Below are 72,089 nucleotides of genomic sequence, written 5' to 3' on the forward strand. Positions count from 1 at the left end.
GCCCCATTCCATTTTTATGTGGGCTAACTGGGGATGGGGCAAAAATGGGCAACACTATGTCGTGCCCATGTAGTTTCAGTATCATGGGCCCAACATGGGAAGCCCATGTGGGCTGACCACATTGAACCCACATGAGATAAGTATGGGCTGACCGTACATGGGTTGGACCTGGGCATGTGTATGTAGGCCCCATTCCTTTTTATGTGGGCTAACTGGGGATGGGGCAAATATGGGCAACACTATGTCGTGCCCATGTAGTTTCAGTATCATGGGCCCAACATGGGAAGCCCATGTGGGCTGACCACATTGAACCCACATGACATAAGCATGGGCTGACCATACTTGGGTTAGACCTGGGTAGGAAAATGTAGACCTTAATCCTTTTTCATGTGGGGTAATGGGAAAATTTAAAAAAAAATCTGATTAGACAATGTGGTTACCCTGTCACTTTTAAAATTTTCACTATATGTCAAAAGCAAAAGCTGCAAGAGCAAGATTATAAAAACTTTGAAAAAAATTATGAGATGTCAGATTGATGGCCTTTAGCTAAGGAAATTGTTACTCAGTTGGCCTGTATTGGAGCTGATAAAAGGTAAATTGTTGAAGCAATTGTATAAGCTTTCTACAAAATGAAAAGCTCTCCTTGGATGGTTACCTCATCTTGGAGGTCATAAAGAGGTATTGTATTTGAACCATGCTCACTACATGATTTCTTTGTCTGGCTCATTTACTAACACCGACATTACACTAGGCTTCCAGAAGACCAAAATATGCTTCAATGCTTTATTTTTTAAACCAGTTCAGTATTGTTCAAGCTACACTTTGAAGTCCTAGCATTTTTTCTTTTTATTATTTTACACTAGAACAGTCCAGATGTCCTAACATTTTTGTGACATTATCTGTTTTAAATATGCATAATCTTCTGCTGCTCACTCAAAATAGGTAGTAGTGGACTTTTGTCCTTGCTTCTTTTTTTAAATGTAATTTAATTTTATTTTATTATCAATAGGATGTTCAGACATCCAAAGTGTTCATTGCAGCTTTTTCACAGAAGGACTTAATTCTTATTTGGAGAAATAGTTCAGATCAGATCATCGTGAAAAATATTACAAAATGTTTAGAAAATGAATTCAAACAAAACTCAAGTGAGAAAGACAAGAGTAAAATTTTTAGCATCTGTTTTTTCATCTGTAAACATTTTCCAAGTTGTCAGCATAAATAAAATAAAAAAACTAAATATTTCTATTAATTATTATTTTTATATCTTTTAATCTTTTTTCAATAATCTTTTTAACCTTTTTGTTCATTTTTTCTCTGGCACCGTTGCCAATAAAGGTTGGTGAATTGAAGTAGACACTTTACACATCCACTAAAGAAAGTAGTTCCAAAACACATTTGAATAAGGACGACTATATTTATTTATTTTTATTGAGAAAATTTGCGAGTGCTACATCGGTTTTACATTTGTTAAACCGATGTATTACTCTCAAAATTAATCTCGTGTTTCTTGGAGAACGTACAATTGTTAACGGCGGATGGATATGCGGTTTCAAAATCAAACGTAGTCCCATCAGTCCGTTGGCGTGGAGTCTGCAGGTTCCCTGAAGAATCTGTAAGTACACTTCTGTCTGTTTTGTCTGTATTGTGTCAAATTTTAGGGAGAGATTTTAAATCGTTAGTTAAAACATTTGTTGCTCGTAATGGTTCGGATGACCGGAGTACCCCGAAAGACCTAATTAGTTGTTTCTTCTTTTTTTTGTTTGTTTTTCTTTTAGGTGATTTTTTTAATATTGTAAAACACACACAATAAGTCATCTGCCATTATTGAGGTAAGAATATTTGGATGCAGAGCGATTTCAAACTGTTCTGGCCCAGATCATTTTCAAATACGCTGCGGCGCCATTCACCGGTAAATTTGAGCGCCAACGCGGCAGAATAAATCGGTTCACTAATGAATCTACGTTGCTAGCGGAGGTTGCTTTTAAAGTACCTTGACACGATAAAACCACTTACATTATTTATAAAGAGTAACTACTTCGCTTTCATTCTGTGTACATGGGTTTTTAACAATCTTTCTCGCAGCCAATTAAGCCAGCATGCATAGCTGGGATCCATTAATTGTGCATTTTTAATTTTTTTTTTCTTTCATGAAACTGCATTGAATCGTGTCGTTGTGGGCTAGATAGGTAATGATGGATGGGCATGGGTTTTGTCTGGGCTAACTACACGAGGCCCATATGTTTAACCTAAAATGGGACCCATATTGTCAGCCCATTTGGGCTAAATGTAGACTGTATTCAGCATTATTGTGGGCTAACTGAGAATGGGACAGAAATGGGCAACACGAAATGGGGCCCATGTGGTTTCAGTATATTTGGCATAAAAGCTTTTTTCTAAATAGAATGAAGGCATAGTAGTAAATATTTTAAAATCATGTTTGTTTTATTGTGTAAGTGACATTTTAAAGCGTGTTATTCTGTCATCGTTTGACTGCAAAAAAACATGACAAGTGGGTGTTTAGGTCTCAACTAGCCATTTGTTTGGTCAATGCAAATGGGAGCTTTAGATTTACCAATGTTTTAATACTTTTTAAAAAATTTATTTTCTACAGACTACTATGGAGAAGCGTGAAGAAGGCTTGCAAGGGCAGAAGTGACATCAGATCTTCAAACAGATAATGATATTCCAGAAAAGCGACGTAGAAGGTAACGTGGAACAGGGACTTCTGTAACACACAACTCTAGATCAGTGGTTCTTAACCTGGGTTCGATCGAACCCTAGGGGTTCGGCGGAGCCTCTGCCGCGGAGGGAAAAAAACTTGTGTAAAGTCGTGATGCGCCGCTTTGCCATCATTTGCTGCAGAGGATCACGTTACATTGCTTAGCCAATCAGTGCTGCGGAGGAGCACAGGGATGGGGCAAGGAGGGGGGAAGCGGGGTTCGGTGAATGCGCATATGAAACTGGGGGGTTCGGTACCTCAAAAAAGGCTAAGAACCACTGCTCTAGATCTTCTTTCTCCCTGGTTGTCATTTGAGCTGCTCTCAGTTCTTTTACCCATTTGGTTCTCCTTGCTTTACTTTTTCCTTCTAATCCTTCAAAATTTATTGACTTAAATTGATACAGACATTAACAATTGGCATTTTGTCCATGTATAAAAGTAAGCTTATAAGCTATATATGTGTGAAACAATAACAAATCAATTAATAAAAACTAAATGTATCATGCGTCCTGATTTTAAAATGTTGTCTTGTAATTGTCATTATACTTAAGGTTGTCATGGTTGCAGAAATAGGAGGAGGGTCCTTAGATGATGCAGTACAACAAGCTGTGTGATTCCTCATGTCCCCTGAATTGGCCCTCCAGTTCAACCTGTTTGGCCGACATAGGAAACAAGTTCCGGGACCTGCGTCTCTGATGTTTTGTATGGTAAAGATCAGTTTTTATATTCACTTTTTTTCTTGAACATTTGTTAATTTTGGTTGTCTTATGCCTTTTGTTCATTTTTAGTAATCTTTTTTTTTTTTTTTTTTAGATTAAAAACTGAGACTTCAATTTTTGGTTTAATTCACATAGTATTCTTTCACTGTGCTCTCAAGAACTTAAAGATTTGATTGCTGACAAAATTTGAAGGTAATATTGTTTGCATTTCAAACAGTATTAACAAAATATACAAGACCATGATAGAACCTTTATGTCAGTAGTTGATTTATATACATTAATATATTTTAAATTTACAATAAGAATATAGTGTGTGTACTAGGGATGCTCCGATCAGGTTTTTTGCTTCCAATTCTGATACCGATCACCCATGGGGCCCATCGCTGCCGATCATCTGGATTGGCTGTTATTTTTTCACTTTAGGCATAAATGATAACATGTTATCTGGCAAAATTAAAAAGTGCGCAGTGTGACGGAAAGAGTAGATCAGCTGCACATGCAGGCTGCAAATGAGATACAGGTGATCTGCAACAAGAGGCCGTGATCAGCGATCACCAATCAAACACATTTTCACGGAAATTAACCGCTTATGATTGCTGATCGATCTGCACACCTCTATCTACATAATAATAATGACTCGAGAGTGCTTTGATTTTGGCAGATCCCTGCAAGCATTTCTGCCCCTTGAAGGGGAAGAGATGCACATTTCATTAATGTTACATTGTACTAAAAGTAAAACACTAATGCAATTTCTACCTTTGCTTGTTTTTTAGGGGCACTTAAAAGAAATGGATCCATCCACGGAATCACACAAAGATACGGAAAAGGCACTCGAAGTGGGTTACTGGAGCCCCGGACAGAGGTGGAAATAGAAAAGTTAGAGCGACTAGGGAGGCAGCCAGCTCAGACTCAGGTGGGCAGGTTCCAAGATGGACAGTTACAATGATGTATGAGAGCTTTCAAGTGTGGCATATAGGTTATTAAAAATATTTGACAAAAATGTAGTGTGAAAGAGCTATGTAGGTGTGTGTGTGTGTTGATATATATTTATATGTATTTATATATAGATGTACAGATCTATCTATATAGTTGCATATCTAGATATAGATCTATATACATGTATGTATCTATACATATTTACATAACTAGATGCATAGTTATCTAGATAACGAGATGTAGAAATATAACTATCTAGATATATAGATCTATATATATAGAGATAAATATATATTTACATAGCTAGAAATCTAGTTACATAGATAATTATATATCTACATATAGATCTATTTTTATACATTTGTTATATTAAACTAGTTTGTTATTTTCAAATCTGCAATATGAATAATTTTGTAGATTTCTTTTACCAGTGCATTTCTTGTGGCATCATTTGCTCTGTGTTAATAAAGTTCTTATAATTGACGAGTTAAAAAAAACTGACAATATTTTAAATTACCAAATAAAAACCTTGACCAAAAGACATTTTTCATCTCTTTTTTTTTTAATGCAGGTTTTGTGCTAAAGCATTTTAATACTTTGGTTTGTTGATTAAGATTGTATATCTATTAATGTAATTCACTTTCAGGTTAGGTGAGAAAGACCCCATTGTTCCTACAGGAATGAGGCATCTGGGCCCCACTGAAAACCCAGTCAGCAGCCATTTAAATCTACCTGGGCAAACCCATATGGGGCCACCATGGAACCCGTGGACAAACCCACTTGGTACCCATATTCTAGCCCAGTTTAGCCCCAGTTGGGGCCCAGGTAAAAATGAAAGCTCCCAAGTGGGGCCAAAATGGGCCTCATGTAAGTTACCCATGTGGGCCCCACTGAAAACCCAGTCAGCAGCCATTTAAATCTACCTGGGCAAACCCATATGGGGCCACCATGGAACCCGTGGACAAACCCACTTGGTGCCCATATTCTAGCCCAGTTTAGACCCAGTTGGGGCCCAGGTAAAAATTCATGAAAGCTCCCAAGTGGGGCCCAGATGGGCCTCATGTAAGTTACCCATCTGGGCCCCACTCAAAACCCAGTCAGCACCCAATTAAATTACCTGGGCAAACCCATGTGGGGCCACCATGGAACCCGTGGACAAACCCACTTGGTACCCATATTCTAGCCCAGTTTAGCCCCAGTTGGGGCCCAGGTAAAAATTCATGAAAGCTCCCAAGTGGGGCCAAAATGGGCCTCATGTAAGTTACCCATGTGGGCCCCACTGAAAACCCAGTCAGCAGCCATTTAAATCTACCTGGGCAAACCCATATGGGGCCACCATGGAACCCGTGGACAAACCCACTTGGTGCCCATATTCTAGCCCAGTTTAGACCCAGTTGGGGCCCAGGTAAAAATTAATCAAAGCTCCCAAGTGGGGCCCAGATGGGCCTCATGTAAGTTACCCATCTGGGCCCCACTCAAAACCCAGTCAGCACCCAATTAAATTACCTGGGCAAACCCATGTGGGGCCACCATGGAACCCGCGGACAAACCCACTTGGTGCCCATATTTTAGCCCAGTTTAGACCCAGTTGGGGCCCAGGTAAAAATTCATGAAAGCTCCCAAGTGGGGCCCAGATGGGCCTCATGTAAGTTACCCATCTGGGCCCCACTCAAAACCCAGTCAGCACCCAATTAAATTACCTGGGCAAACCCATATGGGGCCACCATGGAACCCGTGGACAAACCCACTTGGTACCCATATTCTAGCCCAGTTTAGACCCAGTTGGGGCCCAGGTAAAAATTCATGAAAGCTCCCAAGTGGGGCCCAGATGGGCCTCATGTAAGTTACCCATCTGGGCCCCACTCAAAACCCAGTCAGCACCCAATTAAATTACCTGGGCAAACCCATGTGGGGCCACCATGGAACCCGTGGACAAACCCACTTGGTACCCATATTCTAGCCCAGTTTAGCCCCAGTTGGGGCCCAGGTAAAAATGAAAGCTCCCAAGTGGGGCCAAAATGGGCCTCATGTAAGTTACCCATGTGGGCCCCACTGAAAACCCAGTCAGCAGCCATTTAAATCTACCTGGGCAAACCCATATGGGGCCACCATGGAACCCGTGGACAAACCCACTTGGTGCCCATATTCTAGCCCAGTTTAGACCCAGTTGGGGCCCAGGTAAAAATTAATCAAAGCTCCCAAGTGGGGCCCAGATGGGCCTCATGTAAGTTACCCATCTGGGCCCCACTCAAAACCCAGTCAGCACCCAATTAAATTACCTGGGCAAACCCATGTGGGGCCACCATGGAACCCGCGGACAAACCCACTTGGTGCCCATATTTTAGCCCAGTTTAGACCCAGTTGGGGCCCAGGTAAAAATTCATGAAAGCTCCCAAGTGGGGCCCAGATGGGCCTCATGTAAGTTACCCATCTGGGCCCCACTCAAAACCCAGTCAGCACCCAATTAAATTACCTGGGCAAACCCATATGGGGCCACCATGGAACCCGTGGACAAACCCACTTGGTACCCATATTCTAGCCCAGTTTAGACCCAGTTGGGGCCCAGGTAAAAATTCATGAAAGCTCCCAAGTGGGGCCCAGATGGGCCTCATGTAAGTTACCCATCTGGGCCCCACTCAAAACCCAGTCAGCACCCAATTAAATTACCTGGGCAAACCCATGTGGGGCCACCATGGAACCCGTGGACAAACCCACTTGGTACCCATATTCTAGCCCAGTTTAGACCCAGTTGGGGCCCAGGTAAAAATTCATGAAAGCTCCCAAGTGGGGCCCAGATGGGCCTCATGTAAGTTACCCATCTGGGTCCCACTGAAAACCCAGTCAGCACCCATTTAAATCTACCTGGGCAAACCCATGTGGGGCCACCATGGAACCCGTGGACAAACCCATTTGGGGCCCATATTGGCAGCCCTCTTTTTTCCCATATGGGGCCCACATGGGTATGCTGGCTGGGATGTTCAGTGAAAGAGTAGATGTGCAGCTGCAGTGCTCCCTCCCACCTTCCACCGGATTACCCCAACAGATTTCTTGACTTTTGTTGCCAGTGTCTGCAGCTAAGAAGATGATTCTGCTTGTGTTGGGTGCTTGTCCACATCCCCAGATGGTCATCTAGCACGTGGCCGGAGGTGGGCTGCGAAATGACCCCCCCAGCTGGACACTGTGGCCAGGTCACTGATCTCTGAGCACCCTCCACCCCCATCTCCTCCTTTTTTTTAGGCCCAGCTGCCGACTCCAAAGTCCCATCTTAATGGTGTTGGATTGCCTACTTCTAAAGCCCCCACATCAGTAAGTACAGCCAGGCCACAGGGAGTGTCCAGCTGCCCTCTTCTCCTCCCCTTCCGTGAATCCACTGGCCTTTCACTGGACACAGGAGACCCCTGAGGGGCGTGAAAGGATGGGCTGTTCTGAACACCCCCTCCCACCTATATGAGGAAGAAGAGGAAGAGAATTAAATGAGAGTAATAGCCACAAGGATGAGCCATGGCCACATAGGCATGACATTGACATGGTTGAAAGAAAAGAACCTTTTAACCATAAAAGTGGAATAGTAGCCTCTGGAAATCGGAGGCGACAGTAAATGCATTTGTGAGAGACGGGGTGTCTCCCTCATTGTCCCCATTACCCGACTCATGGTGGTTAGGACGGAGCATTTGGGGAACGGGGTGAAGCTCAATAAGCAGAGGGAGGGGGGCAAAGCTTAAAAGCATTCTCGGTGACATACATGCATCCATATTAAAATCCTGTTTGGCTGTGTGCAGCTAATGCTTCTAGAGAGTGGTACAGTTGGATGACTTGGCATGGGCCCACCCAGCACAGGGAGGGAGGCATGGTTCTGCCGGGCTGGAGCCGGGCTGCCTACTGAGAGAGGGGGCTTCTGGGTTCGCTTGCCTGGAGTAATGTCGATAAATCAATAGGACACACGTCACTGCAGGCCCAGAGAAGCCACATGAAACTGTCATTGATCGGCATAAGGTGGAGTGTGTGTGGGGTAGGAGGAGTAAGGGAAGGGGGCAGGGATGGATGGTGTTAAGAAGGGAGGGGTGAGGTTGTGGGGGGAGGGAGACTCCAAACGCATGGAGCCAGAGGGTCATCTATCCTCTTCCTTCTGCTCTTGTGTCTTCCTCCTTCCCCGCTAACAATGAGGGCTGCTGCATGTATGAGGTGTCAAAGGTCAGAGCGGTGGCCAGCAGACCCCTGAGCAACATTGTAGAGCCACGTGCCCATCAATAGCTCTCTGTCACAGCTCACAAAGCACAGAGGGCCTCAAAAGGCAACCGCTGAGTCGTCCGCAGTAGTGCAGGGCACCGCAAGCTGACGTGCTGTGCTCAGGCTAAAGTGTCCCTCTGCTGCCATTCAAGAAAATCAGTTGAAAACACCATAGAGTGCTGGCTTACCAAATTTGTGTATGTTGAATTTGTCACTCTTGTGATGTACAATAATCACGGAAACCCCCATTTCCTTTCCCGAGGAAACGCAGCTACCCACAGCCGCTTGATACAGCATTACTGACTACATCTGACAGCATTTTCCTCCAATTCCTTTTCTGGCTCACCCTTTCCCAATCCTGCTCCTTCAGCAGCAGCTCCAAATGGCAATCAATAACGCACATGATCAACACAAGTCCCGAATCACGATATCTATCCCCTTCATTCAGGGGGTTGCCCATCTCTGCAACTTGGCTCCGGAGTCTACAAGGCTCCAGTTCAAAGTGGGCTGGAAGTTCAATGCTCACCACAGACAGACAGACGGACGAGGACTCAGAGAGGGCCAGGGTGTCAAGTTCCCCTGACAACCTGTCTGGCTCCTCTGCAGAAAGCTCCAGCTAACCTCAAATGCAGGAGTATCCCTGCCCTTCTGTTGGTCTCAAAGTATAGACTTTAAAATACTTTTTTTTACTTTATAAATCACTGAATGGCATAGCACCAGAAGATATTAACGACCTGTTGTTGTTACATCAACCTTCCAGACCACTCAGGTCTTCTATGTCTGATCTGCTCTGCGCCAGGCCATTTTGAATAATGCTATATTGTATTTATTGTTGCGATGATGTAAAGATTCCTGTAAGGCTAAAAAGCTGACTCACCTTACTGTAACCAAATCTACCTCATGGTATAAATGAAGTTGACTTATTGATTGATTAATCCCCAGAACCAGAACCAAACACGGAGAAGCAGCATTCAGCTTCTATACACCACAAATCTGGAACAAACTTCCAGAAAACTGCAGCTAAAAAACTAAGTTCCTTAAAAACAAGGCCAGGTCGCTCTTGAAAAACAGATCATAGATCTCAACAAGGTTCTCATCTGGTTAAATAAAGGTTATTATAAAAACCCACCTGTTTAGAGTTGTCATGACATTGGCCAACATATTTGATGTGTATTTTCTTGATGTTTTTTGATAATGGCATTTGACAAAATGTAAAGTTTATTGCTTGTTTCATAACTGTATTATGTTTTTTTATGATGTAAACACCTTGAAGTGCTTTATTGCTGAAATATCCTACACAAATAAACTTGACTTGACTCTTTACTGACTGTCTCTCCAGTACAGGAGTCTTTCTCTGCTCTTATAGTATAGTGAGATAATGGCCAGCATTTACCAGACAAGCTTAACCTTTAAATTGGGGTCAACCAGAGAGGTCTCTGTCTCTGAGGTCAGGAAAACCACTGTAGCTGTCATCTGTATGTTTCACAGGAATAATAATGCAGAAACTGTAGGATGCAGATTTATACTCAGTTTGATGAAACCTTATTTTTTTTGCATTGTCCTTCAACCCACATTGGCAATATGAGGAGGTCACCAAAACCCCTCTGGCACCCCAAACACCCTCCACCTTTCCCCCACATTTGTCCCCATTTTTCCACCACTGATTTCCAGCAAGCCATTAACCTTTATGTAATTCCAGAAATTGTTAAAGTTGACGGCAGGCTGGAGCCCCCTCTCACCCCCCAGCGTCACCTTTGCATTTGTTTCCCCGACACTTTCATTATCACGATAGGTGTATGAAATAGACAGGTGCAAAATGCATGGCAGCCCTCTGTCCTTGCTCGAGCGGTTGCCATGGAAACGGCTGATAGAGTAGGTTATCGATCGTCGTGTCCAGTCCCCCTCTATTCCCCCTCCCCAGCAGCCCCCCAGTGCACCGACTTTTTTTCTGCGGTGATGGGCGTGGATCAATAGTCTGTATATTGTATGCTATTCTCGCCACTCGTCCTCCATTATGGCAGAATTGTAAAAATGTAAGTGATACTATTTAAGTGGAGACAAGGCGATCTGATGACTAACAACTGAAAGGGGGGAAAAAAATGCAGAATCTGGTTACATGCTAATGCAGGTGATGTGTTTTGTGATTTACATTTTTCAAGAAAGAAAGAAAAAGAGAGAGAAAGAGAGTGAGAGAAAGAGGCTCTGGGGCCCTGGACATTTGTTCTGCTCTCCTGTCACAGCCACTGCTTTTCTCCTCCCTGTCACTCTGCTTACACACACATGTCATGGCACATTTACCCACATATGTAAGGTTTTATTTCAATTTATCCAAATCTTCTCCCTTTTATTGAAATTGAACCATCAGCGAGAACCAATTCACGCCTTCCAAAAATGTGACGATGAATAGAGGGGCCGACACGGACCTGGGGGAGCTCGTTTAAATCTCGCCTCGGGGATCCCTCGAGCGAGGGGTCATGGTTGAAGTCATGGAGCAGCGGATTTAAAGGTGGGCGCTCCTCAAGGTGTCTCTGTCGCCCCGAGGCACGGTCATCACAATTCCAAGAGAGGTGGAAATAAAAGTGAACTCAGAACACAAAGGCTTTTGGACACTTCTGGAGAAATTAGATGGCCAGCTCACTGATGGTCAACAACTTCAGCTCGGCTACAAACAACCTGCACGCCCCCCTTGTCTGCCCCTCTAAACGACTTGATCCCATACATCACAATTCATCCCCACAATTCTCTGACTCTGTCGATATTACTCGGACAAATGAAGCTGTAATGATTTCAGAAAAGCAATCTCAAAAGCAGGAGTGCAAAAAACCTGACAAGTTCTTTATGTACATTTCATCTCAGCTATCAAAGTTCAAGACTGTATTACCAAATTTACAAAAAAAAAAAATTAAAGAGTAGACATAAGTGGACTGATGCAGAGTCTATAGCTGTGTGTCATATTGTCGAATTTTCGCCTCTTGACACCCAACTGATATTATATACAGTCTCCCCCTACACACATATGTCAATATGTTTGGTCTTCACTGAGAGGAATGTGCCCTCAGGCTCCCATATAAAATTAGTGGACCATTCCCATGTTGGCTCCCTTTCATGCCCCCACTTGCAAAGCGGCCAACGCCACTGTATCAATAATTCAGCCACAATTTAGTTGTAGTTGGGCCACATGTTTCGGGTCGGTGGTAACAAGAGCTGTTCCCGCTGGACACCCGATCCGTCTGATGGGTTTGTTTCAGCTTTTTGTCCAAAATGGCTTCATGTGACCAGTCAGGATGGCTTGACTCATGTGGATCCAGATGTGAGCCTGTTGATGTCATCAGAAGGTGGCACGTCACACCTTCAACTAATCTTTTAACACAATTTAAGCAGGTTTTCTCAGAACATCTAAAACAACTGTCAGTAAAATGGAATCATAATGAAACTTTACTTAATAACCTTTTTTAAAAAATAGGTTCAAACCGGCAGCAGAAAAAATACGTTCTACACAGCATAGACAATCCCTTTACTCTCCTACCTTTGATCGCCACAAATCAGCTGTTTATCTGCATATATGCAGAAAGCCTTGCAAAAGTATTCATACCCCTAATTAGTCACAATGCAACCCCAAACTTCAATGCATGTTATAGTTAATATATCATCACGAGTTAGGACATAATTCTGAAATGAAAAGAGAATGGTATGCACAAATGAAAAAATCTGAAATGTGACGTGTGCCTTGTATCCAACCACTTTATTCTGATTATTCTAAATAAAAAGTGGAACCCACTTCCTAAGCGTTACCTGTTAACTAAATGAAATGAAATGCATTTCAGTATAAATACAGCTGTGTTATGTTAAGGTCTCACATATTTTTGTTTGTTTGAATACGCCAGACTGCAATCATTACTTTGAAATATTGTGGTGGCAACATCATACTAAGGGGATTATTTTAATTAATGTATTCATTTATTTACTTCCTGCCAGAGGCAGGGAAACTGTTGTGAAGTTGGAAGGAGCACAATGCAGGGCAATCCTCAAAGAAAACCTGTTAGTCTACAAAAGGCATGATACATGTTTAGGTTGAAGCTGTGACTTCAACCCTAAACATGAAGCTATGCTACAATAAAATGGTTTACATAAAATATTATTCATGTATTGGAATATTCCTGTGAAATTTCAATGTTAAATATAACAGAGAAGCTAAAGCGTCCCTTAAAAGTTACTGTTCACAGATTCTTTCCATCCAGTCTGAATGAGCTTTAGTTATTCTGCAATTAAAAGTTGGCTGATATTTTAGTTAATCAATAATCCAATAATTGAATTAATAAAGGAATCAATCAGACTTTATTTTGGAGAAATTTTCATACTGTCAGCTGTAACAGAAAGTCCCTTATAGATACCAAAAACAGAAGGACAGACAGTGAACCATTAGAAGCACACGCATCAAAATGATCAAATAATTACTGTGAAATATTTATTATGATAAAACAATGAAGAAACAAAAACTGAGAAAAATCAGTTGATTATGGAGGATAAGGAACAGTACAATTGTGTAGATTAGTGATGTGCAACAAATGTGCAAAGCTGGCAGAAACTTAAACAAAAGACTTGCAGCTGTTATTAAGTCATAATGAAATTACAGAATGCAAATGTATGCAACATTTTTCTGATTTTTATTTGGAAAAAGCTGAAAGCCTTTTATTATGGTTTTTTTTTTCCACTTCACATCTATGCAGCAATCTGTGTTCATCTATCAGATAAAAGTAAAACACAATGTTGTGGTTGTAATGTAACAAAATGTGAAGGTGCATTATTGCTTTTGCTAGGCATTGTATTTTTAGGTCAAGATATTTAAAAATGGGATAATGAAACAAAAAACAAATGAAGTTTTTCTTTGTTTATAGATGCTAATCAAAGGACAATGTATGCAAACTCAAAGAAAGGAAAAAAAAAAAAAAGCTATTATGATTACCTCGAAGGGAAATTTACTTTGATGTAATCAATAGCAATAACAATATGCCATAGTTGTAAAAATCATAAGAAATGTCTTCTAGCATTTTAATGTTGTCAAGAATAAGAACAATAATGTGATTTTTGAGATGCTGCTTGCGCTTTTGTAAACTTTGCCACGTTTTGAGTGCAGCTGCAGAGCCAGCGATATGTGAGGCCTGCAAGTTGACGATAAATTGACACCTCACAACGCGGCTCATCCTAAACAACCACATGTGTATTTTGAGGATTCATCCATAAAATCCACGGCGGCCCCAGACAAGTCTTAGGGGATCTTCTCCCCCGCATGCATCCCACCAACACTGCTGGTTGTCTGCCCTCCTGTCTTAAGCCAGCCTTGGGGTGGTGGAGCTGCTAATCTCGCTCTATCGCTGAAATGGAAATCCGCATGTGTATGAGCACACTGGATGGGAAGAAGGGGCTGGGAGAGGATAGAAGTGGCTGCCCTTGCACCTTGGCTAGATGAAAAACCCTCAGCCTGGAGAAGGAGGGCAGAAGTCAAACTCCCAAGGCCGTAAGAGAAAGACAGGGAGGGAGGAAAAAAGAAAAAAACTACAAAACTTTTCATTTCTGCCTGAGGCAAATTACAGTGAAACCGTGGACCTGATGTGGAAACTCAAAGTTATTGTATATGAAACATAGATTCAGTCTAGAAGAAAACTTGTGAGAGGCTGGAAGGTTTCAGTGACCTACTTTTACTAACTTTTATTTCCCTGAATACTAAGACTAACAAATCCGCTCAAATAATAATTATAAAATAATTATAAAATGTATTTGGTTACACAAAGAGTGAAATCATTTAGTGAACTTTAAAGTTTTGTCAAATAATTAACCACATTATTTTCTACCTTTTATGGTTGATTTTTTTTTCTTTTTTGATGAACTGGAACAAGAACGAAGTGATCACTACACTTGGAAATGTGATTAGTGACATGCAGACAGCAGCTTCTGTGATTTTGGCTCGGACATTTTACAGTGACCATGTTTTTTTTTGTTTGTTTGTTTTTTCTTCTGTATTTGTTTGTAAAATAACATTTCTGCTTTTGTCATGCATGTTCAAACATAACTATACCAGAATTTTTCACTTCATTATATCTTCAACAATCTAAGCAGTGCTGGTGGAAGCATATTTTCTTCTTGCAGTTCTTGAAAGCCTTCACATTTGCTCAGTTGCTTTAAGATTTAACATGCTAGCTATTGCTAGAGGAGACTTTGAGAGCACAAGCGAAGGAAACAATAAGCTGTAAGGCAGTGGAAATGAAGCAGGGAACTTAAACAGGCTTGGAGAATGTTGTTGGGAGAAAGGTAACCTGTGCAGACCTTTGGAGGTTTTACTTTCCTCATTCAGGCAGTGAATATTTTGTTTGTAAGTCCATCAACTCTGCATACTTGCAGAGCAGAGTCACCGACCTTTCCCTTGTGTTCCAAATGAGGAGCACTGAATCACTTCCTCAAGAGCAGTGCAAAAACACTGCCAAAGAGAGGAGTGGAACAGACCAAGCTCTGAATCTTTTAGCACAAGAACAATGCAGACAAAATGCATTGTTCTTAGTAAGGTATCGCCACCAACTGAAACTCTGCGGCTAGATTATATTGACTACTTTGAACATTGAAATGTGTCAAAGTACACTAAACAAGTTGTGCTTCTGGAGTGAACGGCAATGTGTGATGATTGTGTGGAGGGAACTTTGTGAATGGAAGCTCAAGACTGTCAACAAGAAGTTTGGAAGATAAAGTTGGAAAGCTTGTTCTCTGGTAAGAGCAATCCTCTGATTGGACTGACAGAGTTAGAGGTACAGTTGTCAGATTTCTGCTATTTCTCAAAGCATTGGAAAGGTCAAACTCAGCATAATCTGATTGTTACATCCATAAGACTTGTTAACTTTTTATGTTTCTAGCTGCACAATGATGGAGTACAGATAGATAGTTTGGAAATGAAAGTGAATAGGCAATAATGTCAAAAAGAACTTCATGGCAGCATGCCTTATATTGAGATCAAACTGTATGGAAATAAATAGAAAAGTGATGCAGTAGGATTATTTTCCTATGTCTTCTTACAATACTAAAAGGAAAAACAGATATGCAATAGTGTATCAGAGTATGAAATTATTTTCCCTTTGAAATTCCATTAAACATCTTTAAACTGCCAAAACATTTGCATTTTCAAATGTGCTTAACCCTGCTGATGTTTAACTGATCAGGTTCATGCAATATTAAGTCAAGCATTTAGGGTCTAAATATCGAGGGAAAATAATTCTGGAAAAAAGCAGGTAGTTTCCAGCCTCATAAAAACACAAGTAATTCTAAGTAAATTGGGATCAGATTAGGCTGTTTAGCTACCTTTTGAAAATAATAACCTTTATGCTGGTATTAAACTATTTTTTTATAAAGTCTGCATTTCTTCATCACAATGTTTTTTTTATTGGCAGAGGAGCTGGATGTTTTTTTTTCATGGATTATGTCTTATAGAAATTTAGAAGGTTTAACAAATATGTAAAAAAAAAAACTTTTTTGTAAAGGTTACATGCTGCAGCTTTAAACAGAGCGAGAGAATGAATTGCACAGGATAGGCGCAGCAATTTAGAAACCAGGACTTGTTGTGTGGGAAGAGTGGAATATGATCACAGATCCTTAATACCACATATGTCAGAGTCAAGGCCCGCGGGCCACATCCGGCCCGCGAGAAGTTTTTTTGCGGCCCCTGGGATGATCTTGATTTATTATTAGAACCGGCCCGCAGACCGCAGCAAGCCGGCACAACGTCTGAAAAAAAATATCTTCCTTATTTGAACTGTAAGTAGTTCTTTAAATGTTCTGTGAGATGATGTACTTACCCATGTATCCATAACAACCGGAACTTTCAATATCCACCAAGTTATTGCCGAAATATACCGTCTATTAAACGAGTGCCCCCCGGATTAATTACATTCTCTGCAGCTGCAGCTGCGAAGTTACCGTATTAACCCGATACTTGCTGGAAAGTGCAACGTCTCCCCTTTCAGAAACCGTTGGAATTTTTCCACTTAGCGCTACGTGTGGCGGAATTACGGTACTGCAAATTTAGATGTGTCGCCAGCGACACATCTAAATTTGCAGTACCGTAATTCGCCGGCGACACATCTAAATGCCTTGACTCTGACATATGTGGATTAATAGATTTTTGCACTTTATTTTATTGTATTTCAATCCAATTATATTTTAAAAATATTTCAGTTGTGTCTGTTGAAAATTAAAGATTACTGACAGAGCCATAAGAAAATATTGCTTTATTTATCTGATCATATTGGAATATATTTGTTAGGTTTTCAGTAGGTTCAATTAGGTTCACTAGACTATATGCGTCATTTAAAAAAATTTCAATGAACATTCGATCAGTCCGGCCCTCGGCTTGTAGCTAAATTTTTTATTTGGCCCTCCGTCCATTTGACTTTGACACCCCTGCTTAATACCTTAATGTTCCACAGCAAAACGAAGCTTGATAAGAGCACACAGAAGAATCCCCCTGCTGTGTAAGTCTTTATTATGAGCCCATCATACAAATTGCTTCATTATTATTTCACTCCCCATCGTGCTAAAAACCCCATCATCCAGCTTTGGTTATGTAAGCTGCAGTATTTTGCGTTGTCCCCTTTCTATGTTTTTCAGAAGCTACTGTAAAATTCCCCTATTAGAAATGATCAATACTGAGAGAGAGAGAGAAAAATCCACTGTAAATGCCTGAACAGCTGATGTTGGAGGTTAAGTGTTCCCAAGTATAAATTGAGGAATTCGTGTTGGAAAAATGTGCAAAGCAGAGAAGAGATCTATGTCTTTAAGCACCTTCATGTGCTCTGGCTGGCAAACTTGATGAGCTGTCGCCTGACTGCTTGGAAAAACAAGTCTAAGTGATGTGGCCCTCCAGTCACCTGACTTACCACTAATGCCACTGTGGGCGCGTGTGGCTGGCTCCGGCCTGCGTGGCGCGCTGACGTATGGCCCAGGTATGAGGCAGTCAGTAGTTATTCATCATCCATAATGTTAACGATTACAGCATGTCGATAACAAACCCAGGAGTTAAATGAGTTTGTGCATTCAGCTACGCCTGCGCAGCGCCGGTTCAAGGTCAATCCCTCCCGTCCCTGACAGGAGGGATGATTCCCGGGCCGAACACCGAGCACACACATCTTCCCTCAAGGTCAAGTGTGCCACTATTTAGAACAAATAGATACATAAAACACTCAGTCTTGTGAACACTTAAAGTATGAAGAGAGACCTTGGACTGGGATAAAGTTGGCCAGCAGCTTGTATATTTTGTGCTGTACTTGTATTTCAGCGTGACACTTTGTCAACCCACACCTCATCCACCTCTGTCCACTCCCTCCAGTCACTTCAGCGTTTGAGTCCCTTTTTATGTGACTGAACGCAAAAAGTTAGCATTGATTTTTGTCATGTAAGAGTCCACCGGAGAGAAATGTGGTAGGATCCTCAGCAGTCCGAGGACGGCAAACTGTATTTATCATTCAGCCATGGTGGCCAGCTGAATTCAGACTCGGCAGCCTTCCTTTAAGCTGATGTGTCAAACGTACCATGCCTAAAGCTGCTTGGAAGTCTAAAAACACAGAGGGCCCTTTGTGTTTGAGCAGGAGCAGGACAAGGACAGGGCGCGTGGTGAGAGGATACACTTGATTTGGAGTCAGTTAGCAGCACATGCCTATCGTTATGGACAATGGGGCCAGGGCAAGTGTCTCCCTCCCCTTAGCTTTCTGCTCTCCATCGTCCTGTCTCTTGGCGTGCTTCCCCCATGAGACACGAGCCGGGGGCTGGGCGCTCTGATGGCCAAGCGTGACATTTAAACCCCTGCCCTGCGGTAGTTTTATGTGGGCTTTGTAGAGAAGATGGGGGTGCACACAGGTCCATCTGAGCAAGGGAAAAAAAAGAAGGGGGTACGGACGGAGGCTCACCCGACAAACTCTCTGTTACTTTATGTACACGTTCCACTCCCCCCCACCCGAAGCCCTCCTTTGCAGAAATCTTCAGTGTGGCAGGGGCCCCATTGTGTGCAGGTCTGCTGCTGAAGAAAAGGGCCCTTTGGTGGTAAACAATTCAGCTGTCCGCTCTGATCACAATGGGGGTACATCCCATTGCTTTGAGCATCTGCTTCAGGAAGGTGTTGGTCCCCTCGACGCTCAGCAGCGCTGTCCAAACGTGCGTGGTGTGCGACTAAATCCCTGAATCCGCTGGCCCACTACCACCTGCTCTCTCTGCCCCCCCTCCTTTTATCATTCTGTATGCTGATCAATATTGTTGACTCCACTGCAGTACGTCTTAAAAGGCCAGCTGAATAGCCTTGTGCTGCCTGTTTACTTCCAATGTATGCTTTTTTTAAAACTGCACAGTGTGAAGGCCAACTGTATGAGCTGATTGAGGCATGCATGAGAAAGAAGATGCTTCATGGAGGAGGGAACATGATGTTATCTATGGAGTCCATCAGGCTGATGTATGGCTGCCTGTCGCCCCCTTGTGGTTACTTAAAGTATTTGACTTCCTCCGTTATAGGATGATAGATTTTAATGTTCTTATCCTTCTGTTTACAGGCAGCTTAATGACCTGCTTACAGTCAGGTTGTATTTTGTATGAATTACAACATTCTAACACAATAAAGCTTCTTTTATTGTTTTTTCATATTAAAGACTATGAACAAAACACCACTTTGTTTTATTATATCACATTTCTATTGCCTCTGGTGACATCCTATTCTTTTCTCTTTTTTTGCTGTAATATTAGTTATGTGGTAAAAGATGTTGTCTTTTTGATCAAACAAAACAAAAAGAGTAGAAAATATATGTGTATGTAGAAAATTACCTGTTTTCAAGATTTAAATGTCCTGATATGTAAATAGTTATGTCCTGGAAAAAGACACTGCTGCAATTACTATGCAATTGCTTAGAGCTGCTTTGGTACCATAATAAATGAAACACTAACCAGCATCTTGATGTGTAATAATGACACTTGGAAAAATGTAATGTTTTAATGTTTGTGTTTTTATGATGTAAAGAACTTTGAACTGCCTTGTTGATGAAATGTGCAGTACAGATAAAATATGACTGATTGATATGTTAACCTTCTTGTTTTCTTCCCATAGAGTTTAGTGCCTCAATGCTTCCCTGATTGTCTCCTAGATGGACCTCCTAACAGAGCTGCAGTCCTTTCATCTGGTCACTCCTTTTTCTTTAACATAGAAAGTACTCTTGGATCAGTGTGTCTGTGTTTGCTCCTCTGTCTCTTTTCTGTCTTCTCAACCCCCAGTCAGTTGTGGCAGATGGTGGGTCGAACTCAGCCTGGTCCTGTTGAAGGCTTCTTCCTCTTGAAAGGCGGTGGTTCCCTTTCAGTGCCTCCACATGCTTGCTAATGATGGATGATTGCCACAAAGTTTACATCTTAATGCAGTCAGTCGTTCACTGTTGACATATGCTTGCTCAAGAGGAGAGATAACAAAAAGTCAACAACTTGAAGCAATCGACTGGGCATTATATGATCAAGTGAATTTGATTATACTGTATTAATATTACAGTCAAATTTCAGGGCATGTAACTGAATGTTAATGTGATATTATGACTTTAATGGAGTGAAAATAAATTTGCTCTGAATCTGGACTGATGTGAGATTCAAACTTGAGATTACAGATTAAATCTGTTGGAATTTGGTGCTATATGATGCTATATAAATTAAGTGAAATTAATACATTTATATTTATTGAAATTGTTCATTTTCTAGAAAGAACAATAGCATCGGGACACATTATTCTAAAAATCTGCACAATCTTGAATAAAGTTGTGTTCTATTGCTGACTAAAATCCACTAAAGAAGAAAATGTAGTCCAACACGAAAAGAAGATTCTCTTAGTAAATGTTTGTTTTTGTTTCCGTTAACTATTTAGCAAAGACCTGTGTAAAGTTTAATAAAAGACACAAAAAGTTCATTTTAAGCTTAGTCTTCTTAGTTGCTCTAACTGCACAAAAACTAGATAAAATCAGAATTTCTCTTCTGCATTTTCTGCCCGCTATCTAATTCCAAAGGGTTAACAGCAAGCGGGATGCTCTGCTGGGGAAGTACTAATCAGCTCGGAAACATTTGCCAGCCTTCTGGCAAGGTCACGGGGTCACCGTCTTTGGGCTGGATGTCCACTCGGCTCCTCGTTCCTTCCCCCTCTCGCTGTACAGTCAAGCCTCCCCTTGGGCCCTATAGGCCCTGCAGGCACAATCATCTCATCGCCGCTATAGGCTCACAGAAGCAGGCTTTAATCTATACAGAGCCTTGGGATGGATTGCGGCTGTCTGTCTATCAGCCTGTCAGTGCGTCTTGCCTTAAAACGTACAGAGGTGGCCCCCAGACCAACGCAATCGACTCAGACGGGCCGGGACTCGGCTTGCTGATTGGTCTGCAGAGGTGTCCGGCAGGAGTCCCTCCTGATGTTTGACCAGCTGATTGATCTGTCAACAGCAGCCGCCCGATGTGTGTCCCTGAATTTAATTTTGGAATTCATTTCTGGGAGGCGTGTGTGAACAAAAATGATGGACAGTCCCAGGATCCGAGACGAGGATTGAGGGTAGAGGGGAGGCAAAATTGATATTTAGATTTCTTTCTACAGTTGCTATGGTGTTCTTGTTTTTCTTCTTACTTTAATTCAAAATTTAAAACTGTTAATGTTTGGTTTTAACTTTATTGCAGCCTCCGGTGCTGAACTGTTTTTCAGTATTTCTCATTCTTCTAAGCTGATGTGTGCATTGTGCTATTTCACAACTTGTATTATTCAGTCTGGTACAAACACAGTTTTGACAAAAGAAAAAGAAAAATCATGACTAGACTTGCAAAGGGAACTTTTAATTTCCGCATTTATCAATACCCTGAGAACCCTCTGCTGTTAAATTAATAGAACGTGTTAAAACTGCCACTGGAGTCAGGCTGTGAGGTTGGGAAACCCTGATTCATTTCACAGCTCATAAAGAGCGTCAATGCTCCGCTGAGTGGGGATTGTCCACTACAGATTTCCCCCACCGCTCTGCTTTATGCCCTTCTGTTATCCGAAATGCCCATAAAAACACAGACTATGAAACAAATGTGAACACAACCGCTGCCAGGAATTGAGGACTGATTTGATGGGAGTCTCTCTTTTTTTTTTTTTTTTTTTTGGCCCCTCTGGCCTTCCGCTGCAGACATGTGGAAAGGAGGGGCTGCTTGGATATGCATCACAAAGGCTTCCTGTGGTATTGATCTGCAGTGGGTTAAGGCAGTCTATCAGCAAATGTCCCCCTCTCTGGGAAAAAACAATAGGAGATTAAAAACACACAGCTTGCCGGGCGGGAGGCTGCTGATGGGCCTTTATCTGGGCCCAAAGGTCACTGTGTACAGATTTAATCCACTTTCACTTAACAGCTTCATTTAAGGCACCTTTCATGCCATTTGAGTAAAATTACTTTTTTTGGTTAAAACAGGAAGTTGAAACTAGCATCTACATTTAGTTTTTCTAAATAAATAACTAATTAAAGGCATAATGTTAGGCTCAACATCTAGACTAAATGAAAGTTTATCAGCTCGCTTTATTACAACACCAGGGTTGTAAAGTCAGTTAAGATTGTGTTTAGATGTAGAAATAAAATTATGAAGTAAAAGGAAAAGGTTAAACCAATACTTTGCTGAACCACTTTTCACTTTCCACATCTGCAGACTGAATTTTCTGTCCACTCCTTTTGCAGAATGGTTCAAGTTCATTAATTTATTTGAAGAGCTTCAGTGAACTGCAATTTTCAACTCTTTCCACAGAACCTCACCTACATTTAGTGCTGGACTTTGGCTGGGATGTTTTAACAAAGAAAAAATGTAAACCATGATGTTATAACTTTGGCTGTGTGTTTATTGTTGCAGTTTTGCTAAAAAGTTAAGCTCCGCCCCAGTCTGAAGTCTCTTGCACTATCCAGTTCTATCCTGCCATTGATTCTGACCAGCTTCATTGTCCCAGTTGAAGGAGAGTGGCCCAGTGAAATGTCTGGTGGATTCCTCCATCCAACTGTTCACTAATCTTCTCTGCAAAGGACTGTAACGCAAATTGTTCCTAACATGAACATTACAGGCAACACTGTGCATCATCGTCATCAAACTGTGACACAAAAACAGTGTCTTCAGTCAGAGTCTTCTTCAGATTCGCAGTAATACAAACTGCTACAGGAGTTCCTTCCTGCGCCCTTGTAAAAATGCATGGAACAATTTCCAGACTTATTTGTAAAATAAAACTACAAACAAAGTAAAGCGTCTTTATATAACACTTTTATATTTTATTGAAATTTGCAGCTCAATTCTACACATATTTATTTGTTGCTTTAATAATTAAGCATGCAGTTCTTATAAAGTGGCTGCTGCACAGCTTTGTTGTTAAATAATCATGGATGCAACACATATGACAGTCAAAACAAATACTTTAACTGCTGTAGTCTTAACTTCAAAATGCTTCTAAAACATGTTCCTAAACAGATCAGTGTTTTTTCTTTAAAAAAAAAAACTAACTGCACAACTCATCACAGAAATGAAAAACATGACTTTAAATCAACAAAGTGCTTCAGTTGCACTGAGGTCAGTACTCAATAGTGATGTTTAGGCTCGCTGAACTTGCGCTTCTTTACGGCTGTGGAGGCAGATGATGATTCCTGGCTGCTGAGAATGTCATACTGAGAAACCTGAAATCAGCAGAAATTACTTTTTAAATGCCACATTCAAAGTTAATAGATCGTATTTTAATAAAATGAATGATAGGGTTTCTCACTGTCTTTTCTTTTGCTGCTGTTGGCTGCGTGTTCTTCACAGTCACATTTGTCTCCTGCCAACAGACACACACACACACACGTATTTAGAAAAAACAGGTAAACGTGTAAAAAAAAAAATCCTGAAGCTTAATCTTACACAGAAAAATTCAACCTTTAATTTAAGAACTCAGATTCTTTGGAGGGGGGGAGAAATCCCACATATAAAAGAATAATTGTTCTTAAAATCCTTTGTGCCACCCTCAACAATTTTAATAAAATAAAGATGTTTATAATTTGATCAGAGGAAAATTTAATGGGTAATTTACCACTTCCTGTTTCCCTGGGGTACCATTATAAGTTGACACAGCGGCCCTTTTCTTTATGGCCAGTCAGGAGGAGAATAATGAACCATTAGATCCTACATTTAAGCCGTCGTTCAGGAGAAGTGCCAAGAATCCCTGCACTCATATTCACTTTATATATAGGATGTAGCTTTTCTACAACAAACACTTCAGATTGATCTAACATGAAACAAAAGATGAATATATGGAAAAGCAACTCTGTTAAGTACAATGGATGATCTGTGATGAAGTGGGACAGTTTGTCTTCTAAAGGCCTGGTAAACTATGGCTAAGTACTAATACTGGTTATGTTGCATCTAAATGTTCTATTATAGACAGGCAGTGCTACAAATTAATTCACTTTAATAAAACCACATCTTCAAACTTAATCAAGTTTTAATTATTCACTTTTGAGGCATACCTCTACACATCCAGTGGTGCACTTGGGATGTTAATGTAAAATAAGACAATAGCTGAGTTCAGAATATTTTACAAGTGAATTGGAGAAGAAGAAAAACAATATCACATTTGATGTAGCTAGTTAAGATCATCTTTGAAATGTTCAATGAAACAGAGCTCCAAAATCTAAATCATGAGCTGCCTGTCCTCTATAAAAAATATTTATATTGTATTTGCAAAGTTACATATTAATACCATACATCAACTATATTTACTTACCAAATATACAATCCACACTAATGAGGAATGAAATTTACCATCTGCATGGTCTGATGAGCTAATCTAATGATGAGGTTTTTTTTCCTGGTAATTCCTATAAATTCATCTGGGAGGTTTCTAACCCTCAGCATTTTTTGAATTTTCCATCTTTATCACTAGCTGGTAGAGAGCAAAATGAAATCTGTTGGTTGATTAGTTTTAACTGGATGACCTACCGTAATGGACTTGATTATCCGTCCACTCCTGGTTCTCTTCACACCCAACTCCATGTCTGAGGCTTCCATTATCATAATCTGACACAGGGAAACAATATTAACAAATGTTTAATGGCCTCAAACAAAGATTTTTAAAACTATCCCCTAACAGGCTAACATCACTATGATTTCAGTGATGTTTTTCTATATCAGGATCTTGTTTAAAAGATTTGTTTTTTCTGAGTTTCCACTTGGCAATAATGAAAGTGCATCAAATGGCACTATTGTGTTACACAATTAGTGCTCTTTACATGTGCAATTCTGACTGAAAGCAGCTCTGCATAATTAAACATGCATCATACATGATGTGTGGATTAAGTCTCAGGGAAAACAAACATACCTCTGGGACTTCTGCACTTCTCTCATTCTTCTCATGGATGTTCATCTGGATCTCTGGAGGTAAAAAAGATGAAGTTATTTTAACTCTACTTACAAATCAAACTATGTTTAACTTCAAAGTAAAATAAGCATTTCAAGTAAAAGTTAAAGGGTCTCACAAAAAAAAAACAAAAAAAAAAAAACAAAACATGCTTATATAAATATAACTGAAAGCATTTTATCCATCAAGGTGGGAGATAAACTTTATGGAATCAACCGTTCAGAAAAAGAAATGTATTTGTTCTCTTATCTAGGTGCCTGCCCATTTTCATTTCAGTACTGTTGTAGTTCAAAGCTATTTTACTGTCAAAGCACAGACAGGTTTTTATTTTCAGCATAATACAGACCAAGTTTGATTCTGTAGATGTAACTGAATTATTACCGGTGTTATCGACATCTGTAGCGCAGTTCTCCGCCTCCTCCACTTGTTCCAACTCAGGACTCTAAAGGTTAAAACAAATTTTCAGAACACCAAGTTTAGAACTAATATTGCTAAAGCAATGGCAGCAAGCCTCTATGTCTCAATTTTTTTAAGACATGGATGTGCTCAGACCAGTGGTTCGTCTACTTGTTCTTCTATCTTCACAATCCATTTCTCCTTCACAGAAGCACTCTCTTCCACCTGCAAACATGAAAAAATAAATAACACAACAGTCCACTGGAGGAAACCTTGATCATAAAACCACAATCTAAAAGCAATGTTGCAAACATTAGCCTTTTCAGAAAACTATTGAGAAAACTAATTTTCCATCTATCTATCAGTGCACCTGCTCCAGTCTGCGTCTCTCTGTGGCCATGTCGAACTTCACACAATGGTAGGGTGTGGCAACTTTGCCCATTGTCAGTTTGACTGGTTCCTGCACAAACTCTATTGTGTTTCCTACAGCCTCTCTGAAGCCTGGAGGCTGGTAGTCCTGAGGAGTGACTTCAAGAAAAAGGAATAAAACACATGAAAGTCAAACCTTTAAACCATAATCAAAGGAGAATGAAAAAGAAAAGAAGACGGTTTTGGACATTTTTTTCACCAAATGCTGTCGGATTAAAGGATCTGGTAACATCTAGTAGGGCATTTGTATGTTGCAACCAAATAATTACTCCTGTCCCTTGATTAAAAGCTGAAATGGTCATTAAAGGCCTGGTTAATAAAAATAAAAAAAAACTGAGTGTAAAAATGACATATTTACATCTATTTGCACAGCACATTAATTTTGAAAACTGCTTTTAGCATATAGTGTGGGACATGGGAACCTAAATTCAGTGGTGGCACTTAGCAGGTTCAGTCATTGTCAGTGACTTTGTCTTCTTCATTTCAGAGATCAGAAAGCAAACCTGACAGTCAAAATCAAAAACTCATTATGCTCAAGAAGAAGAAATGCTGATGCTGTATCTAGGATTGAAAATCCAGGGTGGTGGCACTCTGCTGCCTACAGTAAGACACCACTGAGATTAGATGTGTCTAAATTCATCAGATCAGTTCAAAGTGCAGCAGCTTCCAGTTTTCAAACCCACATAAAGCAGAACAGTGTATTTCTGATCATGGAAAGAATTCTACTCAACTGGATTACTATATTTTAATTACATATAAAAAGTTGCTGCTTAAGAGCCTAAATGCTTCAAGATCTGCAAAAATAATTGATGAAAATCACATTCAAAAATAGAATATACATTTGGATACTACTAATGTAGGAACGCTGACATCAACAAATAAAAACGTCAAGATGCAGGCTACACAAAACAAAGCATAAACCCTAAAACTTCATAAGATAAAACTTAAGAAAACAATGCTTAAACCTGATGTGGTTTGCTATTTCCATGCTGAGCTGGAAGAATTTTTCCTTTCTTCAGCTTGTCTTACCTTCATCATAGTAAGCCAGCTTCATGTTGAGGCAGACATTGTCTGGCAGAGGACCCAGACTCTGCATCAGGGTGTACAGCTTCCTCACCAGCAAGATGCTTGCTTTCCTCGTGTTTCCGAAAGACGTCGTTGACAACTTCTGGTTGTTGTTTGTGCTAAAGAAAAAAGAGGAAAACACTAACAGAATTACCTAAATGTGCATGGCCTCTGAAATTTATAAGTGGGATGTTTGAACTAAATGCACAAACCTTCATGCCAAGGTCACAGTGACCAGTCACTGCGCATGTTGGGAAACAATTTTCTAGTGCAATTGTATTGATATTTATGTACTAAAAGAAAACACACTTATTATTCAATTTACTAACTTCAAATACATTGCAATGCACTAAATACAGGAGTTCAAATTTTATTCCAACCAAAGATAAGAAGAGTTAGCAAAAAACTGACTTGAACATAAACTTTCAGAAATTTTGTGGACCCAGTTACTATAGTTTACCTTTCGAAATCCACTTGTGTTCCTTCTGTAGTGTACTGGATCTTAAACTGGTAATATTCAGTCACTTTCTAAAAGAGAAGAAAATATGAGTCCCAAAAAGTACAAAATATTGGTGATCAATGGCAGGAAAACCTTTTGAGCAGTACCTGAGGGTTGCTTGGGTCAGTATAGATCTAGAAAAAGCCAAAACAATAGAACATTTTAAAAATATAGACTTATTAAACTTTATTTGCAGAGAAAAAAGAACAAAATGAAACTTCATACAGTGGTGCAGTCGCATAATTTGATGTTCAAGTTCTCTAATGTGGAGGTTAAAATTTTCATTATACTTACAGACATTATGGCCGCTCGCAGCTAGTTGAAAACATAAATAGGAAAGTATTTTGTCCACAGTGCTTTAGATATGAAAACAAACTATGTTGGTAAAAATGAATTTATGTTTATGATCCAAAGCGACTAAACCAGATGAGCATTTCATTCAAACAATCTCTCTCTGGGTAAAAGAATAAACTCGACTCACATATTTCTTCTGGATGGCATCAAAGCAACCCTGCATCCTGGAAGAATTGACAATCAATCTGTTATTCTCACTGTAAACATAAAAATTATGTAACTTAAAGTCACAAGTTCTGTTTAGAAGCAAATCAGGAAGTATATTAAACAAAAACTTGGAAATTATTTCTGCACTCATCTGCAAAATGTAAGCATTCTTAACTGTGCAGCATCAATGAGTTTTTATGACCCCGAGAGATTCAAAAATAAAATCTAAATTATTTAAATATGCTGCTCATCCTGCAGTGTTAATTTTTGCTTTGTGTATATTTTACCACTGATGTATCTGAGAAGTTCCAGGACAGTCAAGGTCCCCTTTCAGGATCATCACTTTCTGATCTGCAAAAACAGAAGTGAGAACCTGTAAACATGTCCATATAATAAACTGAAATGATTGATGCTGTGAATGGCAGAAACGTTTTCAATGTGGTCTAACCTTCAACATATTTGCTTCCATAGGCTCTCCCTGGGAATATGCCCCTGAGGTATGTGATGCCAGACACAGCGATGGCCAGAAGTCTCTTTACAACAATAAGCGACTGTTCCTCAGAGGCAACCTCATCAGGGAGTGCCTGAGCAGCCTGCAGGAGCAAGACAAACAAGTTTGGCTTATTTAACAGAGGCAGTGATGCATTTGACATAATTGTATCAAGAACAAGTCAAAATGTTAAATAATTTTAATTTGCTATTGCAGATTTAACACTTAAATATTTCAGGTGAAAATGTAAATGAAAGATACCAAGAACATAGTTTGTTGTCTATTTTGTAAAAGTGAAACTTCATAAATATATACTTCAAACAGTGTCTATTTTAACGAAAAATACCTATACCTATAATGATAAATTGTGCTACACATTTGTCCTATTCATTGCAGTTTACTAGCTAACTGTATTTGTAAAGGCCAACTGCACCCTTTCTATTGTGGTCAAGACACAATAAAAGACTGGTATTGCCCTTTATTAAACTTTCACAAAGTAAATAACAACTTGCTTTCGACTATTCTGATGTTAGTTTTGAATTATCTACTCCAGATTTGAAGAGTCTAGTAGTTTCTGAATTGGATCTGTTTTAATGTGGTCCAGTTGCAAACAAACCTCCACTAAAACAGCGCTTGAATTTTTACAAATAAAATAAATGTTTCACAAACAATGAAATGAAATATCTTGCTAGCAATGTTGAATAATCTTGTCCAGGTTTGAAGAGTCTAAAATTGTTCCTGAGAGTTCTAAAGTGGTTTAGGTGCAAAACCGTGCTAAATCGAACTTTATTGAACTTTCGCGAATCAAATAAAGATTTCATAAATCACAAACTGAGCTTGAATTATTCTGCTAATAGTGTAGAATGATCCAATCCAAGTTAGAAGAGTCTTTAGTATTGTGGTTTTAAAATAAAAGCACATTTAAGATTATCAGTATGTAAAAAAAAAAAAGTCGTTTCCGACTCAGAAGCTACAATGGGAAACACTAACATATTTATTAATTATAGTTAAAAGTAAAATTACCTGTGAAGGCCTCACTTGTTGAGCATATGCCATTTGTTAGAAATTATAAAACACAAAAAATCTGCAAAGATAAAATAAATAATAAATACATTAGGGAAATATGAAACGAAATCTATTAACCTGTCATTGCTAAAGGATAATTTAGCTAGCAGACATGTTAGCTAGCTAGTTATCCAGAAACACAAAAACTTAAATTATTTCAATATAGGTTGATGTGAATTTCTTACAAAATGATAACACTGAAACTATATTAAAACAAAAGTAGAGCTATTTCTTTTAAGATAAAATGAGTAACAACTAACTTTTAAGTATTAGCTTCAGGGGTCATCAACGTTAAGAATACTCTCCAACGCTTTTCTTTTTTTCTTTAATTAAAACTCAGCCAATCACAGAGCAGGAGGCAATGACTAAAAATTATAGCACAGACGGCTTTCTAACCAACGCTAATTTAATAAACAACAGATGTTGTGAAACTATTCAACAATTATTAGTCATATGTTGAAATTATTTTATAAAATTATTTTTAAAAACACTACACTTTTGTGTTTCTTATCCATATTTTGCGCTGATGCAGTGTAGCGCGCTCCCCCGCATTGCCCCTGGGCCAAATTGAAAACCCATTGGAGCGTTGGCTGTCAATCACAGCGCGTGAAGAAAATAGGGATAGTTCATTGGCTAAGAACAAAGCACTGTTAGCACCCTATTGGCTAAAGTGCGTGTCAACTTATAAACGGGACTTGCCTCAAGTAATGACGTCACATCTCGTTACGCCATCTTTGTTGGGGAGCTGTCGTGTTTAGAAAATCAGGATTAGGTTCAGTGCAGGTTTATCTAACGCTGCCTGGTTTATTCAACCCCTTTGTGTTGTGTGGCAAACGGACTAACAGCTGGTCCACCGCACTCAGACAATGTCTTCGGAAAATCTCGACTCGGACACCCAAGTGGAGTACGAGGACGAAAAACAGGTGGGTTTTCACTGTTAACCGCGGAGGGTGCTAGCGAGACATGGCTAAGATAAAATAGCTCAAGTGAAGTGTTCAAAATGCTTAGTGCTGGATACGAATTAATAATACTACCAGAGGACACGTACAGCTGTTTATAAGCGGTTTGCTGTGTAATAAGACAGTTATGTACATCAGCTGTCAAATGATTCGGTGCATCCAGCCTGTGTGTCACTTTGTTTTGTCCCGTTCTTGTGTTATTGGTTGAAGACTCCACAGTAGCTCAGGCCTCTTTGGTTTGTGCTGCCAGTTATTCACGAAAAACCACAAAACTTGACATTCTGCTGTCTATAGATATACATATAAACAATCAAATGACTGCAGTTTAAAGTAAATATCTTAAATGTGTCCAATGGACGGACCACTGGTCCTCCTTAAAAATGCTGTGGTTTCTGGATTACGAATTTATTCCTTTACTTAACTTGGCATCCAGTTATTGTTTTTTTTATGTGTGTGCTATCCCACAACAAATTTGTCCACCCATGGGTATGTAAGCAAAAATTTAAATTTAGAAATGTATGTGTCAAAGCAAATGACATCAGTATTTTGTATTCAAGTTATAAATTAACACACTTGCACAATTGTAATAGTTGAGAAAGTCTTGGAGTATTTATCTCCCTCGATTTACATTGAAACCAGTGAAAATGCTTCCAAACGCAAGCATACCACAATAAAATGTTCCCATAAATCTTTGATGAATTTACTACAGGTTTATTGGTTAGAATAAGTCAGTTAACTTTATTGTTTGTTATTCATCCCAAAGGACATGTTTGTTACTGTTGAATATGATACTGGCACTGCTAAAGCAATTACAGAGAATATTCAACCTTTAAACACAAGACATTCTTTATGTATTAGTTTTTAAATGAAACATGATAGCTAAATCCTAAAATGAAGACAAATTTGTACCTTGTATGGACTAATCAAGTATGTGTCTATATATGAAATTAGCTGAATTTAGGAATATAGTTGAAAACAAGACCTTACTCTTCTCATGTACAGGTAAAATAAATCAAGTTTCTTATCTGACCAAAACATCAGCAATAAATACAGACTGAGAAATTCTCCAAACTGCCTCCTCCAATATCAAGCAGTATTTGGGTGGTTCAGTCAATCCTTTAATCATTAATCCAACAGTTAGACCACAAAGCAGCCTCCGATTTGCTAGTACTAACAGAGCTGCTGAAGTTAGTGTTTTTGTGTTGTAGTATTGGGATGTTAGCTTAACTTGTCATAATCGTCAAAGTTGTTTTTATGTTCGAAGGTCTGAATGCTTGCAGTTTGAAATTGTTCTATTTTGTATGCATAATAAAAGTAAAAGAAAGTGAATAGCAAATATTCAAAGAGAAACATATCAATGTGTTTCACCTATTTACAACTTGATTGGTGCATCATTGCCTATCCAAATGTAGATAACCTAGGTGCAAGGTTCTCAAACCTGGTACCAGGGTTGTCTTTAGTGGTGCTTTTAAAATTTTGGTGTCAGCCATTTACAAGATAAACACGTAGATAAACTGTATTGTAGAGCACAGACAGCCAAGGTGAGTTTTTTAAACACGCTGCTCTGTGTTTCAAACAATCTACTCAAAAGAGAATTAGAGTGGGAAATGTTTTGAGAACTTGAGGATTACTTTAAAGGGAACAAGAGTAAAATATGCTGCACTCTATTTATTCTATAGTTTTAGCATGAATCTGTAAATTACATTTCAATTGCAAATTGGACAACCATAGCGATTTACTAATTCCTGTGCTTACAAATGGGAATCTGTTCCCATTTGGGAGTTTGAAATTAACCCTCATATCATAAAAAACAAATGGCATAGTATGTATTCTAAGACCTTAAAATATGCTAAAGCTTCTTGCACTTTATTGTTTAACTCTGTGACACCAAATTCCCTGAGAATGATGCAGAGAGAAAAGCAGAAGCCATGTTTAACAACTGCATGCTGTTAAATTGTCAAATCAAACTTGGGTGCTGGTTGAGTGGAATTTTACAGCTTTCCACATACAAATACAGAGCTGTAAACGCAGTCTCACAGAATGTGGTGTGGAATATGGCTGTTTCCCTGCATTGAGACCAAATATAGTAGCTCATAAATTTCTTGCCATGGACCCAAGTGAACCAGTATTCACTGAGTCACACTCCCACCCCTCCTCCTAAGGGAATCTGTTCATCGGCTTCAGTGTCCTGAGTCACATTTTATCCCTGGCCCAGCAAGCTTTGCAGACTGAATGCTCTATCTCATATCCATAGTTCAGGTAGAACCAGAATTTTCTGTGAGAGCGCCAGACACAGATTGCTTAAATGACTTTAGTTCCATTTACTTTTCAGAACTTTATAACTTCCTTTTTTCTGTGATGTTTGAGATCCAGGTCAAAGTTCTGCACATTTCAGTCATAAAGGGTGAGGCATATTTTCATGGCCTCAATATTTTACTTTGACTGGCACTTGGATTATAGTCATCTTACCTGACCGACGTGTATAAGCCTGCAGAGACGTCTCTGTTGTTTGCATTGTGTTTATTACGTGTTGTACTTATCTGTTCACTGTCCATAAAAATATATATATAAAAAGAAAAAAGAAAAAAACATCCTGATATTGCAAGAAAGTGTCATTATAAAATTATCCAAGGCATATAATGCTTCACCCTTAAAGTGGACTTTAAAATTGGTTAAATCAATTTTAATCAATTAAAATCTTGTAACTAAATTTCCTAACAAACATAACATTCATCTGTTTAAAACATAGTTAATGAGTATTTCATGTTGCTTACAACTAAATGGTTAAAATTTATCCTAATTAGATTTGTAAAAACATACTTTTTCCAGTAAAAATCTTTGGAAAAGACAAATTACAAATGAAAAATTGTTCCTTAGTAGTATAAGCTCCTCTTTTATGAAATGTTTTATTTGTGGAAATGTCTTCTTCAGCTGTTAATTCTTAGGCATGTTGGTTATATGAGAAAGAGGACTAAGAGTTCATGCTGTGACTCACATTGTTATGAAGTATCTCCAGCTCCCAGCAGGCTCTATCATAAATCTAAGCTCACTTTACAGAAGTAGGTTACATTTTTCAGCAGCAGTTTTTAAGTTGATTATTCAGGCGAACTTCTCTTTTTCAAAACAGAATATTTTATTTTTTGCTTAGTACTTTTTTAAACCCAAAAAGAAATTGAAATTGGAGTTTATACAATATTACTTGGTTTCATGGTTATGCTTATTCTGTCCTGATGTTTTTTTATTGGGTGACATGGTTACAGTTTTTTATATATTTATTTATTTTCTGTTCTCAGGACTCGCAGGAGAAAAATGCAAACCCAGTAAAGGCAGAGGAGGCCAAACTGAAGGCTAAGTATCCTGGTCTGGGCCAGAAGCCTGGTGGGTCCGACTTCCTGATGAAGAGGCTACAGAAAGGGGTGGGTAGCCATCGGTTGTCCACTACATGGCTGAAAAGACAAGTGCTTGTTAGTGTAAACTGGTCACAGCTTTACTGTCTGTCAATAAGTAAGAAAAACTGATTGTTTCGTCTTGTTGATGCTTTTACTGTAATCAATCCAGTCCCTTGCAAAATCAATTAAAATCTTGTAATTAAATTTCCTAACAAACATAACATTCAGCTGTTTAAAACATAGTTAATGAGTATTCCATGTTGCTTACAACTAAAACTCCACCTGCAGTATGACAAACAAGAGGGTCCTGGAGAGGATAGTGAGGGGAGCTAAGAAGATTAATGAGAGAGTCACTTCTCTACTTCAAGGGTTAAAATTCAGGGCAACAATGAAATGACAATAAATTGATTTTCTTTCTATGTTTCTTTCCTTTTTCTTTCTTTTTTAACAATGACAATACATCGATTTTCATTCTTCTTCCTTTCTTTTCTGTCTTCCTTTATCTGGGTCATTTCTGCCTTTCTTTTATTCTTTTCTATTTCTGTTTTTATCTAGCTTGTGTCTTTTATATCACAAAATGTTTAGTGATGCGCCCACCTTGCTAATGTTTAATTGCAGTGATGTTTGCATGGTACCTGTATAAATCCTGACCACTGTAGAAATATCTGCAGTGGACAGGCTCATTTACTTAGATCTGTAATGTTGGTGACTTTAAATGTAAGGAATTTTGAATTAAAAAATGATGTTAGAACCCTGAAGATGCATTTCTTTGCTGCCGAAACCTAAACTTGCGGTATATGAACGGATCACATCTATCTGGGTCCTTTAATTTGTATTTTAAACAGCAAAGCTCTCAGGTTTTTTTCCCTCTTTGCTATGACTTGGTAAGCTCTTGCTCTTTCCACCTCCACATACTGTAAACCACAGCAAGCTCATACCTCTGGAGGTTGCTGCAAGTCATTCTGGGAGATGTGGGAAATCTCTGGCTAAGAGTGGGCGTAGCCAGGGCAGGCCATGGGAGAATGCAGCTATTTTCCATCTTACAATTATGAACACATTAGTGTCTTTAAACCAGATTAAACAAATTATAAACTTTATGCTTTTCAGAAGTATGAACCGAAGTGTTGCAGTTCCTCCAAATCTGATTCCAGGTCTGCTCTTTGATTTTACACAGCAAAAGTACTTTGACTCGGGAGACTACAACATGGCCAAAGCCAAGGTGAAGAACAAGCAGCTTCCTGTGGCCGGACCCGAGAAGAACCTGGTAACCGGTGACCATATCCCAACGCCGCAGGATCTACCAAGAACGAGGAAGTCATCCTTGGTGACCAGCAAGCTAGCTGGCTAGCCTTCGTCATCTGAGAGGCATCTTCGACACCATCCCCCTAGGACTCCACTTCACCCCGTGTTCCCAACATGTCCACTCCTCTCCCCTCCTCTCTCTTCCTTTCTCATCCCGAGACACCACTGGCTTTAACATATTGGGCAGAGTTGTATAAGTTAAAACTCCTGTTGTGCTTGTATGTGGGTGGTCTGGGCTTGGGCGGTGGTTCGGGTGGCCACAAAGCCGGAGCCCTCTCTGCCTTCGCACCACGCACAGCTCTGTTCTGTCTGCGCACTCTGCTCCACCGCCTCCCTTATATCTTGGTTTGTAGTGTTCCAAGATGCATTACAGTAGGTGTGTGTCATCAGGCAGGGTTGGAGGGGCGGATTTAATGCACTTTGTATTCTGTATAGTGTGTTTATTTCTCTTTTTATTGCATCCTGAGCGACACCAAAACAATGTGTGTAAAGGCGTTAGGAGCCGTGGCTGCAGTTTGTTCTTCGATCTTTACGTTTCTATGCTTTGCCGGTGGCTGACTTAAGCAGTGGGGAGGTGTCGGAAGAAGTATGTGAATAGTCGCTTGCATACCAAATCAATAAGGGGGGAAGGTAGTTTTAATCCACATTTGGGAAAAGAATGGAGCATATGAGGCATCTCACATGTCAGTCAGTTTTATCTAATGGTACCTGAGGTCATCCGCTGCAGCTCAGGCAAATGAGAACTGAAAACTTTCGATTTTTGTCTCTCTGCTGATGTTGTCCCACCCCCTCTGCTCTTGTTCTCGCTAAATATGCTGCATGATTGTTAAATGACACAAAATCTAAGTATTTTTTAACAGCAGAGGGGCATATGCTTATTGATTTAGGCGAAATATCAAAGCAAACACTGTCCTGACAATCCATTTACATGCACACATATTTGCATCTAGACAAAGTGTTTACTATAACCTAAAAGATTTATGTGGGGGTGGGGGGAGTAGAAAAGCTCTGTATAGAGTTTATGCTTCGGTAAATCAACCTTGCACAAGCACGTAATTTGTGTTAACCGTGGTGCTTTGAGAACTAGTCCAGATAGCATGCCTTAGAGAATCAGGAGCGCAGAATCAACTAATTTGGGATTGTATTGTTAAATTTTAGGCTCAAAGTTGCTTTGCTTTAAAAGTAATAATAAAAACAACATAATAAAGATCCATACTTTAGCTGCCAAGCTAAGCCTTGAATAGACTCTCAAAAGTGATGTTTAATTTTTGATAATGATGGGGCAGAACTTCAAGACAATTAGAATTTTTTGCGACGTTGAAATATTTGATCCAGATTTTTTTCTCTTATTTATCCATAAAAGTCATTTTTGAAGTGACAAAAGTAAGTCATTAGTTTCCAACTGATGATGTGGAGCAGCTCACATGCTTCATTGGACTGACGAGTGATTTTGAAGGCTATTCATAAAACTTTCAAAATGTGCGTCAGGCTCATTCATCACAGGCTAACAAACTACCAACAGAAAACACTAATAAATAAACTATTTTGTTTACTTTCCTACATTGTTGCTGGAATATAGATCTACTACCTGCACCTTGCAGATTTTTCTTCCCAAACTGACTTGATTATTGTTATCAGGGCGTCTGTGTTTAAACAGCAAGTAACCTGATAGGCGAAGCTTCAGAAAGCCTAGCCGGCTTTTTCAAGTGGCTTGCTCCGTCTCTACAGGAGCTCACAGCTAAGCAAAGAGGTTTTATAACACATGATGATGGGGGCAAAGTGTGAGCATGAACAATGTGCCACGTCTATCTGGGATACAGCCTGTAAAACAGGTTAATAGAGCGATTGCAACATCTCAAGACTTTGAATGTGCACCCTTACACGCAAGTCAAGAATTTAAACTGGATATGTGCACTTAATAAAGGAAAAATAGTGTATATTACTGCTTCAGGGAACTTTCACCAACTTACACTCCATCATGTAGGCGAAACCCACCACATCTGCAACCTCACTTTTTAAATGTGTCAAATTTGCAGTGTGTGAAAGAGAAGTGACCTGTGCATATGATCTTGTTATGGTGCTGTATGAATGCAACACTTTTCTTCGTCTCATCTATTGTAAATAGACTTCAACAGGATTTGACTTTTGTTGTTTCCCACCTGCTTTTTGGTCTTTTTGTAGCCTGAGCTATTTCTGATTCAGTGGTTCCTCTCTCCTCAGTTTTAACACTACTTCTGCTGTATATCGGTGTTTTGCAGAGGCTCCATGAATCTGTTTGATAATGTGTGTAAATGCTGCTGATTCAAGGACAAATCTGAGATGATACGCTGTAAAGAATGCCTGTCCTTTTAAGTTTGCGTGATTTTTTTTTCTCTCGCAGTATTTCCGTTTCATAATTGTTTAGCTTCTGAGGTAAAATCTACTGGATATAAGACTGTTTTTAATTACCAATGATTAGTGCTGAAAAGTTGATTTTTCTTTTTTTTTGCCACCTTGATTAGCAAGAACTCACAATTTAGCATTACTTGGTTTTAAATTTAACATTTTGTGCTTTCAGATAAAAAAAATGACTTGTTGAAAATCAAATTAAAAGCATAAATTTTGATGCACAGATCAAACCAGAGGAAATTGACTAGGTATGTTTTAAACCTCACAGACAGGGTGTGTCATCCAGAAGAGAAATACGTGCCAGAATGTATAAACAAATGACAGGCTATGTACTCTGATACATTTGTGCTGCTTTTATCTTTGTGTTTTTCTTGTTTTGCAAGCAGATGTTTCCTATTTTTGTTGTGTTCTTTTATTGCAAAATTGGTGTATTTCATCCTATTTCTGGCCCAAGATAGTTGCAAGGAGGTCAGAAGGAGCCTTCCTTCTTTAAAGAAGGGGGGGTTTACATAATGAGGATCACTGGAGAACAAAGGAAACATTTTGACACTTCAGAAAGTACAGGGCTATTTGGAATGTTTGTTGTGTGGAAGATGAGAGGATTTTTGTCAGTATTTGAAATAAACTTTTACATTAATAAAATATATAGTTGGATTTTTTATTTTTATTTATTTATTTATTTTTGCAGTTGAGCAATAGATGTAACCATAGGAGGTTCTATGCCACAAACCTTAGAAGCACACACGCAAATTTGTAAAAGAATCTCAAACGATAGTTTTGAGAAAATACACCAAGACTTTAAAGGTGTATAAACTTAAGCTGGCCACTAGGGGGAGCCAGAGCAGTGTATTGGCTGGGCAGTTCCGGTGAAATTCCAGTGAATTCCAGTATCTTCCACAAGAGAATAGAAAGCGCTTCCAGAAACTGAAGCAAATGAAATATAGTACTGGAAATTCCAGATATTTGCACAAGTGTGTAGAAAGCATATCCAGAAACAGAAGCGAAACTATATAGAAATGAAATAATTATTTAATTTTTATATATATAAAACAAAGGCTACTTTTTGATTGTATTGATTTTTACTTGATTGTATTGATTTTCGCTGAGAAGATTGAAACTCCTAATATCAGTCAGAACACAGCTGAGTTTTAAGTGAATATTCAGGTTCATGAAATAGCTCTCAACTTCAAATTACTAGTTTGTGAGCACAAACTCTGGAGTAAAGCAATTTTTTTAAGCGAGTGTTTCCTTTGGGGGGGGCGGGGCGTGTCAAGTGACGTCAAAAGGGGGGGGGCAGGATGAAGCCTTTATGTATTGGCTCCCATTTCCTGTAGCCGTTTCTCGAGGACCTGAATCTGGCAGAATGAGTGGAATATAGATTGGCTTATTTTACTAACTACCTAACCTTTTCAATTAGCTGAGTCTTCTTTGTTAACCAGTTAATCCCATTTCAAAGGAAAATATGACGGCTAATTCGACAACCGCGTTAAACTATCTAATTTTTTCTCAAAATGGAGTCGGGGATGGACAAACACACTACGACCAGGGGCTCGTTGTGCCTGAAGTCGCAATGGGATCCACTGTAGATTCTCTTCATTCGCCTAAGGATCCCTACAAGCAACGCCCGACGAATCTCGCAGTGACCGCAACGAATGGATATGTTGCAAAAAGCCTCCAGGAGAGCAGCGACGACAGCGACGAAGGCTCTCTGCCATGCACTCCAGCGCAGCAAGACAGTGAAACCGACGCGTCTGCTGTACGTGCGAGCAACCAAGTGCTGGATAACGACACAGTGGAGCTTATTAGCAGTTTTCTAAGAAATTTTACAGGACTTTCAAAGTGTCGGTGGAGTCAAAATAAAGCTCTATCTACGATGAAAAGGGTGGTGGAGGACGTTTTGTCGAAGCACAGATATGCATACAATGGTAAGTAGGCGCCATTGTAGGATTTTTCCACAGTTGAGTCATAGCCTGCCTCACCCACAGGAAATATTTACAGTGTATATTTTATAAAACTGGATGCATGTTTAAAACAGCTGTTTTGGCCATTGTTGGCCTTTTTGGCCCTTATAGACGTTCAAGGAAGTGATACTTCATTTAAAATGTACCCGTTCTACTTGTTATGCAATTAAGCGGAAGTAAAAAGTAACGACATAAATGCTTCTCTGACCGTAATCGAAATGGATCTCTGACTCCAAGTCATTTCTTTTCCTCTCAGGTATGCTCAACAGGCTTGCTCTGGATAACCAGCCGGACAATATGGGGTTTGTTACGGAAGTAGCAGAGAATCTCTTTTCAGACGGGACCACCAACTGGGGTCGGATCGTCAGCCTGGTGGCGTTCGGGGCTGCAGTGTGTCAGCACCTGAAGGAGAGGGGCAGAGAGCATTGCGTGGAGCTGGTGAGCAAGGAAATATCCACGTATCTCCTGGAAAACCAGCGGGACTGGCTAGCAAAAAACAACTCATGGGTAAGTTATTGCACCCCACTGCTGGCTCACTTTGAGAACCTTCTGTGGATTTGAAACTAATGTATTTTTTGTTTTTGTTTTCAGGAGGGCTTTGTGGAGTTCTTTAGAGTATCAGATCCTGAGTCTACAGTGAGGAACACGCTGATGGCGTTTGTTGGGGTCGCTGGTATTGGGGCAACATTAGCCTTTCTCATCAGGTGAATTTGTTGGACTTTGAGACCTTAATGGACTCTCCTGTCACCAGTTTCTGTTTTGGACTCTGAAATGGAAGTTTAACTTTGAATATCATGTTTTTTTTTTTGTTTTTTTTTTTTTTGTTTTTTTGTCTTTTGTAAAAACATTTTTCAAACTTATTTATGTATGAATAAATTTATTTTTCTAATGACATTATATTGTATGTAAAATTAATGATTATGCTATTGTTTAGCACATTTTTAATTTAAATCTTTTTTGGGGGGATGGGGGTGGGGCAATCTGTTTACAACTAGAATTATTTGTGATTTTTATCAAACATTTTTAATGAAATCACAGGCCAAACCAATAGAAACTAACCATTTATCCATAGCATTTTGCAGGAATGACACCCATTCCTTGAAAACTTTTATGAGCATTTGGACTTTGGTCTGGATAGTTCACAAACGTTCGGGGTAGAGGGATTGATTTGCACATAGTATGTCATTGTTAAAATTGCTGTGTCCAAGAGACACCAATGGCTACATTCAGATTTAAGCTAAAAGCATATGTACAGAATAATAAAACAAATTAAACTGTTTGAACTTTTGATAATGTCTTTCTGAACAGGCAGTCTTGCTTAATCACATTAAACAACCAATAGGATATGTGCTGTAAATTTCTGACACTTTATGGGTCAGAAACCTCTGTTTATTCACACCACAACCAATATAGCGCTTGCTGCAGTTTCCTCGAAATTTGAGCACCTCCTATTTGACTGAGCTCAGGGTTGCATCTGCAGTTTTGCACGTTGCAGAGTTTTTTTATGCAAAGCTGGTGCACAAGCTCAAAGTGCTGAACTGGGGTCAAAGGGGTTCAAAACATCTTCAGAGTTGCATAACATCCACATCCTGATTCAGACAGGCTTCAGCTACCTAGAAACCGATGACTTAAACATGTTTTATTGGTTCCAACCAAGGATTGAGATTCTGCTCATTAATTCTCTGGCACTCTTAATATTTTGTTTCCACCACATCAAGCCTCTAGCAGGGAAAACCATGGTGATGGTTTGGGACTTCACCTTATTTTCAGATCCTGCTGTAGTCTATGGTTACAGAACAAACATGACAGTGGAGGACATGAAGGGGAGACTCTATGGAGACGATTCACAGCTGTCCTCTGGTTTACTCCTGTGAATAATGATGTTGGTTACGTTCTTAGTTACCTGTACATGGCTCATTGAAGAAAGGCTGTTTTGCTCAGGGGAGATCTAAAGGCTGAGGCAAATTCAAATTGCTGTTTGCAGCATTTACCAAGAGGATTGGTTGTGCAGAAAGCAGGGAGTGCCATAAAGGAACAGGAAGTTAACTCTTTTTTTTATTTTTGTTTGCTTGTTGGTAAATTAAATTTCTTCTGTGAAATTCTTACAGAAGCAAATAAAAAAGATGAGAAGTTTATCTAGATATTGTCTCAATTTCAGAAGAGAATTCTGCTCTAGTGACTCAGTGAAAGAAGACGAAACTCAAACTGGTTTGGTCACAGATTAAATCTTTTGTTTCCAAACCTGAACTCCAACTAATTGAAAATCTTCTGGGAAACCTCTTTAAGCAAATCTGCATAATCAAGGGTATTTTTGTGCAGTTTCTGTTCTAAACGTTAGTTGCTTGCTTTAAAAGTGTACATCTGTTGTGGTTTACCAGACTTATCGAATTGAACTTTGCAGCTTCTGAACTATGAGAGAGGCGCAGCTGCAAACCGAAAGGCTTTAAAGCAGGTAACTGCATTCCTTTCACGGGATGGTTTTAAGGGAGTGGTTTTAAAACTGCTCTCTGCATACAAAAGGCATATCTGCACAGATAAAGAAGCCCAAGACTAAATTGGCCTCTAAGAGTACAGTTTCTTTGAGAATTTGTTTGCTTTACTAGGGAAATGTGTCCTGATGCATGAGAAAATATCTGCAGGAACTGGAGTTACTCTTAGTTCTGAAAACTAATGGCTCCATTTCACCATTCTATTGCTCAAATGTTCTGTTCAACGGCTTCTTTCTCAGAACTGAAACCTGATACCGGGGAGGAACCGCCTTTTGAGCGTGGGTATTGGTTGCGAGCAAGTCTGCCTCCCTGTAGCAACAGCACGCCCTTCTGTTTAAAAAAAGCACCAGTTTCTGGGAAGTCAGCTGACGCACAAGTTAATAGTTAAACAGAAGTAATCTATAAGTTTGGCGTCAAAGGCGTCCAATACTGAGAACTGTGGTTCTGAGATGAATAGATAGGGCTAAGTTTTCACAACTTTTAGCTGTGCTGTGAAGAAGAGGCAGAGCTGAATGTCAACTTTTTGGAGCTCCTTTACAGAAGTAGACTTCAAGCCTCCTATTTAAACACTGACTCACTGTTGCAGCTGTTTTGTTTATATAATCATGCAGAGAGCTCTGAATATACCTGCTTATTCCAGTTAACAAAGGTGCCTTTTAGTAAAATGTTCAAATGTTTTAAGGCATGCATATGCTCAGTGTTTAGTGTTATTGTGTGGGGCAAACAGTAATTACTGTGACTTCTAATCTATTTTGCACTTTCAAGGCTTATTTTGCAGACATTGCAGCTCAACTCCAGCTTATGTTCACATCTTTGCAAACCCAAATGTCTTTTTGGATAAACATTTGCAGGGGCTTCCTTGTAATGTATTTGTCCACTTGAGAAGCTGCATGTTTTATAATTTATGCAAATTTTAGGCTTGAGCAAAAACAGTACCTCAGTTAATGGAAATCCAACCAACATAACAGTTATTGTTGGGACTGCTGCATTTTTTTACGAAGGGGATTTCAACAGTTTGGTACTGATTCAAGGCCAGGACCAAAGATCAGATAAGCCCTTAACTTTGGAATTCATGACGTCAAGTTGAAGATATGATGCGTTTTACTCAAATTCTACTTGTAGATATTGTAGAAAGTCATCAAAATCTATTCTTCCATCCAACATAGAGAGATGAATAGTTGGCACCACACCAACTATTCATCTATAAAATATAACATTTAGGCATGGGTTGATAAAATGTAAAATGTTAATTTTATGTTTTTGCAGTTTTGCTGTTTATACAATGACTTGAGCAAACCTATAGAATCAAGTCAAAAATGTTGCACTAGTTTTCAAGTGCTTGATTTGTAGAATATCTTTGCTAAGCTTTTCCCATTTTACTCTTAATGTAGCATAACTTTCAAATTAGCATGGGTTTCCAGCCTACAATCAGCTGCATACTAGATATCTTGCAAGCAGGTTATGAACTGCAGTATTTAAACTGATACCATAATAACTAGAGCTGTCACAATCACACTTGAGTACCATTTTGGTAGCATATATTATATAGACGTCATTCATTGATTCATATCCATATTTGACCTGTCGTGATGTATATTTTTAATACTAGAACACAGTGTGATGCATTCTAGTATAAGAAAGTGTTGGTTAGTTGTATTAAAAGGATGCAATTTTCAGCAATCCTACCATAATTCCATACTTTAATATGATGCAGCCCTTTTAATAGTATTTATGCATAACAGCCCAATTAATTAGCATACATTCCAGGATAGTTCAGCTTTATTTCAACACAAAATTTGTCTTTCTATTAAGCAAGAGAAAATACTATATTAGCCTTATTTCAGCCAGCTTACAGGCCACGTGCAGCAAAAAGTTATAGAAGAGCAACATTGGTTTACTCTGTGCTCCACACAAACATTTAATACGATAAAGTCTGGGACTTTATCGTATTAAATGGATGTCAAACCTCAAAAAAGAATAAAAAAAATCTTTTGCAGTTTTGAAGATATAACCTGTTTGCTGCGTATGCCGTTTCAATTCTGATTCAGCCTATTCAGTTACAAAAATGAATTCATGATTGGGGTCTAAACAATAATTGGGTTTGGTGAAATGAGCAACATCATGCTTTTCTGATTATACTGAAGTTTTTTGTTGGGCCCTGGACAGTAAGATGTCTTCAAATCCACTATCAAAGTGATTTGGATCAATAAAGTTCATTGTTGGTTCGCACTGCGAGAACAAAAGCCTTAAACATGAAGGCAAGAATAACTGGAGATCAGAGGTCAAATGACTCCCATTCATCTGCAGCTCAGTCTGAACTCTTGAACATTAGGCTCCTTTTGGTGAGTTGATACTTCAGCTAGGATCAAATTCTAGGTGATGTGTCATGTTCCTGTCAAAGTGGAGTCATCGTGTCTCTTGAAACTTTATTCCTTGACTGATGACCATAGTGCCGTACAACAGATTGTCTCTTCGTGTTGGCAGTTGTGACGTATTGGCTGGTCTTAATAACTACAGCATGAGAACATGAGATCTTTGATCAGTCTGTCCATATCACTGGTTGGGTGATATATGGGTGATACATTTGTTACACCTACCATTTAAGCTGATTTTAGAGCTAAGCAATTAAGCAAAGTGATGCACAATGCAGTAAGTTTTAAACCTTGTTCAAAATTAGGAACAAGTTTGAAATATTCAAGTTTCAATGTTTTTTCCCCTAACCTTCTCTTGAACTGGCTTCCGGCTTCATGCAAACCTTATGCAAAAATCCTTTTGCCAATGAATGTTTCATTGAGTTCTTATCATGTTTGTAGATTTCGCTGAGAAAGCATCATAACTCTGCAGTGTTCTCATGATATAAAAGCAAACTTTCATTGGGGTGAAGTTTGAAATATTTAGAGAAATATCTGGTCTTCACAGATTCTCAGATTAATTTAAATAAGTGAACACAAACACATAGAACATTACACACACACACACACACACACACACATATATATTAATATATATTAATATATTATATTAATATATTATATTAATATATTTTATATATATTATATTAATATATTATATATATATATATATACATATATATATATATATATATATATCATTAAACTAAGATGGATTGCCCTGCGACAGACTGGCGACCTGTCCAGGGTATACCCTGCCTCGCGCCTGAAATGTTCGCTGGAGATGGGCGCCAGCCACCCTCCTGACCCCACTAAGGGACAGTGGTGTACAGAAAATGGATGGATGGATTTTGAAATAGAAAAACCAAGGACTGTTCACATTTCAATAGTCTGTAGGCCCACAGTTTGCTGCAGTAACTCGGGGCTCCTTTTCTTAGTAAGTTTACAACAATTTTGTGGAGGACTCTAAGCTTCTTGTCCTATCAGTGTTATGTCAGTTCATTGAGGTTTTGGGGCATTTGTTTCTCATGAACTCTCCACCACTGCTTTTCTATCAGATTAATGTCTAGACTTTGACAGGGCAGTTGCAAAACTTTCTTATCTATTTCTGCTTTTCTTTGTGTTCAGGATTATTGTTGCCCGGTAAGTTTGCCCCTGCCGTCGGACTGACTGCCTCATTTTTGACTCAAGAGTTAGGTGCCTACGTCCAATTGTTGCAAAACAAGCCCAAATCATCAGCCTTCCACTACCATGCTTGATGTTTTAGGTGTTGGTGCCAGTATGCTGTTCTTTGTTTTAATCCAAACTTGACTAGTAATATAATGACCAAAGTGGGAATATTGGATCACACGATGGAGTGGCTTCTTTTTATCAATGTCTCTTCGAACTTCATGGTTTAAATTTTGGGGTGAATTTTTTCACCATCTCACAGAAAGACTGACTGCTGTGTACAGTCTTCGTCATTGGCGAATACTGAACTTTTGGAACCTATGATACAATAGAACCTCATCTATTCACAGTTCAGTAGTCACAGATTTTTCTATGTAACATATATTTATATTATTTGAAACATAGCTCTATATAATTTGTGGAAAATTCAGTTTTCTCCTTCATAGACTTTTAGTTACAGAATTTTTTAACTTTTTGTAGCAGTCATTTTGGAAACCATGTAATGATAAATTATTTCAGAGTGAATAATGCATGTCATGGCTGTGGCTGATAAGAACCAACAGTTTTCAATGTTTTCCTTCACTTTTTCTTTGCACTGAAACAGAGGTTGCTGTAGTTGTTCCTTAAATGTCAGCACACAGTGTTTGCTCCAGTAGGTCTTCTGACTCTGCTTTGGGACCTTGGATGCTTTCCATGTTTTGTTCAGTCTATTTAGTAACAAGGCCAGCCTTCTTACTGGAAGGGGCAGGATGTTCCCACCAGAAATTCCCAGTCTTTTACTAACAGGAAGGAAGCTGCAGAACATTTGAACTAAGAATACATGTCAGGCGCATAGCACTGTTTATTTTGTGAAACTCCTCAGTTGGCTCATTACCAAACTAAACATGTGAATGGTTATCTATTTTTTTAATTCCTCAGTTTTCTTCATTTATCAGGGGGACACTAGAAGAAAAAATGGAGAATGAAGAAATATTTGAGAGATTTTAGGAAAAAAATATATACCGCAGGTTACTATTTAAACATAAAACAAATATCTTTGAGCTAATTGGTAAACATGGATTTAGATTTCACATGTAAAGCTTTATGTGTTCTTTTTTTTAAAGTACACTCTTAAACTCTCACCTCCTATAAGCTGTACAGGTTGAAATGTGCTGATGGCAGGAGAACTGGTGGAACAATCCTGGAATATCGTCTTATTCCAATAATTTCTCCGAAAACCTTTTCTTTTTGAGAAGCACAGGCGTGTGCTGACAGAGCCTGAATTTTAGGCAGAAAACAGAACTGATGTGAAAAATGTTAAAGCTGAAGTCAAAGGATTAAATCCAACTAAGTCATAATGAAACTAAAGGTTAAAATAGAAACTTATGAGAAATGTGTAGTCAGTCTCTGAAGAGAATGTGGTGCAGATGTTCACTAAAAAACTTGACAGGTTCTCAGAAACCCCCTGAGTAGCTGGAGCAGATTCCCAGTCCTGTTATTCCGAATCAAGCATTCCCTATGTCTGTTTTCTGATTGACTCTCAGTTGTTCAGTTTTGTTTCTTAAAACAGGAGGAATACATTCAAACTATAATTCACTGAAATAAGTAAAATGGAGCATAAAAATTATTTTGAAAACATCAAAACAGAATACCAAAATTAGTCTCAATTTATCTTGTTTCCTTAGATCACACCAATTCACAACATGTTGTCTTGAAGCAATTATAAAACAAAAAGATTCAAGTCGTATGCAAAAATATATAGTAAATTCAACTTAATCTTATAGTAAGCTCAATTCCACATTCTGTATCCCAGTACAACTCCAGTTTTTATCCAGTATGGTTCTGTTTATTTTGCCAAATGGTTAAAAAAATACATTTTCTAAGGAAACCCAACCAGTTGCACAAACTCTTCCACCTAAACTCAAAAGTTGCAAAAGTGGACCGCTAACGCCACAAAGCCATGACCTTTGCAGAAATCCCACATATTAGGCATGCATGTGAGACAGTGGTAAGGAACAACACCTAAGAGGACAAAAGCTGCTATTAGACTAAATAAATGTAGAAAAGTGAGTTTTTAGGCCATTTTTAGAGCAGGTTGTCCCAGAGTCTGTTGGGATGCCAACACAAGCTTTAATTTTGATCTTTGCAGCGCTAAGAGCATCGTTTTAGATAATCAGTACTTTAAATTACATGAGTTGAGCAACTCAAATCCATTTAAATGAAGTAAAACAATATTCTTCACGGCCAATATAAAGTGAGGTGCAGTAGTTTAGTCTAGAGTCTACTGCTGACTATTGTAACATTTTCCTCACATTTAACACAACACACACAAAAAGATTTCTAAATGCAGGCAGATGGTCAGTTGTGGTTTGTTATTTTTTACAGACATTCAGTTAAAAGGGATAGATTTGGACTTTATCAGAGTAACAATGAATGTGAAATATGCATGAATATCAGACCCAAGAACACCATACGTAATGAAAAGAGAACACGGCCCAAAATGAACCCCTGAGGTATGTCGTAAGAAGTATGAGCTAGACAATAACCTTGTTCCTCAATAGACACACAAGAAAAGATCTAAAGTAGGGCAAGACTAAACCTGACCAACAACATGGTCATGGTGTTACAAGAGTCTGATGATCAGCTGCAAGAGGCTGCAGTTTGACCTAAAACAACAGAACACCTTCTGTCAACAGTTTAAAGAAGATCACGAAGATGGTCTAAGTGTTCAAATCAAACACAGTTCAATTCATTCGTCTCAAACTACAAATGTGTTTTTAGCATTTACCCAAAGTTGCCATAAATCTAAACCACTTAAGTTGAAGCTTACTTTACCACTACACTATAATTTTGCCTACTTACTCAAAAGCTGCCTAATCCACTTTACTGAGATGCCTGAACCTCAAAATCAGGTCATTTGACTGTAATATGTCAGTCTTATTAACTGAACTAAAGTGTTCAGTGTCACAGCTCCAACCAATAATTATTCCCATTTTTAACTCATGTAAAGCACTTTGAATTGCTTTGTTGCTGAAAATGTGCTATATAAATAAAATTACCTTACCTTACCTTACACATTTTTGTCTAGTTTAGACCATATTAGGTCTCCGTATGCATCATTTTTGTCACATTTGTGGAAAGTTTGGTCCATGTAAAACCTAACTCCTGATCAGCTGTAGTCAACATGTTTTATATAGCCACTTTATTACAGTGGAATGTAAATCAAAAGTTAACTTTTTGTAAAGATGACCTATATAAAACAAAGCACACAACAAGCCAGTAATATATTACAGTTTACGACTTCTGTTTGCATTTTCATGCTCTAGCACATGGTGACACAGTTCATAGGAAACTATGAAACAATAAAAGTGTGACAAACATCTGAGAAGCTGGTCATCCGTGTCTATTTGAGTCACTGAACCTACGAACTATAATGGAAAAAGAATTTGGGTTTTTGTCCCCCACGTTGTTTTCAGATGTAACTACCATTCCTCTGTATTGACGTCAGCTATTTCAGGGTCAAACTGCAGCAGGTCTGGGCTTGTTTGAGCCAACGGCTCCAAGGTGTGATGTTGTCTGGACAGGCCATCAGGTTTGTGGAGGGTCAAATGGTCAGTGTCATTTACAGCTTGTTGAGCCCCCACCGGTTTACCTTTCGCTTGGAAATGTCACAATGGTGGATGCATAAGCAATTGTTTTCTGAAAGATTACAGACAAGCAATCTGTGAAGCTCAGTGGGTCAAAAGTCATTGAACTCAGGTCTCCTGTTATCAGATCAATGGGAGATTTTGTGTTTTTTTTTTTCCTTTTTAAGAAAACCAACATTAATGTAGGTCATCGCGCTACGTTTATGTGGTCAATCTGAGAAGCAAAGTTTCTGACATTGCTGCACATGGCTCATATGACCACTTATTGTGTCATGGTCATCAAGGAATCACACAGTTTTGGGTCGCATGCTTTTTCCTGTCATACTTGTAGGGGAAAAAGTAACTAAAATCTTTCTTTCCGTTTTCCCGGCAAAGTGCTCGGAGTTGAGCTCATTGTCAGCAGGGTAGTTACACAATATTTTCTTTTGTTCTTTCCACAAAAAGCTACGATCAGCGCTTGGTCAGCAAAAGCTAAATACAAGCCTTTTGGAAATGAGAGACTGCACAAGTCTGGAGCCAGGATAAAAAAAGATAGCACCCAAGCACAACCTCACATTTTTAGTTGGTGAGCCAAAAATCTGTCGTGCAAGGAAGAACAAAGGGATCACCATTGATGTCATGTGCAATGCTGACCTGGAGTTATCCCCAGTCATCATTCAGTCCTCTGAATCGGCATAATCCTGTGGTTTTTGTGGCTTCGGACTTGAATGTTAAAACCAGCTCAACCTTTTCAACAATCAAATGCAGCAAAAAAAAAACTTTTTTGCTATCATTGTAAATTTCTGTTTAGTTTTAATGTTTTAGTCAAAAACATTAAAAATCTGCATTTTATTTTTTACACCTTAATTATCATCTTTGAAAACTATCTCTGTGACAATCATATGAAGATCGGTGTCGAGTAATTTTCAGGGATTACCTGGGATCATAGAATGAAACCGAAATGAAATCCAATGCAAACAGAGATTAAAGAAACTGCTCACTATTCTTATCTGAAGTTAAGAGAGCTTAAAGTTAAGTAATTCAAATTAAAGTATGATGCAGAAGACAGATATGATTTGAAGAAGAAATGTAATGATGCTGATTCAGTACTCGTTTCATCTCTGCTGCTTCTGCTGGTTTTGGGGTATGTAGCAGCCAGGCGCCGCTAATCAAAAGCACTTGATTGAATCATCATAAATAGATGTGACAGCCTTTATCACTTTGAATATTTTGGTATTTTTGCAGGTCTGGGCATAGACAAATGTGAAAACACCCTACAAAGTGGAAAGTTGTCAGCAATAATTTCTGAGAAGCATTCATATCTTCCCGTCAGTCTGGGACGGGCTATCGGGTAGTTTCCAAAAGATTGTTCCCGTGGCAAAAACATCCAAGACCGTTGCTGTTCTACCTGTCAGTGGACATCAGATAAAATTCCTCCCAAAATCAGCCTCAGTGTTATTATAAAAAAACCCAAAAACTCCATTTCAGACACAACTGATCTAGGTTAGCTCAATCTTAAAGGTCTAGAGTGATTAGATATGAATTGTTTGGAAGGGCTGTTGGAAAAATATCTCTTCTTTCTTAAAAAAAAGAAGAAGAAGAGGGGTTTAAATTAGAGCTGTTCAGCCTCTATGAGCCGTTATAAAAAATAAAAAAAACAAGCACAGCACATCAGCAAAAACATCACACACCAACTGTCAGGCATAGTGGTAGAGGGCTGATGATTTGGTTTGTATGGCAGCTACCCGACCTGGGCATCTTGCAGTCACATTGACTTGACCATAAACCTCTCCACATGCCAAAGTATTCTAGAGCTGAATGTGAGGCAATCTGTCAGACAGATGTTATTACATGTTACTGAATGCTCATCAAGACAATAACCCCAAACACTAGTCTGCTTCCACTATCCAGTTTATGTATTCATAGGTGACATGAACATCTTTGAGGAGCATTTATTAGACATGATGAGGAATTATGTACATTTGCATGATTCTTTGCAAAAATACTAAGAAGGATCGCCAAATGCCTAAAAACTCCTGAATGGAAATTGCAAAGTTGTTATCCATAGAGGAAGCTGTCTGCAGAGAGGTGCATGTTTAGGGCGTGACATATGCTGAAGCTGGACTGGTGTCCCCCAGGCGGTCTGCTGCGTGTGTGAAAGGTGTGTGTAAATACAAACGTCCTGCAACAACTTGACCATGCATCAGCATTTTTACTTTGGGAGAACCTTTAGAACAAACAAAAATGCTTGCAAAGCATAGTGAACTGAAACAATGTTTAAATGAAAAGTTGGCCAAAAGGCAGTTTGACAACATACGGAATCATGAGCTGTTAATTTTTGATAATTGATGAGTAAATGCACTTACTGATAAGATTTTTACAACCACATACTTATAGTTTCTTGGCAACTGATAAATGCACTCATGTCCTTAAACAAGTGCAAGAAGGTAGATATAAATGAACTATGTTATCCTTCTTTACTGTCAATGATAAATCAATTATTGCTTTGCGTGGGCCTGGCAGATATCACTGGCATGCATCCTATCTGGCAGTGTTAAGAAGTTCTGCTCATATCAAGTCTTCTTTTAAAGACTTGATATGGGAAATCAAATTAGGCCAAAAAGTTGAAAAAAAAATCCCTTTAGTCTTAAGGTTGCAACCACTTGGGGATTTTTAAAAAGGGAAAATAGAGTTTGAACACCATTGTCTTTCTGTTTCTTATCATGTCAGCCTTTGCTGGTCTGCCGTTGAGCTCATAAGCTATAACCTGCTGTCATAATGGTGCCAGGCAGAGATAAGAGTTCGAAAGCACAAATCAGATTATTGTTTTCAGTTTGTGGTTCCCCAAAGCATTGCTGCTTGGTCATAAAAACAATAATTAGGGGCTTCTCTGTACGCTTTGCTTTTGTTTTGTCTCTAGGTCTGAGTATGAATTTGGGTCAGGACTAAAGTCTTTCATCCTCCCCCATAGATGACGATACGAAGGATTACCACAGAGACAAAATAATAGCTAAGCTGATCGCCAAAGAAACAAAGAGGCCTGCCAGCTCAAGGCTTTGGTGCCTCTGTTTTACCAGAAAGAAACCCGTTTGGTAAACCGTTGACTCTTCTGCTGTTACTCCCTCATTTCATGGAGACAAAGAAAGGGCTGCTCATTGTTTTGCAGAAAATACAATTTGAAGGGATAATCCAATCAAATTCTACCATGAACGCAGATCATTTGTGTTTTAAAACATTATATACCCGTGTATCGCTTTGTTCTTTCTGACAGTGGTTTAATCCAGTGTTGCGTTATCCTAATCCTTCTGGGACAGGAAAACATCAGACTACCTCCAACCAGAAAAAGAGATTAAACAAAGGATCAGATGTGTCCAAAAAGAAAAAGAAAAAAATCCAATTTGAAGAGTAGAGCAGCTGATGTTTACCTTGGTAATCAGCAATCTTCTTGAAGATAAAAAAGTGACATTAATCTCACATGTTTTGTCCAAACTTGGAACATTTTATTCCTCATTGCATAAAAGCATTAATATTTTAGGTTAATCTTGTGAGCTGGGTGACATATTTCATTACCACCAAACACTTTGTAGTTTATCTAAACTCTATCATTGCTGTTTACTGGGAGCAGAGTGTCCCGTGAGTGTAAATCCAGATTAATCCTCAACAAATGCTCTTCCTAAACTCTAGGATCAGCGTTTTAAGAAAATTAAGACTCTGTTTAAACATTTCAATCTCTAGGACCTACTGGACAAGTTAATGCTTAAGAAAAACATTTTCTAATAGAAAAACAAAATGAAAGTATAATATGTTGCAATATGTAACAAAAAACATTTTTCGGTGGGTGAATTTGTTATTGTTGTGTTTTAGTACACAGCCATGTAATTGTCTCTTTTTAATCAGAAAATAATCAACCATTTTATAAATGTTAAAAATTGCCTTAATAACAATCTCTGGTCATTTAACGCTTTTGTAGTTTGGTGATTTAATTTCCAACTTTCTGATTTACCATCTGACAGCAGACATTTCTATCAATTCATTCCAGTTTTTGGAAGTTTTAATTTAAAAACTAATTTTGGTTTGGACCAAAATCATATTTTACTCTTGGAGCGAACTGACCTAAAAAGAGATCAAACAAAACATTGACTGAAATATAAAAATCTGAAAATTTTACACAAAAAATATTTTCATTTTCATGTTTGGTTTGTTTTAATATATAGCAACAAATACATATACACTGTTGTTAGGTGCATAACGTTTTGTGTGCAGGTCTAAAACAGAAGAGAATCTGGATAAAATGACAACACATGGGCTCAAGGAGTGAACTGACTACATTAACGCTGCTGTTTCACCATGTTTATTTAGTATTTTAAGTAACAAGGTTCTTCGCAAAGTTTCTAAAAAATACAATGGTTCTTTGTAAAACATTAAGGCGTGTGATGTGACAGGTTAAAAGACTAAGTCTGGCATGCTAAAGGACAGATATATAACGTTGTTAACATATACACCCCACCCTGCTACTTAGACTTTACCTGCCAAAACTAGCTGTGTTGCAGATTTTGCAGCAACTCAGCATTTTTTATCTGCTTATTGTTTTTCTCATATAAAAGAGAAAAAAAAAGATAAATTCAGTTGTGAAAATGTTTTGGTAAAATTCCACCTGTGAATAAATAAACTCAAAAGGATGTGGGAGTGTCTGGAAACAAAGGGGCTGTCAATGTTGGGAAAAGTGTCAGAAAACACTCCCATTACAGATACTTTCCTAAAACCAGGAAACGTGTAACCATAATCAAATTTCTTGTTTGAACCCGGTCACAAATTTACCTTATCTATATTAACTTAAACATTGTTCTAAGTTGCATTGCAGTCACACTGGTCAGCTTGCAGATCATTAACAGATTGCACGTTTTAAAAGCAGCTCTTCTCCTACGCGCTGGCAAATTTTTCCAAACAAAAGCTTATCAAAGTTTATCAGATCAATGGAACCAGTGTGGGAAGAAACTACCTGGGAAATTACTGTGGAGGCATAATATCAAGGAAATGTATAAAGGTGACTGAGCATCAAATGCCAAATTGGACTGTTGCCACAGTTGAGAGACTAGCAGCTTTGCTTATTATATTCTGAGCTCATCAGAAATTCAATTTTTCATTTTAAACCTTTTGATGATAGAAATGTCTGCAATTAAAATAAGTCAGAAAGGTCCAACAGTTTCTGAAGAGCTGTTTTTAATCAAACAAAAGGTCAGTGATGTTTTTGCGGTGTATTTGGGCGTAGCCATGACAGCTGCTCTTTCATTGGAACACCTGCATAGTTCATTTAATTTCCTGCTTAATGAACAATAATGACTGTACTTTGAAAAGAACAAGCAAAAAACCAGAGGTGCCAGGTGCTCTCAGATGCATAGAAGCATGAAATGAACATATAGTGACTGAATACATCGGCTTTGTTATGGCCTTTATAGTAGGTCATGTGATCCGGGTGCTTGTGTAAGAGCATGTTGTTTGCTCATTGCCTGTTCCAACAACGAGACTTAGTGTGTTTAGTTGGTATCCTTCTTTTAAGGCATATGACTCATATTTGATCTGGTGGTGGTGAATTGCTTCCATTTCATCATTTTCATTATTTTTGTTTATTGAATACCCAAAACAAAAAAACATCAAGAAACTTGATTTTGAATCCAGGTTTCCTTGCAAAATGTTTTAAACATATTGCTGGTTATGTTTTATTTTCTCTCAATGTCTTCATTTCAGCTTGCAGAACTAGGAAGTTAGGATAAATAATTAAGTTAATAGGAAGTGGTGACACAAAATTTCCTTCTCAGGAAAAAAAACAAACAAAAAAACTCTGGAATGTGTGTCCGCATGACACCTCCATCTTTCCTGGTATTATTCACGTGTTTCAGGCCACGATAGAAAAGAACACACTCAACTATTTTCCTAAAATACTCCTGTATATCATACATACAATTCCACGTCATGTTCAACCGTTCAGCCATTTCACATTGTGTTTTTCATTAGCAGATAAATAGAAAAGAGAGTGATTCAGTATCCTGGAAAACTCTGTCATTCCGGTGAAAAATGAGTCCTGTCAGTAATTAAATTTAAACTAATTTCTCATTTTGGGTCTCATTCTGTTGAGAAGATTCCTCTTGCCAATGGAAGCTTCTCTTTTCTTGTAAAAAGCTTTTATAGCACTTTTCCAGTCATTTTGACCACTCAAAGCACTTTACACTAGAGTCACATTCACACACTGATCAGTAGGCAATTTGGGGTTAAGTGCCTTGCCCAAGGGCACATTGACATGAGGAAGCTGGAATCAAACCTACAACCTTCCAATAACAAGACAACTACTCTACCCACAGAGCCACAGTCATCCCAATAACACCCAGCAGTTATTACTGCTATTTTCAGGAAAGTTTTAATAAAATCGACTAAAATATGATGTCCTGAATGCCACTAGATATTTTCCAGATTTTTTAAAACAAGAAATATGGAATATATTTTTGGGAATTTGCATGTTGTTGGCAGTGTGGTGAGTTTAGACACTCTTTTTGGCTTCAGGTGCAGTCCTAACAAAAACAACACATCTTGTAATCTAATTAATAAAGCTGTATCTTACTTATATATACATCTTCCCATCCATTCAATCATATATCCATCTGTTATTTTCAGGTTATAAGAGACTGGGTTGTGGGGGAAACAGGTTCAGGAAAACCCAAAGTTCTGTTTCCCATTATTTTTGGTTTTCTCAGGATACAAAAATAGTCCTTCCAGCAGGTTCTGACTAAATCCCAAACAAAAACTAGCTAGCATGCTAAATACAAACTACAACTGGCATTCAGGTCCTTTTAGCTCGGTATTACTGTAGGTATTTTCCAGGCATATAGTGGCATTTTATAGCACAATCAAGTCACTGTGTTACTTTCAGCTTACTAAAAATGAACCTTAAATGCTTCTGTTCACCTCATACTCTACTGACTGAAACAGACACCCGGAGGTCATTTTAAAGGCCATTTGCCTCTCTAAGGTTGTTGCTGTTGTCGCTCCTTCTTGGCGTTGAGTTAATGATCCAGATATACAGATTGGGAAAAAAAAAACAACTTATGCTCATTAAAGACAGTCACTGAAACAAGAGCATTTCATTTGTATTATGAGGCCCCTTCTGAAGAAAATTATTTGTTATTTTTATTTTTAAACAACTTCCTAAATATATAGTGACAAAGAAATTCCTTATTATTTGTCAGTGAGTCAAAGATTTCATGCAGTTATTTGTGTGATAATTTCATTAGATGTCATAAAACTTCCCTGACCTTAAGTTGTCATAGTGAAATAACCTTCCACATGGCCACAGCACAGGAAGTCGTCACCACCTTTGTTTAAACTTAAATTAACGGAAGCCCAGTATAAACAACTTCCCACTACCCATGACATCATACGGGTTGGGTAAACAATCGTTTTCACCTCATCCTGCAGTTCCCACCGTCACAAAGGTTAGCGGTGTCACTACTTTTGTGAAACTGTTTAGTATTCAGAGAAGCTTCTGTTTATGTTGCCTGATGAAGCTGCATTGTGTTGTTTATTTGCGACTAACTGGAAATTTCTCTTTCAGATAAATCTGACATGATATTTGACCCCCGTGAGAACAACTTGCTGCTCTCAGGGTGTTTGATGCTGACTGCAGTGTGTGTGCAGAGTTGTATGTGTGTGTGTTTCATTTGCCCTCAGAGGATCCAATCTTGGGTATTGTGGTTGTTCAGTAAAGTCATTGATTACTTCCTGTTGTAGATAGATATTTACAGGTAGTCATAGTTGGGGCCAATTTCCACGCAAAAGTGTTTAAAGAGGAAGTTACTAGGACAATTTAAAGGAAAATTTCACTTTATTACAACTGGCATAACCTACATTACAGTGCCTAATGCACAACATGGAGAAGGCTAATTAATTTACTAAGAATAACGCAATTCTTTATTGATGTCATAAAATGAAAGCAAACAAACACCAGTTGTGTGTGTCCTTCTGTACTGCTGGGTTATTGAAGGTAGGTCAGCAAATACACACGGCCTGCAGCCAAAAGGTTCGGTACAGAAACTGCTTGTCGTTTGGACAGTGAAACGCGAGAAGCGTGAGACACGACCTGAAGAGTATGGACAGAGAACATTCCCACGTGAAGAGAAGGTGGAAAGTTCATTGATTAATCATAGAGATAATGTTCTAAGGTCAGCAACGGCTTCAGATCAAGGACATTCAAACAAGCTAAGGAGAAACCTTGTGTAGATCACCTGCTGGCATGTTTACAGTTGACAGAGTGAGAATTACAGATTTAAATACTTAAAGTAGAGTGAAACACTGCCCCTTATTCTTCTCAGTTGTTGTACAGTGCATAATTAAAGTGCACAACTTTTAAAATGTCAGACTTTAGAGATGGATTTTTTTTGGAAAGTTTATGGAAATATATTGTCGTCCTTTGCAATTCTAAAAAAAAAAAAAAAAAAAAAAAATATATATATATATATATATATATGGTTCCATACCTTTGCACATCTTGATTTGTGGCATTCAGGTTACATTAGTTGTGTCTTTTTCATTTTTTATATGAATTTTAAACCACTACATTGGAAAAGGTTGAAGGTTTTTGCTTCCTTGAGGTTGTTTTTGTCAACATTTAACAAAATGATGCTCCGTAGCCTGGTTGTTTCACTCCAGACCTGTAGAGTTTGGAGTGAATCACATTTTCCTTATTTTTCATTTTTGTGACAGAATTTGCATGATATTTGAATGGCAACATAGCTGTAGTCCACCACTTTCTTTAAGAGAAGCTACAAATTTTCTTACTGAACTTAAATTTTCTTCTTGTGAAGTCGATCATTTCTTTATTCAGATACCCTTGAGCTCATTGTGATCCTGAAAATGACTAAACCTTCAGGTTTGCAGCTTTGCTGTGTTTGGAGCTATTCACAGTTTTAGCCACGTTGAAAGCCTAGTTCCATCTGGAGATTACTTCAGAGGTTGATGCTGCCACCGCCATGTTTTACAGTTTATGCTTAATGCTTTGCAGAAGAAAATGCATGTTTCATCCATTCCCTCTCAGAGTTATTTATGTCCCGTCTGGACAAACAACCTGGAACTTGCATACTTTGTAGGTGTGCTGAGAAGCTTAGATCTAGACCCTGACGAGCTGAAATGATCACATCTTGGCTGCCTGAACTGCGTATGGGCTGGATGGATTAACTTCGTGGTTCAAGGCATTTTTCAGGCTTCTCTTACATCCAGAATTTCCCTCACCACCCACAAAAAAACAAAGGCTTAGTGTAAAGGAATGTGAAAAGCCCTTCAGTGGACCCTGAGGAGGCTCGCAGCAACATCTCATTGCTCCTTCTCTTGCTACAAGAGGGAGCAGAGATGTGTATTCATCCAGGACTTTTAGTTGCCGATCATCTTTGTTACTGTGTGTAATTTTTTACATTTATATATAAATGATGGAAGCTCCGTTTTTACTTTAATTGCAAGGCTGGAGTTGGTGAGCTGGTGTGTGATCTGTTTGCCCATGGCTACATATTATGCATCCTTTGCTGATTGGTTGTAGGTTTATCTAATGCCATGCAGAGACGTTTTGGTTTGCACCCATTGATAGCATTCCATGGAAATCTAAAAACAAAGCTGAAATGTGCCAGACCAATTTGAATGTTTGTTGTGATATGCTAACAAGCATCTGAAGTCTGAAGCATATGGCAGTCTCTTCAGGCAACTAGCATGCAATAAACCCTCCTAAACTTTCCCTAAAACAGCCCGTCTCTCTGTGGTTTCTTGTTTTTCTAAATTAGTCATATCCTTACCACTGTCTCAACAAAAAAATACAAAACACTTTTTGACAGCTTAGCTTGGCTAACATTTCCCAGCTTTACCTGAACAATGAAACAAAGCTGACACCTCCAGCGTTTCATGAGAAATACTGCCCATTTTCTTCAACCCACATATATACGATGTCTGCTTCATTAAAGGTCCCGACACTTCAGCCTGTGGATGGGGGAAATACACAAGGCTGTTTTGACTGCATTTGGCTGCCTCCTCTTACATTCTTTACACCACCCACACACTGACTGGTTTCATATTGCACTCCTACACAGTTTCTGCTTAGCCTGTGGTGGTAAGCTAGCTGATGTCACATGTATAAAACCCTATAAAACACAAAATCTGTGTTTTTTGAACTTGAAAGAACCCCCCTTGGGGAATTGAAAAGCCAATGAAGGGAATTAAGCTTCTGTTCCAGGAAAACAAAGTTTGATCAGTTCTGTTTACAAGTTTTCTCACTAAAATTCCACACAATAACTTCATAGATCTAAGCAGAGCAAAAAGTTTCTGCTCGCTTTCTCTGCCAGACTGGTCCATGTCAGTGACACTTGTGAGCCACTACACAGGATACATCTGTCTTGTTCTAGGCATGACCTTGTTTTGTCTTTAGAATTTATTTTTCCTTGGCATGGATTCAAAATGCTGTTAGGAAGGTTCCTCAGAAATTTAAAATCTGTCAAATACACTGGACCTCTGCCTATTCATGGATTTACCTATGGAGATCAATGTATGAAACGTAAATCTAAATTAGTTTGGGGAAATTTGTCTATTTGCAGATTTTTTATGGAGCATTTCTAAGACCCACTTTTCATTTGTTGATCCTTGGACATACGTGTCCAGGGATCCTGATTCTGTCAAGGCTCAAGTAGATATTCCAAATAAATTAATGCATAATGTTTGCAATCTGCACCCAAACTGAAACCTCCTTATGCACTTTGGTTGTCACTGTGCCAGCAACATGAACAAAAACTGGTTCATGCATACTTAAGAGACTAAACCTAACAAGATTTTACATGTTAAATTTGCTTTTTTAAAATTGCTGAGGTATTTTGTTTCCTTTGGATCTGGCTTGTAAAGTTTATCTTAGTTTGTTTTACTTTTTGTCCGTAGAGAAAAGTCTAAATTAAATTCATTTTAACAATTAAAAGTATAAATGTAATTTTCTAAATCTATTCTTTAAATTCCTATTATCTTGGCATGATAAATAGCAGTTTGCTTCAGGGTCTTTCACCTGCCAAAAGCAAAAAGTAGTGCTTTGGTTAAACAGTTGGATTAGTTTCATGGTTAATCATCCTAAAGTTTTTCTAATCCACTGTCAATGATTGAGATTAACCTTTAAAGGGGTATCTATGCCATCTATTCATACACAGAAAAACCTTGATAATTAATGTTATTAATTTTTAAAAGCAATTATTCTCAGCTGCGTTACATTATTGGAATATTCTATCTCTCTTTATGTGCAAACTCAAACAAAGCTTTTAAGAAGCCAGCTCTTTTGCTTATTTTAAGGTTTCTTCCTTGTTCCTGGTTGCTCAATTGAAGCACAAATGAATGTTGTTTCCTATTGTTATGGGTTCCATTTTAAAACGCATATTTACTTCAGTTTCTAGTTCAACAGAACTAGCTGACAGATATGCAATCATATGGCCTAATAAGAGGTGATGTCACTAGTCTGTGCAGAAACAAGTCATCTTCCAAACTGATGAAATTATTTGTCCACAGATGTCTTGTAACAAATTCCTCCTGTATTTTTTGTTCAGACTCGCCTATCAGCTGATGTTTGCTTCTTCCTTAAACGAATTCAAACAATCTTTAAATGCCCCACTGCAAGAACAGACCTGCTGGAAGAGTCATAGATCTATTAACACATCAGGAAACGGCTTGTAGTTACAGCTTAGTCCCTCTTATGGTTTCATTTTGAAAGTGCTCCACTAATTAATGTCACGCCTTTGATGTTCAGCTGAAGTGCAGTTAAAACGCAAGACATAATAGGAAGGATTTGGATTTAGACATCAACAAACCAGACAGGCAGATCATGAAAAAAGTCTTGAGATAATAGCATGCATGGTTAATTAGTACACAGGAGGTTGTTTCCTTCACTGTAACCAAATGTTAAAGCTCTAATGAAAAGGCAAATTGTGGTGTGAGTACATTTGTGTGTTGGCAGTTTGAGTGCAGGTTGGTTAAACAGGAACAGAGGAAAGCCTTTGCTTCTTGTGGAGTGTGTTAAAGCTTTTCAGCCTTGGCCTTTGTCTGTGTTTTGAATAGTAAGATAGACTTTGAATCGCTGCCCAAGTAACACCATTGAAGGCCACAAACCAACAGCTGGCAATGCAGGTGCTGTTAGTGTTTTCTTTAAATCATGGTACAATCTGTTTTCCTCATTAAGTTCAGTGTTCAATCTTTCCAGGTTTTGTTTTGTGCACACATGAAGGTGTGTGTGTTTGTGTGTGTGTGCTGTTGTTGATTGTAGTTACTATTGACCAACTGCAGGTTATCTCTGGATCTGCACTGAATAGTTTCCCACACATTTCTAAGTAACTGGCTGACAAAGAAGTTGTAGCTGGATATCAAATGAATGTAGGTTTAAACAGGCATACACCCTTCCGGATTCTAAAGAACCGGACTGAGCTGTGCAAGAGTGTTTACATCCAACTCTGAAAATATGCTGGAGGATCCAGATTTATTTGGTTGCATTTATAAAAACAGTGATGGAACATTACTTTGATTAGATTTCCCCTCGTGCATTACTTGAATTCGGTTGGGACCTTTTTGTTCTGCAGGCTGCTTTGATAAAAACACATCTTATGTTATTATAGTGTAGCTTCATGTGCTCTTTACACCTGGTCAAACTTGCTACCAGCAGTTGCTTATTTACACCTTATGGGAATGCTTTCATTTTAAACTTCTGGGCACTAATCCAATATTTACTCTATTTTACTTTGTTTTTTCCCTCAACAAATTTGAGGGGAAAAACAAGAAAAACTCTTTTCTTATTGAAAGAAATATCTGCTTAATCTGCAGATAAATGCTTTTCATGCTTTTGTCAGTTAGTTGCGTCCAGTCATGGTGCTACCTCAAAATTTCTGTCAACAGGTTGTGAGTGTGGCTGACACTCCGGAGCGCCGTACCATGAACATGCTGAGGAATCTTGAGAATCGGCCTTCTTGGTTTTGTTCTTGCTGTTTTTGGTTCTGTAACTTTGCTACAAGCAGGATAAATTTGACTTAATGGAGAGGAAAATCTGAGTTATAGTGAATAAATGGGGAATTGCAGGGACTATCGACATTTTTCACATACTTAGCAACTTTTTGACATATATTATGTATGACATTATTGCTGGACAATGTCTCCAATGCCAAGCACAAAGTTGTTGCTAAACTGGAGAGCTCTGGAGACTGCTGCATCCTGGCTGCACAAAGGAGCGTTATCATGGATCAAATGGAGAATGAATGAGAATAAGCATTAAAATATGTCTTTAACTAAAAATGTATTCAGTATAAAACCAAACTATATGAGAATTTAGTTTTAAATCACACATGTGCCTTGGATTCATATCTATACGTGTAGTCATTGCCCATCTACTATCTTGTCTTAATATTCATTGGGGGTAAGAAGTTTGGGGATCTGCTGTGCATCTCCAACACTGGACGAATGCAAAAGCTGAAGAACTTCCTGCAGAGACCTTCAGTCCATCTCAGAACTCAAGTTGAGTAGAGCACAAGCTAACTATAACTCAGTTTCACATTAAACCAGACTCCATCCCTCCACCACTCAGTCTATGTAAGGACAATACGAACAAGTGACTAAAATATAAATCTGAAATAAATCACTGGTCAGATAAACTTGGACTGCCTCATCTGGCTTTCATCTGTTGTGTGGAAAACTGAGTAAACGTGTCCCTGAAGATCTGAAGGGGGTCAAACTTGACAAATAACAGATCTGCATCATCAGGGAAATGCAACATCTGTGTTTCACTGTGTCAGTGTTGAGTTTCTATGCGTGAATAACAACAAACAAACCAAGTGAGAGAGGGGATACCCCTCGTGGAGGCCCACACCTACAGAGATTTTGCATCAATTCCTTTTTTTTTGAAAATGGGCACCCTGGGGGAATACTGATACAAACTGAACCTTCATTTCAAACATTATCAACCCAGCAATAGTCCCTAAAAACTGGGAAATTACTTTCTTGATGCTTGGAAATGTCTTGCAGACTCATCTATGTCCACAGAGTTTTTGACAGAATTAACTGCTGGTCTCCGGAGAATTGGTCATACTTTAAAAGTAATTCAAAATAAACTCTCCAAGTAAGATAGAAAAATAAAACCGTGTCTGATATTTCTGAATAAATACAGCAAAGTTAAGGCAAGACGTCTGTGACAGATGTTTCAACTTAAAAAGCCATTCGATGAGGACTTTGGTGAAACGCCTGGCTGGTTAGTAGGCTACGTCAGCGAGGTTTTTTTTTTTTCTCTCTCTCTCTGGTGGAAAGTACCTAAATTTTTTGTATCAGTTAATAAACCCTGTAGACTGAAAACTGCAACCAAGACACAATTAGGGACCTATTCTGACCTTGTTGAACTGGTAGATTTGACTGGATGGAACTGAAAATACCACAGCTGGGACATGAAAGACTTGGCAGAGACAGGCACTGTTATTATTATCAAAGGTGTGCCTCTTCTTGTAAGTAAGCACAAACTGATCAAAATAAAAGAGCAGAAGGGGCAAACAGGTGTGCTTTTACGGCTTCAGACGCAGCTTTGTTCTACAATGTTTGATCTCTTTTTGTTCCTTCACAGTGTTTGGCTAGAGTGGAAAACTGCTGCAGTTAGTGTTTTTATTATAGAGCCTGGTAAAATATTAAACATAAAACATATTCCTTTCTACGTATCAGAAACGGCAGTCATCTCTTTTTTCTAATTACTACAACTACACAGTCCAAAATCCCATTCGCAGATTGCTGAGTGGACTATCCACAGGTGTAAACTAAAACCTGTTGGCGATCAAAAATTCCCCTCATAAAAGCTCAACATTATGATCAAGATCCATGTCTCAGCAGATTTTGGAAAAGATGCATTTATACACGAGAAAAAAAGGCAACACAGGCAAAGGTTTTACAAGCAATATTTTATGTCAATGGAAAAATGAAAGAATTACAGTCCAAATTTAGGAAATTCTGATCTGATCCCAAGTTTTAGAGCAATCATGACATTTTAAAAAAGGAACATTTGAAAGTTCTGACAAAAACTTAAAAGACCTGATTTGATTTTTTGCCAGCTGTTTTCATTATTGTGTTTTTAACTTTACATTTATGTTCACCTGCCTGTCTATGTTGAGTAAACACTAATTCATTTTACAATGAAGAAATTACACTTTTTGAAGCAAAAGAACAATACTTGTGGTAAGTTTTGCCAGTTTGACATGAGTAACTGGAATTCCACTCACATGTATAATGGCCAAAAATATCAACACGTTTTGCATTAGTTTGGCTCTTAAGCAAACTGCTTTCCAAGAAAGCATCACCTGCAAGACACGTTACCTATGACAGCATGAGTGTGTTTTGAGTCAGATCTGTTTAGAAGCAAAGCAAAGGTCTGTCCAACAGGAACTTATGCAGGGAAAAAATACCCAGTAGCTGCCAGGAAAAACTGATGCTGCACAACCTTGGAGGGTCAGTTAATAGAGATGACATGTTTTGTGTTATTCTGTGGCATATACACACCAAAGAAATATCTTACAAAAGAGGTAGAAAGAGAGAGTGATTGAATATTGCATTTAAACTTAAACAGCATGCTGGTCAGTTCACCACATAGTAATTACACTTTGTATTATGATACCAAGACAGAAACTGTCTTGGTGCTGCAGCAGAAGGCTGCTTCCATGGTCTTATTTGTCTTCAATATTGAGTGGAAGTCATTCAGTGTAAAGTAAAATCAATGCCGCTCCTGGATTGGCTGATTTGCATAAGCCAGCCAAAGCAGCACAGGGTCTGTGCATTTCAGCTTTCCAAACTGCATTTACTCTATATAAAAATCCACAAGTTGGCAAATTTTCCTCAAAAAAATCCACAGCTATGAGAAAAGTAAAATCTGCACCGACATCTTGCCTTCATATAAATTTTTGTCATGAAAACTGATTATGTTAGATTTATAGCAGCCTCATCTCCTCACACTTCACAAACATGTCAGTTTGGATTGTGGAGGGCAAGATGGGATAATTAAAGCTGGAAGCAAGTTGTGATCTGGGAAAAGAGGACATCTGACATCTCACCTAAAATGTTTTCTACATGTAACATTTGTTTTTTAATGGACCAGTGGAGCTTTCGGGTGTCTAGGGGTGTCAAACCACAACTGGTTATGTGGAGATTTTGCAGGCGACTGGGGGAATTTGTGCAAGGACAACACCTGTCTGACAAATGACTTCTTCTAGAAGAATAAAATCCTAAGAATAAACCATCCTGAACAGTCTCAACATCCTAATGCAGACTGAAATGTTTGGGTTCAGATGAAAGGGAGTTTGACATGATTCTTTCTTTCTTTGGAGTTAGCTTTGATCAGAGCCAGGTTCGAGGGAGCGATGCAGGATACCTGGGCAGGTTGCAGTCAGTAGGCCATAAATTAAACCTGCAGCATCTTTTTTTTCCCTCTTCTTTCTCATTTGGGTTCCAGACTTTGCGCTAAGCAACAGTTATGTTCTTTTTTCTGGCTCCATTTTAAAGATAGCCAGGTAGCCACTATTTTGGGTTAAATATAACCCAAAATAATGGGTTATATTTATAAAGGCGTTGACTACAAACAATAGTCTTGCTGAAGTAATCATAATTCCACACATTCCATCTCCCCTGTGGTAAACATGTGAGGTTTGTTTCTGCTGTGTGTCACTGCAGCTGATCCCAACAGCTGAGAGAGGATTAGGGCTTTGAAGAGCTGCATGACAGCATATGTTTTAAATAAAAGGCTCACTTCATGAGTAAGTGGGACTGCACAACAAGGTAAAGACCACTTGTGGAAATGATTAGCTGTCATGTCATATCCTTCAACCTGTATTTAGATACTGGGGCTTAGAGAGGGGTTTCGACTTGTGTGTGAAATTCTTTCTGGTGTTTTTTTTTTTTTTTTGGATTCATATTTGAGTGCAGTAAATAGATTGTTGCTGGCCACCAAGTCCTGCGGTAAAAGCACAAGGTTTGTTTTGATAAGTTGCTCCATAACACAACAATACAATAAGTGAAAAAACAAGCTGTTTATCATTTTCCTTTGGCCCAAACACACACACACATGCACAAGCACACATAACCAAAGGAAAACACCCCCCTTTAAGTTTATTTTTTATATTCATTAATCTGACCTTCCAAATGAACTGCACTGCAGGTGATTCTCTCTATGAGATATGTTCCTACACCGGAAAGTTCACATTTATTTGGGTGGAAATTATGAAAAAAGGGTGCTGTAGGAATGGAAATATTTAGTTTGCAGTGTTTAGAATGGGAGATGAGACTCCCTGCTTAGGTAAAATAATACCTGCAATTGTGTTTACGTTGTTGCTATAAATTTACATAGCGGGATATATAGAGCAATGATTTTTAAGGTTTCAACATGGAATGATTTTCTTCAATATGTTTAGTTTGGATTCTTTGTGATGTATCAAATCAAACTGGTTCAGAATTAGAAAGCAGATTGAAATGGATACATTTCAAACCTCTTTAGAAATAATCTGGAAACTGTAGTGTGTGCTTCTGTTGAGCTGATGCAATACTTTGTAGAATCACCTTTCACAGCATGTACTAGCTTTGCAAGTTTAGAGACTGAGCCATTCTAAGACATGAAGATATTTTGATCTGAATTATTTTGTTGTTCCTCTGGGTGTACGATTACTGTTGTTGTCTTACTGCAGTCTTGTCTCATAGCTTTTGGAGATTAGATTCTTTGTAGATTGCCCTGTTTTGGCCTCCGTCCATCTTCCCATCGACTCTGAGCAGCTGCCATGTTCCTGCACGGAGCCCCACAGCATAATGTAACTGTTATCATATTTTATTTTGAGGATTGTAGATTTGGTTCTTATAGGACTCATTATCTGAGACTGTTATTTTTTAAAAGCTGCCATGATAAACATCAGAAGAAGTCTGTATTTAATTTTACAGAAATTTGAATAGGTCTATTTTCTGTAGCTGCAGTTTTCACACATTCTGCAAGGCAGCAATTTCTCTGCAGGAAAATATTTTTCACAGCTGGAAATGCAGTGGGTGGCTCAACGCTAGAACACAGAAAATCTAAAACATGGTGCAAAAATTGCACTGCGGAATTTTTTTTTTTTTAATGTTTGTAGCAGAGCAATAAAAACAGACGAGGTTGTTGGAGCCTGTTTTTGACTTTATTACAATGTGACACCTCCCTGACCTTTTGCTTAAATTGCCTGAATCTGTAATGCAGCAAACATACATGAAGTCAAAACCCTGATCTGATAAAGGTGTGGGATGTGGAAAATTACCTTCAGACACGGTCTTACTCAATCATTTTCCAGAGAACTTATGAACCCGTTTAGAAATATTATCATATTGACAAAGAACTCGTTATTATATCTGTACAACATACATCAAAGACTGAATAACCTCAGTGTCCTAACCCATATTGGCACAGCACCACCAACCATATTTTGATTAACGTCTCGCCCGTATTTTTAAAATTATTATTGTCTTGATTTATGAAATTCAATCAGTGTGTATTTGTTTCCAGTAAAACATAATGGTATCAGGTGAAATTGTTTTCTTACTCAGTTAACCCTGAAAGCTCATTAGAGGTTGTTCTTACAGAGCAAAACTTTTACATTGATGGTCAGCTAATATCTTCTGGTTCTCAAACTATGAGGTAAAAATAATAATAACAGCTGAGGATAAATCTTCTTTTTCATCATGACTTTGCGCTGATGCTTATCAAAGGTAAAGGTGTGCAAAGGTCATACCAAGGTAGAACAATGAGTATCAAATAAAAAAAAATAAAATAAAACAAAACAACTAAAACCCAACCAAAAATGCTTCTTAGCACTAACTTGCTAATAATGTCACCCTGTATATTAAACTGTCAAAACACAACAATTGATTAGATTTGTTTTCAACTTCCACAGTCTCATCACGTATGCACCTTCCTGTATACACAACACTGCCAAGTGCCTTTTGGCTGTAGTTGGCTCTTGTTCTTTGCCAGAACAAAGAACAACATGGTCAAGTGTAAAACTGCGCTGAGAAGCTGACAAAGTGTTTTCTATACTAAGGAGGGTTTATTGCCAAGTATAATGGCATAAATGCATGTTTACAGGCCCACACACCAGGGTAACCGATGGGGATACCTGCATTGAGTAAATGCCATTGTCAGAACTGAAAGCAGATTTAAAAATCGAATTGTTCATATGGGACTTGCACTTATAAAATGCTATCAAAGTAATAGAAAAAAAGCAAAGCAATTTATCAAAGAAATTAGACATTCCTGCCATGCTTTATGCAAAATAGACTTAGAGTACTTGCAGCAGAGTGTCAGTAACAGTTTTGGTTTTTGTCTTTTGAAGGAGATGCAAAGCAAAGTATTGAGAAGTATTGCATCTCCTGGCTTCTGCTGGAATGAAAGCGACACCTTTAAGACTGCGTAATGCACTGAAAAACAGACTGCCAAAACATCAGTCAGGTTTTCCCCTTTTCTCTGCAGCTTTCACTCACATCTGGGGTTTGGGTTTTGAAGAGTTTACTCTATTAACCACAGGGTAGCGTGGAGCTACTTTTACAGATACGTGTTTTTGTTAACTTAGTATTTGCTCTTTTGGTTAATCTTTTATGGAAGTTGGGTTGTGAAGAAACTAAAGTACACCAGGTTGTCAAAAATATTCACTCACACATCCAAATCAACAAATTCAGGTGTTCAGTTTCATGTATAATAATAACCTGGGTAAACAATAAAATGAACTGGAGTCCCAACAGACTCTACCTCCTGAGGAGAGTGAAGTCTTTTGGATTGAAGGAGGAGCCACTGAAGACCTTTTTTGACTCTGTGACAACATTCACTATGTGGTAGTAGCTACATGTTAAAGGAAGTGGTTAAATAAGCTCATCAAAAACATCAGCTCTATCCTGGGATGCCCCCTTGGCCCAATGCAGGTGGTGCAAAACAGAAGGACTGTAGCTAAAATAACATCACTGGTGGACATTGTCTCCCACCTCTTGGGAGATGCTGATGCTTTTTTGTGCATCCTAGGTGCACAAAGGAGTGTTATTGTAAATCCTTCCTGCCAGCAGACTTTATAACAATCAGTGCTTCAAACAAACTCAAGTTAACATCTCTGCTTTTATTTTCACAGTTTAACCATTTCTTGTAAATAGTCTATTGTTTTTTTTTTTTATTAAATATGTATGAACATTTTCTACATTTGTTGAATTATTCTACTCAACAGCACATTTCTATGAAACCGAGTATGCTATTTCTGACAACTTCACAGTATTTTCCTATTCTGTAAATAGGAAAATATTTACAGAATATTTTCTGTAAAGTTTACAGACAACTTTACAGTCTCCTTTCTTTTTGTTTTTTATATTTGTGTAAATTTACATGTTTTATGTTTCCTGGTACTTTTTTAGTTTTTGGGCTTATTCCATACATTCAAATGAAAGTACTAAAGTTGCAGACATTTTTGGAGTATTTTATTCACTGGATTCTGTAGGAACAGTCTCTGAGTCTCGATATTGACCCAATAAAGCAACTTTATGACGTAGATTGACAAGGAAATGGGGCCAAAAGTCTGCAAACATCAGTGTCTGACCCATTTTCCAAAAAAGAAAGAAAAAAAACCACCTATAAACCTTATACATGCAGCAGTACTCCAGTAATTTAAGGTGTGGTAGCTACAAAACCTGAAAAGTCACGTAAGCTAAGTTTTAGAACTATTTAGTAAAAAAACAACCTCTCCAAACTTCACAAATTACAGTCTGTCCTGCTAAATTGCACAGATATTTCCATTGTCTCTAAGGTAGATGTTTACATTCACCAAAGTTGCTCTCTGAATAGTTTGAATATTTCCAGAAGATTTCAACAGACAAAATTAAGCAATTTGTTCAAAGTTGTGGTGAAAAACATAGACAACATAATCCTTCCTTAAGCTCAGTCCATTACCCAGTGGAAATTTTTTGTTTATGTGAAAAAGCCTGGTTGACCAGGGAGGCCCTATAGGAGGCTGACACAGTTAGACCGGTTACATCAGCAGAAGGGGCCAGCCTGTCATGAGGCATCTGTGGAAGACTACCAGAAGCATTTGACCTAGTTTCAAGTTAAGACCACTAAACTTGTAAACATAAAACTGTGATCTGAAGGTGAAAGCTGAAAGAAAAACGTGCATCACTTTCATTCTATTAAATGTACATGTTTTTGTGGACTTTAAAATAAGAAAATGTGTCTTAAATAATTTAGCTTTATCGCGTGTAAAGTTCTAACTTCAACAGTGAAAAAGCTCAAATCACATTGGATAATGTTGATAATGTAAAAAAACTTCTTTACATTCTTTGCATTTACTTTGTTAAAAACATAGTAAATGTAAAGAAGTTTGGAAACATAAGCAGATGACTGAATATGTTTTCTGTATATATGAGAAACACTGAAATACTTTGCTGTTTGCACAAAACAACGTATTCTGTGACCATGTTCGTTACGTTGTAGATGTATTTTTTCTTTTTGTTAGACATCTTTGTTTGCAACATTGGATTAAACATGAATACAATGTTCTTTTTTATTATATAAAATGTTAGACAATAACATAAAAAGTTTATTTTTTTTATTTTGTACATGTTTGGATGTTGATGTTGCTTGTGAAAAATTAAAAATAATAAAAAGCTCATTTATGTTTTTTGCAAATTGCATCTTAAATTTCACATCTGTTTGGGTTGATGTTTTGTGCTGTAATAAAACTCGTCTGATGCTTGTTTTTATTTGATGGTTTTAATGTTTTTGTTTTTACTTTTCATCCATTTATTAATGTCACATACTGTTTTTATTTCTTCTTTAATTATGTAAAGCATCTTGAAATGCCTCGCTGCTGAAATGTGCTATACAAATAAAATTTGATGTGATTGTTGATTTCCTGTAGATACGTCCATTTAAATGCAAATCAGGCAGTTTTCTTTCTTCCTTTTTACGTTGACATCTGTTGTGTTTTCATGAACTTCTCACAAACATTCACCTCTTTCTTTAAAACCTCTCGATCATTGCTAAGCTATGATTTTGGAATAAGATGTAATGCCCAGAAGCCCTTTGTGCAGCCACAGATGCTTTCAATGCAACCTAAATCTTGTGGGCGGTCGTGTACGGCGGCCCCCACCCCCCTCTACAGTTGTTGAATGTCCCTGGGGTGTCTGCTGGATTATGGAGGGGATTTCTGCTGGATTTCAGTGAAATAAAGACGACTGTTTTTTTAACCATTGCAGAGCTCTCCTGTTGCATCAACCAATCACAAAGCCGGCAAGCTCAATATGCCCTTAAGTGTTGTTTACATGCATTTTTTTAACAGTACAGTCTCAGACTGAGAGCTTTGTATAATTGATGATTGCATCATTTAGGTGAAACCAGAACGTCTGTAAGGGAAACAGCCAGTTTAAACAGCACCGGCCAACTTTTGTTTCTTTTTTTTAGCACTACTAATTAACATACAGGTCTTTGTTGTCCTGATGAGACATTCTGAAATTGCCAGATGACACTATCACCTGATGACTTTCTCTGTACACAAGTGACTGCATTTCACCACATCCATCTTTGAAACCCCTGAAACTTGCTGATGACGGCACTGTCTTTAAGACTGATCCAGGAAAATGATGAGTTCACATACTGACAGAAGGATGACTGGTCCAGCGGTGCAGTCAGAACCACCTGGAGTTCAACCCTCTAATGACAGTGGAGATGATGACGTACCTCTTCAAACCCACTCCTCCCTCGCCAACCTCAACAACATTTTGTCTACTGTGGATCTTTGGGACTTGATAGTCCTCACACATAGACCTGCTCAGGAGAAGACCCAGCAAAAACTGCACTTTCTGCAGTAACTCAAGAAGTACTGCCTTCCACCAAAGCTGCT

General features: G+C 38.5%; 3 protein-coding genes and 1 long non-coding RNA gene across 4 annotated transcripts; 3 read left to right on the forward strand and 1 right to left on the reverse strand.

The window, feature by feature from the left end:
* The first annotated feature begins 1,774 nt into the window (after positions 1-1,774).
* Positions 1,775-4,917, forward strand: LOC148154956 (uncharacterized). The gene is made up of 4 exons (XR_015765666.1): positions 1,775-1,829; positions 2,612-2,705; positions 3,271-3,426; positions 4,212-4,917. It is a non-coding gene; the product is annotated as an uncharacterized LOC148154956 (long non-coding RNA).
* A 17,972-nt stretch (positions 4,918-22,889) lies between these two features.
* Positions 22,890-29,945, reverse strand: hormad1 (HORMA domain containing 1). The gene is made up of 16 exons (XM_014991339.2): positions 29,733-29,945; positions 29,431-29,491; positions 28,366-28,510; positions 28,205-28,268; positions 27,898-27,934; positions 27,711-27,731; positions 27,524-27,550; positions 27,378-27,445; positions 26,882-27,036; positions 25,794-25,951; positions 25,580-25,648; positions 25,409-25,469; positions 24,989-25,041; positions 24,610-24,687; positions 23,396-23,449; positions 22,890-23,309 (listed from the first exon to the last, which is right to left on the reverse strand). The coding sequence occupies exons 2-16, from the start codon at positions 29,461-29,463 to the stop codon at positions 23,214-23,216; spliced, it is 1,119 nt and encodes a 372-aa protein (XP_014846825.2). The 5' UTR covers positions 29,464-29,491; positions 29,733-29,945; the 3' UTR covers positions 22,890-23,213.
* A 245-nt stretch (positions 29,946-30,190) lies between these two features.
* On the forward strand, positions 30,191-38,152 carry ensab (endosulfine alpha b). Its single transcript, XM_014991338.2, has 3 exons — positions 30,191-30,395; positions 33,725-33,847; positions 34,995-38,152. Exons 1-3 carry the CDS (start codon positions 30,339-30,341, stop codon positions 35,166-35,168), a joined length of 354 nt encoding a protein of 117 aa, XP_014846824.1. The 5' UTR covers positions 30,191-30,338; the 3' UTR covers positions 35,169-38,152.
* Positions 38,153-38,833: 681 nt separating this feature from the next.
* Positions 38,834-40,750, forward strand: mcl1b (MCL1 apoptosis regulator, BCL2 family member b). Its single transcript, XM_014991336.2, has 3 exons — positions 38,834-39,435; positions 39,728-39,978; positions 40,063-40,750. The coding sequence occupies exons 1-3, from the start codon at positions 38,973-38,975 to the stop codon at positions 40,177-40,179; spliced, it is 831 nt and encodes a 276-aa protein (XP_014846822.2). The 5' UTR covers positions 38,834-38,972; the 3' UTR covers positions 40,180-40,750.
* Positions 40,751-72,089: the final 31,339 nt, after the last annotated feature.

This window comes from Poecilia mexicana, unplaced genomic scaffold (genome assembly GCF_051168715.1).
Source record: "Poecilia mexicana isolate PSO_F unplaced genomic scaffold, ASM5116871v1 scaffold_16, whole genome shotgun sequence".
Taxonomy (NCBI): Eukaryota; Metazoa; Chordata; class Actinopteri; order Cyprinodontiformes; family Poeciliidae; genus Poecilia; species Poecilia mexicana.

Bases quoted from the DNA above. Each gene is read 5' to 3' on its own strand.
- mcl1b (XM_014991336.2), top strand. From the start codon at position 38,973: ATGACGGCTAATTCGACAACCGCGTTAAACTATCTAATTTTTTCTCAA. The intron at 39,436-39,727 runs GTAAGTAGGCGC...TTTTCCTCTCAG, and splicing joins GCACAGATATGCATACAATG to GTATGCTCAACAGGCTTGCT. The intron at 39,979-40,062 runs GTAAGTTATTGC...TTTTGTTTTCAG, and splicing joins TAGCAAAAAACAACTCATGG to GAGGGCTTTGTGGAGTTCTT.
- hormad1 (XM_014991339.2), bottom strand. From the start codon at position 29,463: ATGGCATATGCTCAACAAGTGAGGCCTTCACAG. The intron at 27,551-27,710 runs GTAAGTATAATG...GGCTTTTTCTAG, and splicing joins TGCGAGCGGCCATAATGTCT to ATCTATACTGACCCAAGCAA. The intron at 25,042-25,408 runs GTAATAATTCAG...TTTTACCTCCAG, and splicing joins TACAGATGTCGATAACACCG to AGATCCAGATGAACATCCAT.
- ensab (XM_014991338.2), top strand. From the start codon at position 30,339: ATGTCTTCGGAAAATCTCGACTCGGACACCCAAGTGGAGTACGAGGAC. The intron at 30,396-33,724 runs GTGGGTTTTCAC...TTCTGTTCTCAG, and splicing joins AGTACGAGGACGAAAAACAG to GACTCGCAGGAGAAAAATGC. The intron at 33,848-34,994 runs GTGGGTAGCCAT...GATTTTACACAG, and splicing joins TGAAGAGGCTACAGAAAGGG to CAAAAGTACTTTGACTCGGG.